General features: G+C 41.5%; 2 protein-coding genes, 2 long non-coding RNA genes and 2 pseudogenes across 5 annotated transcripts; 4 read left to right on the forward strand and 2 right to left on the reverse strand.

The window, feature by feature from the left end:
• Nucleotides 1-6,819: 6,819 nt before the first annotated feature.
• On the forward strand, nucleotides 6,820-7,262 carry LOC121401402. Its single transcript, XR_005966208.1, has 3 exons — nucleotides 6,820-6,897; nucleotides 7,003-7,089; nucleotides 7,197-7,262. It is a non-coding gene; the product is annotated as an uncharacterized LOC121401402 (long non-coding RNA).
• A 153-nt stretch (nucleotides 7,263-7,415) lies between these two features.
• LOC121401214 lies at nucleotides 7,416-9,971 on the forward strand (annotated as a pseudogene).
• Nucleotides 9,972-16,815: 6,844 nt separating this feature from the next.
• LOC121401392 lies at nucleotides 16,816-20,802 on the reverse strand. The gene is made up of 6 exons (XM_041585995.1): nucleotides 20,547-20,802; nucleotides 20,063-20,444; nucleotides 19,811-19,952; nucleotides 19,495-19,715; nucleotides 17,807-18,009; nucleotides 16,816-17,718 (listed from the first exon to the last, which is right to left on the reverse strand). Exons 2-6 carry the CDS (start codon nucleotides 20,299-20,301, stop codon nucleotides 17,711-17,713), a joined length of 813 nt encoding a protein of 270 aa, XP_041441929.1. The 5' UTR covers nucleotides 20,302-20,444; nucleotides 20,547-20,802; the 3' UTR covers nucleotides 16,816-17,710.
• A 14,810-nt stretch (nucleotides 20,803-35,612) lies between these two features.
• Nucleotides 35,613-43,602, forward strand: LOC121401388. 2 transcript variants are annotated; one of them, XM_041585993.1, is made up of 8 exons: nucleotides 35,613-36,488; nucleotides 36,590-36,964; nucleotides 37,185-37,326; nucleotides 37,422-37,714; nucleotides 37,816-38,005; nucleotides 38,107-38,366; nucleotides 38,476-38,558; nucleotides 43,371-43,602. In XM_041585993.1, exons 2-8 carry the CDS (start codon nucleotides 36,933-36,935, stop codon nucleotides 43,568-43,570), a joined length of 1,200 nt encoding a protein of 399 aa, XP_041441927.1. In that variant the 5' UTR covers nucleotides 35,613-36,488; nucleotides 36,590-36,932; the 3' UTR covers nucleotides 43,571-43,602. The 2 variants fall into 2 exon arrangements, with proteins under 2 accessions (XP_041441927.1, XP_041441926.1); XM_041585992.1 differs by lacking the exon at nucleotides 43,371-43,602 and having other exon boundaries at nucleotides 38,476-38,790.
• A 141-nt stretch (nucleotides 43,603-43,743) lies between these two features.
• Nucleotides 43,744-46,780, forward strand: LOC121401401. Its single transcript, XR_005966207.1, has 3 exons — nucleotides 43,744-44,004; nucleotides 44,585-44,787; nucleotides 44,877-46,780. It is a non-coding gene; the product is annotated as an uncharacterized LOC121401401 (long non-coding RNA).
• A 5,380-nt stretch (nucleotides 46,781-52,160) lies between these two features.
• Nucleotides 52,161-55,718, reverse strand: LOC121401215 (annotated as a pseudogene).
• Between the last annotated feature and the right edge of the window lie 16,371 nt (nucleotides 55,719-72,089).

A 72,089-nucleotide genomic window follows, 5' to 3' on the forward strand; every position in this document is an offset into this window, starting at 1 on the left:
ATAAAATCACTTCAAGATGACACCAATTTGGTTATACGGCCTGCCGATAAGGGCAGGGGTATCGTACTGTTAAATTATTCGGATTATAGAGAGGAGATTATGGGTCAATTATTGGACAAGGATGTCTATAAATGTTTGCCAAGAGATCCAGTAGTCCAATTTAAATCCCAGCTGGAACAAAAACAAAAGAATCCCAAATTGCACTCTGTAATTATAAATTCATGCAACAAATTTTTATTTAGCCGTTTGGTTTAAGTTACCCTTCACCACTCCATAGTTCAATAATGCAAATTGATTACTTAAAATGCACTGTTTAAATTTATAAATTCATCACTAAAGTTCATAATTAAGTCAGATATTTTAGTTCATTAAATTCAGAAGTTCATAGTTTAGATCCATTTCTTCCATGAGCGTTTGTTCCAGAATTCATTTCACCAGTTTATAAATAGATAGAAAAGCAATGATCCTTAATTCATCTGTTAAAAACACAAACACGGAAGAGGAGAGAGGAGCTTATTGTAACAAGTTATCCAGGCTTTATGAGATAGGACACGCCAATTCAAAGAGTTATAGCATTGGCCTTTTATACAGCCTGCAGCTCTGTGTTAATCCCTGTGAGCCGCACTGATTTCACAGATCCGGTGTAACTGGTTACATTGTTTCTAACCTAAGGCAATGAAACAAAACAGTTTCCAGTCTCAGAAAGATCAGAAGCACTTATTCACACGTGTTACAAAGTAAGGTAACAATTCTGCTGTAGGCAGTGTTAGAGGCAACATCAAAGGTTTAAATGCGCTGCATGCGCTTTTCTTTTTAGTTATCCACGACCATTTGTAAGTACTGGTATAACATAGATTTATACTCATCTGCCTCTAGTGCTCTGGTCAGTCCCCCGGATTTCTGACATCAAGATAGATGTAGTTTTCAAAGAGCGTGTTAGAAGCGCGTTCCTCTTTGTCGTATCTCAAAGATATAATAGCCTTTTTTTTCCCTTCCTTTCTTTTCTGCCAAATCCCATGTGACAGACGATACTCTCCACTCTCCACTCTCCAAACGTGTTAAGCAGCCTACATATGTTTCGCCATTATTTGGCTTCCTCAGGGCATGCTGACATCATCAGGGTGCGCCTTTTTATGGGCTATGGGTGTATTTTGCATATCTTAATTAAGTGTCCAACAAAGATGATAACAATTTCACAAAAATTTCGATGGACTAGGAGATGAATATCTGGCACGTACAAAAATAAATCACACAACTTCTAGTATAGTATATCTTATAAAAATGGAAATGTGGCACTCTCTCTTCAGATCGATTCTTTTTCATTTACTATTATTATTCAAGCATTTAGATTTACAAAAAAGCTCCAAATTTTCTCTCATCGTTCATCCCTTTGGGCCATAAAGTGTCCAGGACGTGTATCCATCTAAGCTCTTTTTGTAAAAGTAGTTTATCAACATCACCTCCCCGAATTCCCAAGGTGATTTGTTCAATACCATACGCCTTAAGGCTGCTACTGTTCCCATCATGTACATTATTAAAATGTCTAGCAACCGAACTTTTTTGGGACTTTCGCCTTATATCACCTATATGTTCTAAAAGCCTAGTACCTAATGCCCTTTTTGTTTTTCCAACATATTTTAAAGGGCAAGTACATTCCAAAACATAAATCACACATGTAGTTTTACAGTTTATAAAGCTTTTTATTATGAATTCCTGTGCATTTTTCAAGTGTTTGAATTTATTGCACTTCATCATGTATTTACAAGCTTTACAGTTACCGCACCTGTGGGACCCAATCACTTTGCTATTAAGCCAAGTGGGTTGTGGGTCAGGGTAATTGACAAAGCATTTGATGATCATATTATTGACGCTACCCTGAGAGACTATTTGAAACAAGATCATCCCATTTGCCCAATACTTTATACGTTACCCGAGGTGCACAAAAATCTTTTAAAACCACCAGGACACCCCATAGTATTGAGTAAGGGTTCCCTACTACATCCTATATGCATCTATTTGGATACTGTTTTGCAGCCAGTGGTACAAAATCCCCGACTTACCTGAGGGATACCCCACATCTGCTTGAATGTTTGAAATCTCTTGTGATCCCCAAGGGACAGAGATGTTGGCTAGCCAGTTTGGATGTGGTCAGCCTCTATACCTGTATTCCCCATGAAGCTGGGATTGAGGCAGTGCAACGTTCACTTCAGGAGTTTGAACATTATGGGGGACCCCCAATACCATTTATCTTGGAACTTTTGAGACTGTCACTTACCATGTATTATTTCCGATTCCAGTCAGATTTCTATTTACAGGTTGCAGGGATGGCCATGGGGGTGGCCATGGCACCCTCATATGCCAACCTGTTTATGCACCAGTTTGAGCAACACTGCATTGTGCCAAATTATGGAAATAGTATACTCTTCTTCCGTCGCTATATCGATGATATCATCATCGTGTGGGGTAGCACGGAGGAAGAGTTCCATGGGATGGTATGTGAGTTAAATAGCTTGGGTGGCCCATTAAAATTTACCTATGAATTACATCTGGAGCGTATTCATTTTCTAGATGTTGAATTATGGAGAAATAATGATCATATTGAATATACATTGTTACATAAAAAAACAGACAAAAATGTTTTAGTGTTGCAGCAAGCACTAGCCATGGTGAGGAGCCGGGCAAGGGCCCCACGGTTAGAAGGGGTGAAGCACCCCAATTTCATTTACAGTACTAAATTCTCAACAAGTTCCAATATAGTAACAAAGGTGATCAGGAATCACTGGAGTATAATCCAAGATGAGAGTTTAAATAGGATAATTCCTGAGAAGCCCATGACTTGTTACCAAAGGGGGACAAACTTGAGCGATCTCTTAGTAAAGAGTGACCCGGTGAGGTGCTACCAGACGAGACAGGAATCCTGGTTACGTAATGACACACCAGGTTGCTTTAAATGTCCTAGCTGCAACTCTTGTAGATTTATGTCACCGGGAAACAGTTTTTTACACCCCCAGACTGGCAAACGGTTTCTAATAAAACACCACATCACATGTACAACTACCCATGTAGTGTACATGATTACTTGTCCTTGTGGGCTATTGTATGTGGGTAAAACTGATCAAAACATTACGTCTACGTATGGACGGACATCGGTCCACAATTAGCACTGCATTCCTTGATGGACATACCAACAAACCAGTAGCGAATCATTTTCTTGCAGTAGGCCATAGATTACCCACATTACATTATATTGCCATTGATCACATACCACCCCCGAGGAGGGGAGGTGATAGATCAAAAATGTTGCTTCAGCGTGAGGTGTTCTGGATAAAAAGATTGAACACCTTGGCCCCGGCAGGGTTAAATGAGCATTGCTCTTTCCTCTGTTTTCTGAACCAAAGATAAAGGATACAAGTAACAATATTAGGAAGTGAATTGTTACCCTGCTAATCTTGAGATGTATCGGTTACAGTTCTGCTACATTGTTGTTATGTTGTGCTACATTGTATCTGTGGATAGTATAACAAATGAGATTAACCATGTTTTTTCCATTTCTTGATGTGGTTCAGGTGGTGTCTTGTTTAGCCTCACTGAGGGGGCGGAACTTCTCATCACATGTCACACAGGGGGCACGGGATTTGGTGAGTGCAGTTGGTTTTATCTATTTATTTGTAAGATGTTTTAATGGGCACTATGGGTCTTGATAAAGGTCTTAGGAAAAGAAATGTTGACCTGCTTTTAAACATGTAATAAATAAAATTTTGATTTTTTATCTTTACAAAGGTTCCCAGTGTGCACCTCATTTTTTGGATTTATGTACGCAGCATCTTGATGGTAGCACCTGGGTCAAGTGTTTGTGACTATTCATGCAGTGGTGTGCTGAACATACTGGACTATTTATATATATATATATATATATATATATATATATATATATATATATATATATATATATATATATATATATATAGTCATAGGCAAGAGAGAAAAACCGCACCAACAGGTCTTTATACAAAAATAGAAAACCTTTTATTCAACGTTTCGGCTCAAACCGCTGGAGCCGTCTTCAGGAACAAAAAAATTGTGCATACCAACAAACAAACTTAAATACCCCCATTGCACACCAAAAGGGAAGTGACAAGGAGTGGGAGTGTGTACTCTGTAACCAATCAGTGCCCCAATGCTCATCATCATAGTTAAAAAATAAATAATACATAAATAACCATCCAGTGTGTATATATACTCCGTGACCTGTGTGCCATAGTGCCACGTGCAAAGTTAAAAATCATTAAAAACATTGAAGATCACCGTGTATATTAACTACACATATCTAAGTGAAGCTTACACTGACTGCACCCCGCCGGCAGGAAAAACGGCTTCCATACACCGCTCTGTACCTGTTAATCTGAGGCGACATGGCTATTGAGGTATGTAAGAGCCGTTTTTCCTGCCGGCGGGGTGCAGTCAGTGTAAGCTTCACTTAGATATGTGTAGTTAATATACACGGCGATCTTCAATGTTTTTAATGATTTTTAACTTTGCACGTGGCACTATGGCACACAGGTCACGGAGTATATATACACACTGGATGGTTATTTATGTATTATTTATTTTTTAACTATGATGATGAGCATTGGGCACTGATTGGTTACAGAGTACACACTCCCACTCCTTGTCACTTCCCTTTTGGTGTGCAATGGGGGTATTTAAGTTTGTTTGTTGGTATGCACAATTTTTTTGTTCCTGAAGACGGCTCCAGCGGTTTGAGCCGAAACGTTGAATAAAAGGTTTTCTATTTTTGTATAAAGACCTGTTGGTGCGGTTTTTCTCTCTTGCCTATGACTATTGACACATGTAACCAGCACACAGGCATTGCTTTTTTCGGTTATCCGTGTGCACTGTACTCAAATTTGCTATATATATATATATATATATATATATATATATATATATATATATATATATATATATATATATACAGTCCCACAGTACCAGCACTCAGTGGTGCACGATCAATAAATCGTATATAGTCTTATGAAGGATCAGCACACACTGTTCTGTAGTGAAGTAATAGTGTTTATTTTCAAACAAAAATGAGGATAAAAATGTGTTTTGTTTGAAAATAAACACTATTACTTCACTACAGAACAGTGTGTGCTGATCCATCATAAGACTATATATATATATATATATATATATATATATATATATATATATCTCTAAAGTACCCCCTGTTGTAAAATATAAGGATATTATAAGTTATAGAGGAGTTTTTATACAGGTCATGGAACGCCAAGGTAACTTCTAATATCCTCATATTTTACAACTGGGGGTACTTTATTTATTATAATACACAAATTTCAGTGAGTCATGTGACAGAATTTACATCAGAACTCACGGTTTATAACTGATGACATCAGAACTCACCATTTATAAGGATAGAATTTAAAGGATATTTATGGCTTTTGTGTATATTATATATTATATATAATTATACACATACAACTTGACCTTAGCACAACACGAATGCTATATTGTCTAATGTCTTGCAAAAATAAACAGCTGGCAGAACCTTAGCAACAGCTTGTGCCTACCCACACTAATACAATTGGAAACCGTAACATCATTCATTTAAACAGTCCAGCACATAACCTGGCATCAATATGCATTAGCTTCAATATTGCTGGCAATAACAGGCCTGGCACAGCTGGGGTCACCCAGAAATGTAATAAAGGAGGCTTATTTTAAAGTTCATCATTCGGGTGCATGGCACATATGTCAAACTTGCAATTTCTCACATTACCAAGAACTACTACTAAAACTACTAAACTAATAAAAGAACTACTTTGTTGGACTGTTATAATTATTGGAATAAGTATTTACCAAGCTAAAACTTAAAAAGTTCTGATTTGTAATTTCCAAGCAATTCTTATTTCTTGGCATGAAGCCTAATTCCCTGGTATTGTCTGGAGTCAGGTTATTAAGCACAATGGCAACTGGCTTCAAAGGCCTAGCCTTCTGACAGAAGGTGACATAACATAAATCTAGTGTGAAGATTGCCAGCAGACAAGAACTGAAGTACTGAATTAATCCCCCTGGTACCTGCATACAGATCAGCAACAGGTGTGAAAGAATGTTAACATGTATCAGAAACTGTAACACATGTAACTGTAATCCCTATAAAGAATGATGTTTGATTAATACACACAAATCTAGCCAGTATTGTCTCCATGTCTTCATTTCTATTGGTTGCTATACTTCTTGGCTGGTATAAATATTCCCCCCTGTTCTCATTTGAACCATACCTCATTTTGTGACTCACTGAAGTTACTAGCTCCTGAACCTTTCCTTCCTTGGGAGTCACAGGAAGTTTTCCTTCATTTTTTGCTTTATTTGACTTCATTTGAAAATGGAATCTAAGAAGACACAGAACCGTCATTCTCTTGCCTGCAAGTTTTGCCTCAGGACACCTTGCTTGTTCACCTGAGGAGAGCCTGCAAGAGAGATGCAGATGCACAAGAAATTGTATGTCTGTAATATTAATTTTGTTTTTATTTCTTCTTAACAATCAATCTATTGTTGCATTACAGCTCTCTCATGGAAGAGAGAACCAAGGTGAACCTCAATCGGGCAGCTGACAAAGTGGTGGAAAGTCAGGCACCTTTTAAAGATCTGGACCTGTAAGGATACTTAACATGTGTCCTTATAATCTTCACCGGTCTACATTGTAACTTGCACATTGTTATTCATTGTTTCTGAACTGTTGTTGATTTTTATCAATATTGGCCCTGTCAGGTCACATGAGAAGATAAAATCAAATATGAACAGAACCAAGGTGAACCACAATTGGGCAGCAGATGAAGTAGTGGAGATACAGGCACCTTTTAAAAATCTGGACCTGTAAGTATACTTAACATGTGTCCTTATAATCTTCACCAGTCTACATTGTAACTTGCACATTGTTATTCATTGTTTCTGAACTTGTTTTGATTTTTATTAATATAGCCCTGTCAGGTCACATAAGAAGACAAACCCCAGCCTTGTGAATGCTGAGAAAGTGCAAAAACAACAACCTGTTGAACAGTTCTACCTGTAAGTATACTTCCCATATGTACATCTAATATTCACCTCTACTTCATAATATGCATGCATTTTTTTTGTTTCAATCTTTTCTGAACTTTTGTTGATCTTTATTTTAGCCCCATCGAGTCAGATGAGGAGGACATTGTAGGCCCTGTAAATTAAAAAGAGTTGGAGACACAGGGACCTGTTAAAGAGCTGGACCTGTAAGTATAATTGGCACATGTACATCTAATCTACACCTGTCTACATAGTAGTATGTGTTAATTTTTTTGTTGATTTGTATTGCTATAGCCCTGTTGAGTCAGATAAGGAGAACAATGCAGGCCCCTTGACTGATGACACTGTTGATGATGATGATGATGATGATGATGATGATGATGAAAATCAAGAGATGGAGTCAGACAGTCTAGTTGGAAAGCTGTATCAGTAAGTTAACTTTACACAAGCATATTTAAGCTTCACACGTCCATGCTGTAATAAGTGTACATATTTTCAATCATTTCTAAATGTGTTTTTCTTTAGGCTAGGAGCAAGACAGATTGACATCTCATTCTGCTTAAGAGAAAAATTATGGCAGCCGGGATGTACAAAAAACACTCTTTTGAATGTGATCTTCTTGTTAGTTTCCGAACATTTCTTCAGCAAGAATTACGAGTTAGAAGATGGTCACAAGAGGTAAAATTTACACCTGTCTATGTAGCGCTTGCTTTTTTTTTTTTGCTGTTCCCATTCCCTCATAATGATTTTTCCCCCATGTCTAATTTTAGGTGGGAAATGTGGCCAGGTTTTTATATTTTGTGGACCCCTCCAAAACCTCCTCAGAGTTCCTGGACAATACACAGAAGACACTGGATTTTTTTAACACTCTGCTGGATTTGGGGAACAGTAATGCCACTCAGTTCTCCTACCTCAAGTACATCAAGAGGTTTGTTCGATCCCAAATGAATACATTGTCTGCATCACATCAATCTAAAGAAATAGTGGAAAGATGTAAGCTGTTCCTCAAGATGACTGTGAATCTACAGGGAAGGCTGAGCCAAGGAATTTCAGCTGACATTGTGGGGAAAAAGTAAGTATGCTTTAGTACCTGTGCATTTATTTTGGATTTTTGTGTGTTTGCGTTTGGTGTGTAACCTTTACTATCCCTATTTACAGGTCTGACTACATGACATCTGGAAAAAAGGACCCAGTGGAGTGTCAAAGGATTCTCGCAGTGGCAAGGCCAATATTTGAGCAGCTGATAAAGAAGGCCAAGATGGGTGGAACACTTTTGGATAAAGAAAAGTATATTGTCCTCTATTACTTGGAGGCACTGGTTGTCCTAAAGCAACTCCAGCGACCCTGAGTGAATATGACTGTGAGTATCCATTTTGCATTTTTTCTACTGACATGCTTTTTATGTTCTGTTAACATGCTGTTAACTTGCACTGTTTGGCATTTTACTGATCCTTGTGTCTTATTTGCATATAGGTTGAAGAATGGTGCAACAGGACAAAGTCTGACTGCAAAAGACGTATGGCCATTGCTGTAAAGAAACATAAGACTTGTACACAGCAAGTCACCTCTGTACTTCTAGAAGAAGAAGAACAGGTATATGTCTGAAGTGAACATTTGCAATTTGTGTCTGTTGCATAGCATTTTTTTCAACTGGACTTTCTTTTGTGTCATTTCAGTGGTTTGATGTTTTCTATAAAAAAATACGGCCATCCTTTATCAGGAGTGGGACAAGCCCGAAGACATTTTTCATCTCATCAATGGGGGAACTAATTCCCAGTGTGACCAATGACATTGCTAGACTTCATCAGAAGTAAGTATAAATGTTGTAATGCAAATAGTTCTTTTTAAAAACTATAACCATCAGGTGAATACTGGTACAGGCTTATAAACTAGCCAAGTTTAGCACTTGTTCAACGTCTACATTTCTGAACATATATTTTTTTTCCATAGGTTTAAATTTTGCCCTGTGACAAGTCAAGAGGCTAAAAGAACAATGGAGACATTCATGGCCTCCCACTTTAAAACTGATGCAGAGAGGAACACGTTTGTCAAGATTCTTCACCATTCAAATGTGACTTCCGAAAGGGTGTACCATGAGAAGACCGTTGAAAATATGGTAGAAGCGGCAGAAATCATGAAGAGGACATTGTATGGACCCCAGGCTTTGACATCAAGGTAAGTTGATAGAGCATTTACATGTTTTTTCCGTATGCAATTTTGTTTTAAATAACAATAAATTATGATTTATACTAACCACCGGTTTCATTCTCATTATCCATTTAACAGGTTTAAACAGGTGCCACAGCAGCCACTGCCAAAGGAAAGGACAGTAGTCTCTTGTGACTTGAGGGAGGATGTTTTTGAGCGATTCAAAAAAGCCCATCCAGTCACCATCGATGCTAATCCTCCTTGCCTAAAGGCAGCGTTAGCCTTTTCCCACGAGTACGGCCAAAACAAGATGAGGGTTGATTATGTTGCTGGTAAGTCTTCCAAAATTGTTGAATGTGCAATCATTGAATGTATATGTTTGTAAATATCTAATAATTCTTTCTCTTACACCCATCCATTCTAGGACTTCTCAAATATGAGAAACCAGACGAAGACAGAGTAAGAAGATGTATCGCAGGCCATGTATAGAAGACCAACTTACCTTGTATAAGGGTTATTCTGGAAACCTGTAAGCCACGTTGATAGCAAACCAGGTTTCTAAACACGTTCCAAGTGGAATGAGCTGGATAAAAGTTTGAAAGTTTGAAAAGATTGGTGGAATATATTGGCATCTGCAGATTTCCTCATGACAGATGTAGATGAGACATCAGCACCTGAAACCATCAAGAGAGTTGGAAGAGATTGTTTGTCTAATGAATATGTCAGATGGGAAAAACCTTGCCCTGTTTTGGATTCTGCAGCATTCTTAATGACTGGTAGCCAAATAGTAATATTTGGCTGGGAGTTTTTGTTGGGGGGTTGTTTGTTTGGACCAGGAAAATGTTTTTTTGTGCTTTAAGAGTTTTAATAATTGCTCCTTTATTTATATCTCTTGTGCATTCTCATCAATAGGAACTCCAATGGCATCTAGCTGCTCCTCAGAGGGTGCAAGCAGTTTGTCCTAGCTTCCCTTACTGCGCTTCAGTGGGCCCTAGCAATTTCAGGGCCCAGAGGACAGCCTTGGATGGGCCAGTAACTCTCACTTGTCTGACATTTATGCCGGGCTGAAGGGGGGCCTTAAACCATTTTCTGTCACTGCTGCAAAGGACCCCAGCATGTCCAATGCACCTAGCATCCCCTCACTGTGTTTCAGTGAGCCCTAGCATTTGGTACCATTGTCAGATAAGGTTGTTATAAAGTATGCAGGTATGTAGCCTAATTCCCTGGACTTGTCTGGAGTCAGGTGGTTAAGCACAATGGGAACTGGCTTCAAAGATATAGAAGAAGGATATCGGCACACAAGGCAACTAGCGTTGCAGGGAACAACCTGCTCGTTTATTATACCGTGATGCAACGTTTCGGGGACACTCCCCTTTGTCAAGCATGTGGAAACCATGGTGAATGACATACAAATAGAGTGAACAATTAATAAATCAGCATATATAATTAACAGTGTTATAAAAGGGCCATTGCCTTAAAATATTTTCTAAAAAAAATATATATAACACAACCTGTTATTACACATCCAAAAAAAAACCTTTAGTGTCCAAAGAGTTGAACCTCTTATTTAATGTCCTTGATGTTAAAAAACCATATATAGTCCAGATTTTTTGTCTTCAAAAAAATTGTGTAAAAGTGAAAAAATCCTTCAAGTGTCAGAAAAATTGCCTGGAATAAAAACATCTTTTTGTAAAAAAGTTATAAATAGGACAATCCAACTAGCAACAATTTACCAACTATATACATTCTTACATTTCTAAAAGAAGAGAAGCTGCAACAGAAAAGATACACAGTAACATACTGCCCCTACAATTAAGGGAAAGGGACAAGGGAAATATTTTACCTGTCCCTGGGTAGATATCAGGCTGATTTCTCATCTGTTAAAAAGATAGAAAAGCAAAAAAGGATATTAGACAGTGTACCAATTCACAAATAACAAGACAGATTGTATTCCTCATTAAGCCCCTTAGGATTTTTTGTTTGTAGTAACCAAATCCAAAAACACTACCTCTGGAGTAACCAGCTTTTTAGGTCTTGACCCTGGCATGTTTCCACTTTTTCCAATATTTGCCAATGTAATTGGGCCACCCGGTGCCCTTGTGTATACAAATGCCTGGCTAATAAAGTTTCTTTTTTGCTTTTGTCCTTGCCCAATAAAGGTCATCGACATGGCGCATATATGCCTGTATTAAATTCGAAAACTGCTCATTAGATAAAATAAAAGTTTTTTCAAACCAATCCATGAAGATGTTTGCATACGCAGGTGCCATTTGGCACCCATGGCACAGCCCTGCAACTGCATTTGTTCCAGTTACCACCATTATTTTCATACAGAAGGGATACGAATATTGGCGATCTTATTAAACCTAAACTTCAAATGGGTTCAGGCAACCAAAGGTCCTACTGTGTTTAATTCTAATTGCACTTTTCCTTGCAGGAATTGTGGCCATTATAATGGTATTGTATATTGTATTAAATGCCCATGTGGTTTGGCTTATTTAAAAACAATGTACACATGTTTAAGCAGTTTTATGTGTAACTGAATGCAAACAATATGAAGACAGAGAGCTATACAAGGGGGCATAGCAGGAGGGCAAATTAGAGACCTAAAGAAAGAAGAAAGCTCATATGACTGGAGGACAAGTTAGCCATAGAGAAAAAAGGAAAGGTATTTACAAACATTTAAGTGGACAGATGTATGTGTTACTGAGGGCAAACAGACAAAAGACAAGTGGGAGAGTGGGAGACAAAGAGGCATGGCTAAAAAGGCAAGTTAAAGACAGAGAAAGTAATAAAGCCACTTGATAGGGGGACAAGTTAGATACTTAGAGGATAAATTGGAAGGTATAAAATGGCAGAGGAGAGATATGACTACGCTTCCTCCTGTTGGTCTGTTTCTGGCCGTCTTTTGGTTTGTGGCCAGGATGTCTGGGGTTCCTCAGTTCTTTAAGAACAATGTACAAATATTTAAGCAGGCTGTTTAATGTTCCTGTCTGTACACAATCATAGTACAGACAGAAAAAAAAGTCAAAGGGGCATGACCATGACTAGAGGGCAAAATAGAGAGCATGGGAGAAGAAAAGCCACAAAGCAAGGAGGAGGATAGAAATAGGATGGATCAAAATGACAAATTAGAGCTATAACTTACGCATCCTCCTGTTGGTGCATTTCGGTCTGTCTTCTGCTTCTTGAATGGCGTGTCCTCGATTCTTGGATTCTATAAGAAAAGAATGTAAAAATGCACGTACAAAGGACGAGACAGAGAAACAAAACAAAAAAAGAAACTTACTCTCCCTCCTGTTGGTGTCTTCCTGAATGGCTTCTGGTGGTGCGTGGTTCTTCAGCTCTTTTTTAAAAAGATAAAAGACATCTGAGCTGCCTTGTCTCGCTGAGAATGTATGCAAAAAGAAAAAAAAAACAAACAAACAAAACAAATAGAAGGAAGAGAAGCCAAGAGCGAGGAAGCAGAATAATAGGTAAGATTGAAATGGCAGAGAGAAGAGAACACTTACACTGATTCCATTCTGCATGTCTCCGCTAGTCTTCTTCTACTTGAATGGGAGGTGTACGGCTCATCACTACTACAAAAAGTTTCCTTCTCCTACAGACCTCACTACCTCTTGAAGGGTCCAGACTCCCTTTCTTCCCCACCTTGACCCACTCACCAAGGGTAGTCTTCACACTCCATCCCACTCTCCTAATTCTCTCCTTGCTTGACAAACCACCAGTCACTGGAAAGGAGCCGGGCTTACCTACAACCTTTTTCTTTATCCTATTTGTGTCAGGCTTAGAGGATCCTGATCTCAAAGGACCCTGAGACCCTCTTTTCCACTGAGGAGTAGGCCTCCCTCTCTGACATCCTCCTCCTCTTCCTCTCTGAGGCACCCCGATAGGGTCCCGGCCTGAAAAAGAAGAAAATAGGGGAGAAAGAAGGGGTACAGGGGAGACAAAAGCCGGCCCTAGATCTTCCTTATCTGCCTCTGAGCCTGACTCCTTAGACAACTGTGTTTCTTCAACAACCTCAACTACCCCTGCTGATAGAACAACTTCTTCCACTTGAGCTTCATCCCCTTGAGCACGAAACTACTTATCTATCTTGTGCCAAGATGAGGGGCAAGAGCCGTAAGCCAAGTTCTCTGCACAAATTACAACGTATACTCTTGGGACAAGTCTTAGCCACATGGCCTACATCAAGGCACACTTAGGCACATCACAACTAATGCTTAAATGTCTGGTTGACCCACATTTCCAGAACTCCAATGGCTGGCCTGGGTAAGAGCAACAGATCAAATCTCTGCCAATGTACGCAGAATTGGGGATATGCTGATTTACATGTCCTACCACCTTAAGGCGCAAACGCATCCACCATCCTCCATCCTCCAGTCCACACACCCTTATACCGTATGTATTTTTCAAGATCTTCTACCACTTTCCCATATCTACTTAGCCAAACCTTAAGGTCTGAGGGAGGGATCGACTCATTTTCTAAGATTATGTTGACCTTAACCACCGAGGGGCTAGACACTATCTCTGCCTCAAACCCTTTAAAAGAACCGACTAACTCCATTTGCTTAAAAATGAACCAAAATTTATCTAACTCCTGTGGTCTAACAAAACTTATGGAGTAATCTCTAAATACACTGTTATGGACAAAGCCGTTGAGATCTTCGGCTGTAAAACCCATTTCCAGTACATTATCCATAACTACCATTGTAACAGGAGGCAAGCCTTCCCCTACCCACCTAAGCCGTACCGCATTCCTGTGCCTGCCAGGGTCAACTGGGTACACTCTACTTCTTCTCTGGGAACCAATTTGACCCACGCGACCATGATGAACTGTTGCGGAAGTCCCACATTCGCCCCCACATCATGGACTCCCACGATCCACATTCCCTATTACAGCCCCAGCATAGTCTAAATGCTGTACTTTATCTCTAGATACAGAGCCTGCTACCCTTCCGGGCAGAACTTCCACACCATCCACATTCTCTTTAATAGCATTCCCTTCTGCCAACGCAGCAGCAGCATCTAAGGGGACTCCCCACACACTTTCTTGAGGCACTTTTATACGGGACACTCTCACATCCACATCGCCCTCTCTACCACCACTGGCACATTCCTCATTCCCAACAATTTTCAGCTGCGCACCAGCATTACCTCCTGCATTCTCCCCCCCCCCAAAGGATTCATAGCCACAGGCTGTTCAGACGTAACCAAATTTACTCCAGAAACATCATTTACCCCTCTCATATGAACTACAGTGTCCTCCAATGGACCACACCCCTGATGCATCTGAAATTCAACCTCCATACCCGCAAGCATACCCCCTTCCTACGCACTTGCCTCTGGCAAACATTCTATAACTTTAGGGAGCACATCCCCCCCTTCCCACTTTCAAAAGACAATATTATTTCTGAATCAGGGGTTACAATATTAGCAACATTAACTACCACTTGATCAGCAGCATGCTCGGTAACATATGTCTTACCCGCTATATCGTTAGATGTTTTAGACTTAGTGGGCTTAACAATCGGACTCTCAGATCTTCACAGACCCTCCTGCTCCTTAGCCTGCAACTCCTTATACTCCTCCGGACCCATATCTGGCCTTTGCGGGCTCCCCTCTCCACATACCCACCTCTCCTTATACTCCGACCGACCCTGCAAAGAAAAAGATTCCTCCGCACCCTGAGCCGCAGCCGCGTCCACCACTGATGACGTCACTTCTGCCTTACTGCCGGTTCTACCTCTCTCCGGTTCCGGTCGCAGAGGATGACAAGAATACCGAGCACCCATCATACTCTGACCCGCGACGAGTTTGCTTGACATGCAGGGGGCTGAGACGCACGCTGCATGATGCCATCTTGGAGGCTCCCCTTGCTCCAGACGCTTTGATCTCCTGCATCCCACTCTTTGCAATCACTTCACCATGAACAAACCTCAAACTGCCAGCCAACTTCTGCTGCTTTACTATCTTCTTTTCTTTGCATTTCTCTGCAGGATTAATTGCTTCAACCTCATCCATAGATAAGACTATCCTATCCCCTCTAATAGAAGTCGGGGACTCCGCCTCACGGATCTCACGCAGAAGACCAGAAGTTTCATGCCTCTTTCTGGCACTTCCTCTGATGAAGTGCCAGAAAGAGGCATGAAACGTGTCAGGTGATCCAACAGGTCATAGAGTAGGAATACATCTGTAATTGATGCCTGTTTGTTGTTTTATTCATACAAAATAAAGCCGGACAATGATTTTATTCCAAGTTTGTCGATTGGTTTTCTCACCCACCTAAACCCTCTACATGAAATGTCCACTGGATGGAGACCAGTATGAGGAAGCCACCGCACTGTTATGGACTGGACATGATGCAAGAGTGGCTGCAATAGGGGCATGTGAGTTTTTCTCTTGTCTATATTTCCTGCTTTTTCCCAAGAATTGCCTGACTATTAAGGCGAGAAATCACTTTTTTCTTGCTTTTAATAAAAGCTTTAAGTTTATCGATTTCTTTTCTTTTTTTATCCAACATTGTGATGCCTTTTGCCAGGTTATGAGCAAAACCCTACTCCCCTGGTTTTAAATCGGGAATAAAGACACTCATGGAGTTAATGGAATCCATAGGCCCCTTAGATGGAAAATGGGCCCCTTTGCTAGTTTCAACCAATGCCTCAGATGAAGGCAAATCCTCCTCCAGGCCTCCAGCCAAGGCCCCAGGCATATCTTCTGGGGGCCTCCCCAAGCTCGCACCCCGAGGAGGTACCCCCCTCCTGGGCTACTCAGGCTCATTCCACCGCTCTGTCAAAAATAGGCCAGAAAGAGCACACTGCAGACACAACCTCAAACCGCGGCTGCTGGCACAAGACTTGCCCTACAATAGATCCTTGTTAAAGGATTTAAAGTGTACTCATTCCAATTACAGGGCTTCGAAAGAGTCCTGTATTGTTATTTTTAGTCACTACCTCCCCTCGTCGGGAGTGGGTAATTTGCACGCCTGCTGCCTTCCTTGGATGTGGTAGCCATTTCTCAGGCTCCCTCTCTGGAATCGAACCCTGATTCCCCGTTACCCGTGGTCACCATGGTAGGCGCAGAAAGTACCATCGAAAGTTGATAGGGCAGACATCCGAATGTATCGTCGCCATCACGGGGACGTGCGATTGGCCCGAGGCTATCTAGAGTCACCAAAGCGCCGGGGCGCAGGGGCCACCGGATTGGTTTTGGTCTGATAAATGCACGCATCCCTGGGGGTCAGCGCTCGTTGGCATGTATTAGCTCTAGAATTACCACATTTATCCAAGTAACAGATGGAGCAATCAAAGGAACTATAACTGATTTAATGAGCCATTCACAGGCACACAGGGAATGGTATAGAGTCTTTCAACTCTGCTAACTCAAAAGGAACATGGTGAATATGCACTTAAACATGTCCTCTCTTACAGTGCTCCAATAGGCCCTTCCATCCACTGCTTCTTTTGGTCCTAGTATTTCCCACAAGTTAAGGCCCTAACTAAGTACTTGGCCTCTCTGTGCAGGACATGCCAAGACCTTTACCAAGTGCCCTGTGCAGGCATCTATCTACTGAGAATAAGAAGACATAGGTATTAACATAAATATTTAATAGACACATATACCCATGCTCCAAAAAGTTAAAAATATAATCAAAATTTATTCCATGAAAATTAAACTGTAAACAAATAATTATTTTAGCAACAAATAAATAGTTCAGTTTTAAAATGTCACTGTAAAGATGAGTGTTACTTAGGAATGGAACTGTTGTAAAGAGTGTAAAGTCTGTTTAGATACTTGAATGATGTGCCAAAAGTGCAAAGTCCTGCATGCCAAAGTTCGTGCACATGTACAAAGTTTTAACTTCAGAGGATCTACTCATCAATCCAGGGAAGATCTGCCCCCTCACCAGAGAATGACTTTCTTGTGACTCCGTAATCGAACAGGAGTTCTGTTCCAGCATCAATGTCCTCGTTTGCAGAAACAATATGTACAGTTTGTCGTCATTTGAGAAATATTTGACTGGTGGGTCTGAGGTTTGGCCTTTTACGGGAATGGTTAATTTTCCTCCCGTAAGTTGTCGGTAGGTCACTGTGACAGGAGCAAGGGACATTCTGGGCATAGATACAGAGTCTTTTATTCCCGCTGTTCAAGAAGAAATATAAGTATCCCATTTCATTCAGCTCCATCGACCTCATCAGCCGATCCCCTTCCTTTGCAGAAATGACCGGCCCATGGTAGTCACAAATGTAGTCACCTTTTTTAAAGTCCTGGAGAGTCACAACTTTTTCTCCTTTGACTGGGTCATCCACAACAGCCACTGCTGAGTGTTGATAAGACGTTGTATTCTTCTGTCTGTGGCATCACTTTTCGGCTTTTCACTGGCCTCCCAGTGCAGCAGGATGTCCTCCACAGTTGGGGCTTGTTTAAGCCACCTTTGCTGATTCAGGTAGCTCTGGACTTGGCTGGGGGTTGGCTTTTCATACTTCTAATGTGCTGAAATAAAATTAAAGAAAAAAGTTTAGTACCATTGCAGCAAAAAGACTCTTAGAAAATGACACAAAGACACTTGAATGAATCTTACAAATAATGACATCCATATGGATCTGTTTCTGCTGTCTCCTCCATCTGTTGTAGCAGTATCTCCCGTGTAATTCTGAAAATGCCTGGCATTGTTTCAGTGTTGGGCCATTGGTGTCAGGGCCCACTGGAAATTTGTCCTCTATGTACTTGTATGATAATTCTTTTTCTGATGGCTTGTTTTGGTGTGTTGGATGTTCTCCCTCTCTGAAAAGCAAAATCAAGTTTATGTTATAGAAGAATTATTATTATTATTATTATTATTAACATGTATTTCTATAGTGCCAACATATTTTGTAGCGCTGTAACGTAAATGTGATTATACAACTAAATCACATGAATTACATACATAGAACATATGGAGTAACATACATCACAATAAATACTGGCACAGAAGGTGTGGAAGGCTCTGTGCAGAAAGAGCTTTCAATATAAAGGGAAGGGAATGATACACAAGGTGTGGGAGTGGGCAAGATCAGAGTTAAGTGGGTGAGAGATGTGGTACAGTATGTGGTATTGCATTGGGTAGTTAATAGTGAAGGTAGGCTTCTCTAAATATGTGCATTTTAAGAGGTTTCTTGAAAGCAGAAAGGTTGGGAGAGATTTGGACAGACCGTGGGAGAGAATTCCCGAGGATGGGTGCAGCCCTTGCAAAGTCTTGAATGTGAGCTTGTGTAGAGGTAATAAGAACAACAACTTAACAAGAAAAAGAAGAAAACTGAAAAAAAAATCTTCAATCCTCCAATTGTTTTTGGGGGGGGGGGGTCCCCATCACCCCAAAACCATGCCTGTCACAAAAGACCTGAAGTGGGCCCCCACACTTGTAGAATTTTGCCCACTTTCCTCCCTGGGTCTAGGGATGTAAAGTTAACATTGAAAATCCCATAGGCAGTCTCTCTGCTTTTAGCCATAGGAATACATTGTCCACTTTCCTCCCTGGGTCTAGGGATGAAAAGTTAACATTGAAAATCCCATAGGGAAGCCTGGTTGATGCAGCATTAGAAACCATTGAAGCCCATTGACATCCTATCCTTAACACTGAAAATCTCATCCCCTCATCAGAAACCTTCCCCCCACCAACCCCCCAGGTGAGCAGTTAGGAGGTGTACAGTCTATAAACTGTTTGACCATTGTGGAAAGCTACAGGTAAACTACAACTACCATGATGTCCACTGCCTTCATTATATCATGAATACTGCTGGCAGATACAGGCCAGCACCTCCAGAAAGCATGATGGGAGTTGTATTCTTTCAGATGGTTAATTGGGATAGAGCTGTGAAGGAATGGGTCTTTCAATTGCTAATGAGCTAAGCACAAGCCATTGTTCAGCTGTTGTCAGCAAGCAAGCCAGCCAGCCAGCCCCCCACCCACCCTCCAGGTGAGCAGCTAGGAGGTGTACATTCTGTGGACTGCTAACCACTGTTTATCTTGGTGTGGCAGTACCAGCCACACTGTTGTGACTGACTCAATATACTACCTATATTATGGCATGACAATTGCTAGCAGTAACAGACTGGCACCATGGAAAGTAGAACTCCCAGTGTGACTGGAGCTTGAGGCAGCCTATCTTGCTGCTTGTATAGGCCCTGGACCATATGTAATTTATGTAAATGGACCAATTTAGTAAAAAGGTTACGATCTGCCTGTTTGGTTATTTCCTATACCATAACACCTACAGTTAACGAGACTCACCTTCCCACAGATTTTTCCTTATTGAATGTTGACTTCTGGACCTCCGTCATACTCTTCGAGAATGATTTAATTGGCCCACAGAGATGGATCCTCTTCCAACAGTTGAAGGTCTGAGGTGACTTATAACTTATAAATTTCTTGACTCCACCTATGTTATGTATGCAACTGACCAAAGCTTCGTTTGGGTTGACAAAATGCAGCCATCTTGATACAGTATCAAGCTGAAAGTAGAAGGTTAAAATAAGGTTATTTTTCTGTGAATTCATCTGTCATTTAAAGCTAAAATCAATAACAACATTTCAGTATTAATCAGTACCTCGTGTTTGATTCCGGATTTTGCATATTTTTTCTCCAGGTACCCTCTGAATGCCTGGAGCAGTGGAGAATCAGTTGAATGTTTCTTGTGTATTCCTGCCTCCTTCATAATCTTTTTTGATGACATCTTGCTGGCAGATGTGCTATGAGAAAAAAAGGAAGAGGGAGCCATGTAAATGTGGAAGAATGCATGACCCTGACTAACTGCAAGAAAGAAGAACTGTTACAAACAGAGTCCACTAAGCCCTCTTACCTCAGCATAAGAAGTGGGTCCTCTATATCCATATCATCCTCATAATGATCCTCTTCATTCTCTTCACCATCAGGCACTGGGTTATCAATGGGATCCTCTGCTTCAACAGGCTTGTCACAAATCAAACAACCGTTGGACTCAAGAAAATTGATGAAAAAATGTAGTGACTTTTGTGAATCGGCTCCAGCCTTCAGCTGCTCATAATGGATGACGTTGAGGTTCTTCACCAACATCTTCATTTTGGACCTCGATTACTCTACAAGGGCCATGATCTCTGCATCACTTGCTCCTTTCCTGCAGACTTTGCGAAGATGTACAGACAGTTGGTCACTGGTCAGTGGTCTTGAAGCAATATTTGCAGGCCATAGGAATTCTGTTCTTTCTGAAAAAAAAGAGAATGTGATATGAGCAAAGGTGTTCATTGTTGTGCTTGAGAACAATTTAAAACTTGCCAAATGACTAGTCAGATACTGTAGTGACTTACCCGTCAGATGCCATGGCAAAAGTTTTTTCCTTTTCTGTTCTGTCCTAAAGAAATAAAAAACAACTGTTAATTTGCAACACAGGAGAAAACAAGGCAACAGTAAATAGTAGCAACAAGTATCCACAGTCACTGGAAAAGGAAATTATATACAAAACCAAAAGCAAGAAATGGCAGGGAAAGTATAGAAGTTAAAGGTCCCAAATCAGGCTTGCTCCAGCAGCTAGCACAACAAGTGAGTTCTAATTTGAATGTGAGCAAGGTCGTGATTTTATACTCAACTCCATACAATTCTAGCACCTTGGCATCAAAGGTCAAGGTGGGTGGAGCTATGTCATAAGGTATTAAGTTTGTGAGCCCAACTTTACACAATAGCACTAGGTGTGAAGGAATTCCAAACAACTAACACCTTGGCATCAAATTACATGATTCAGGTGACAAAGTAAACTAGGCCAATTTGCTAAATTCCCTTTATTCCTGACTAAATATCAATCTATACATCTATCTCAGATCTTAAAAAGTAAATATATATATATATATATATATATATATATATATATATATATATATATATATATATATATATATATATATATAGTACCTGCACTCTTTCCTTTGCTTTACTTCGTGGGTGCTAAGATCAAAGTAATGTGTATCCTTCAAAATGGACCAGCACACCAAGTTTTCAAGTGTTCAAATTTCCTTTATTGCCATAACACTCGTGCATCCAATTGCAAGTGAGGTAGGGGTCATATAAATACAAAAAACTTTCAAAAAAAGGCACCAGGATGACATCACTAATTACATGATTGATGTGATTGGTGAAAAAAACAGCATTATGTGAACTTAAGAACATGTCATATTAAAATTTATCCACTAGATGTGTATCATAGTGTATATTATAAAAGTGCTTGTAATAAAATGGTTATCTTAACCTCCACAGTGAATAAAAAATACATATTCGTACAAAACATTAACATTCACATTTAAAAGTTCTGGTTGTTGCTTACTTTATCTTGAAAAACGACAGATACATTGTATTGTCTCCTAGAGAGAAAAAATATATTATATGTTACTGTATGTTATAAACAATGTTTCTATTTATTCTTAAACACATTTATTACTTTGTTGTATTGTAAATACTCGTCTAGGTACTTTGCTGTCAAAAAAAGAGAAGAAGAAATCTTTAATTAAGAAACAGTTAAGCACTAACTGGCTATTGAGTCCTTTGGGTGCCACACAGTCTAATTTGTGAATCCAATATGCCTCCTTTTTCAATAGCATACTATCGTAGTTTCCCCCTCTCGCTCTCTTGGGGATCTGATCTATGGGCATACATCTAAATGTTGCTGGACTGTGTTTGGCTTCCGCCCAATGTTTGGCCACTAACTGTTGAGAGAGATCTTGTTTTTTCTGCCTGCTTTTTTGCAATCTGTCTGGATCTAAAGCAGCCCTTATGCTCGATCGGTGCATAGCAATCCGTTCTTTTAATTGTCTGATGGTCTTCCCACAGTATACCACAAGGGCACTTGATTATGTATACCACCATCGATCTGTTACAATTCAACCTCTGTCGGATGTCATATCTCTTGCCTGTGTGTGGATGTGTGAAACTAGTACTTTGTATTAACGTCCCACACATAACACAACCGGAGCATCTATAGACCCCCGGCCGTTCTGATAGAAAGTGTGGTGTATTAACTTTTTGATACTTATTTACTGGATCAGAGGGACTTAGTATTTCTTTTAAATTTCTACCCCTTTTATAGCTGAATACAGGCTTTTTGGGGAGTTTTTTGGAAATGGACTCATCACTGGTTATTATGGGCCAATGCTGTATTACACTTTTCCTGACTTTCGAGCTATCTGGTCCATATTGACTTATGTAATAAAGATTATTTTCATTATTTTTGTTTTGGTTCGATCGCTCGGTTATGACCTGTTGCCTGTCTAGGGAAAGTGCCCATTCTTTTGTATCCGCCAGTAGTTTCTTAGGGTAACCTCTCTCTAAAAATGTATTTTGCATCCTAGTGAGATCCTGTTCGCTCTGAGTTGTATCGCTATTTATTCTCACCACCCGTAACATTTGTGATTTACGCAAAGAGTTCAATAAATGTCTGGGATGGTTGCTATGGTAATGTACAAGTGTATTCCTGTCTGTGGGTTTTGTATAAATACTGGTCTGTAATATCTCTTTATCCTTATACACTTTTACATCTAAGAACTCCATACTTTGTATATCGTGTTTCTCAGTAAACTTTACTGGACTCTCTAAGCCATTTAGATATTTCACAAAATCTTCCAGGCTGCTAGCTGGACCCAACCACAGGAAGAATACATCATTGATATATCTCCTGTAGAAGGCCCCATTTCGGCTGAAGAGTTCATTGCTGAAAATATGGTATTTTTCGAATTTGTGCATAAATGCATTTGCGTATACTGGGGCTACTTTTGATCCCATGGTTGTTCCAGTATTCTGCACGTAATATTGTGTCTCAAACTTAAAATAATTCTTATACAGAATAAATTCAAGTAAGGTAAGTGCAAATTCAATGGGGGGACCTTCGTATACTGGATTATTGGTGACCAATTCGCGCACCGCCTCCACACCTGCATCATGTGGTATGCAGGTGTAGAGGCTCTGCACATCCATAGTCACCAAGATTACATCAGTCAATTCAATATCAATGCTTTGTATTAATTCCAAAAAAATCCCCAGAATCCTTTAAGTACCCATAAATGTTCTGTACACAAGGCTGTAGTATAAAGTCCACATATTCTGCAATGCCCTCGTTAAGGGAGCCATTTGAAGATATTATAGGCCGTCCTGGCGGTCTCTGGGCGTTCTTATGTATCTTAGGTAGCGTGTAAATTACTGGCCGGATCGGGTGATTTGGCATAAAATAGCGATACATATCCTTCGAGATCCACCCATTATTCATAGAAGTCATAAGAACATTCAATTCTTCGCCAAATTTGTTAGTCGGGTCATAGGTCAGTTTGTCATATTTAGAAAAATCCGCTAATTGTGACATATGCTCTTGTTTATAATAGCTGTAGTCCATAATGACAATCCCCCCGCCTTTATCAGCGGACTTAATTATGATGTCCCTGTTTTGCTTCAAAGATTTAATGGCTTCTTTCTCTGCTGTTGTAAGGTTGCCCCTCCAAGTGTTGTCACTATTTTATCGGGCAGACATATCCATGTTCAACATACGATTAAAGGTTCTTATTGATGGGTTGGTGCTCACGGGGTCATATGTACTTTTTAATTTAAATCTGCCTGGAGTTGTGGTGATATCCTGTATATGCGTCCCAGGGGTACTAGCATCAGGTTCATTTCTGACAGGATTCAAATTTCAAAGGAAAACCGGCGCTCACAGCACGAGGTCAGATCCACGGAAAACAGAGAAAAAAGGAATAAAAAGAGAAAAGAGAGATTTCCGCCAATATGGTGCAGTATTTTCCAAATGTGTACACACACCTTTATGTGATTAGCATATATACTAAATAAATAAATAAAGTAAAAGTGTCCCTTGTATCCACTCCAACGTATTATCCCAGACTTTATCTCATACGAATTTGTATTGAGGGGTACTCACGAACGTTTAAGAAATACTGTGCAGAAAAGAGGCGTAGATATCAACAGCGGATTTTACATGCAGCTCCAAAGCTTCGTCCCACTATGGAAATTCACTGACATAGTGTAAACTTGTAAACATCTTTAATAAACAAATGTTAAAAATTGCACTCACAATGTTCCAGTAATAAAATCGCATTAAATATTTTTGTCTCCCACAATCACCACTTCAGCATCCCCAAGAGTCCACAAGTTGTTGGATTTTTGGTGCGAAAATTCGTCGGCGTCTTTTCCCACCGCGTGTAAACCTCAGGCGCTTAACCGTGGCATATTAGCCTTGACGCGTTTCGTCCTCCGACTTTTTCAAAAGGCTTCCTCCACAAGTTGTTGGATTTTCGGTGCGAAAATTCGCCGTCGTCTTTTCCCACTGCGTGTAAACCTCAGGCGCTTAACCGTGGCGTATTAGCCTTGACGCGTTTCGTCCTCCGACTTTTTCAAAAGGCTTCCTCCACAAGTTGTTGGATTTTCGGTGCGAAAATTCGCCGGCGTCTTTTCCCACCGCGTGTAAACCTCAGACGATTAACTGTGTCATTTCTAACAGGGTCTGTATTATCAAATGAGAAGGGTGCCTCTGTTACCGTTTCCACGGTTTCTCCAATTATGCACTGACCATTCGCGCCCTCATTTGTGCCCATGTTTATGTGCCCCTGTGTATTCCCGAACACATGGGGCACATAAACAGACAAATATAGACAAATACAAGAGGTCCTCATTATCAATATATTTAAGACAGAGACATTTTGTGCATACTGCTACTGAAAAATGCCTTACCCTTTAAACAAAACAGGGATTGTTTGTCCATATATTGCAATATATTCAAGCTGGCCAAATACGTCAAAGTCATCCGATATCTGGCCAGTCCTATGCTCAATTTTCATCTGATTCATTAAGAATTCAATTGCTTAATTATACATTTTACAAAGTTAAAAGTTAATGTAGTGGTGAGCACAACTTTCCCTTGTTTGTTATAGTTATACAGGAGCAGTGACCAGCTCCTTGGTGTAGCTCCCACCCTTCACAGCTATAGTCAGTTGATCCCACTGGTGTCTAATAAAAGGGCAGCCAAGTTTGGGAGTTTTAATTTGAAAGCAGCTAGTAAGTTGCAGGTAAAACTTAGTCCCTTTGTAAAATGTATAATTTAGCAATTGAATTCTTAATGAATCAGATCAAAATTGAGCGTAGGACTGGCCAGATATGGGATGACTTTGACGTAGTTGGCCAGCTTAAATATATTGCAATATATGGACAAACAATCCCGGTTTTGTTTAAAGGGTAAGGCATTTTTTAGTAGCAGTATGCACAAAATGTCTCTGTCTTAAATATATTGATAATGGGTTGAGTGCAGAGGACCTCTTCTATTTGTCTACACAACAACAAATCGTAATGTACCAGGTGCTGCTGCAGATCGAATATCTAGCAATCCACAGGTAGTTAGCAGCACACACTGGAATTTTAAAATACTTAAATAAATTAAGTATTTTAAAATTCCAGTGTGTGCTGCTAACTAAGTGTGGATTGCTATATATATATATATATATATATATATATATATATATATATATATATATATATATATATATATATATATATATATATATTGTGGGGGAATGGCTCTTTAGGTAGTAGCAGCAGCAACTCCTTTCACACAGACAGTAGACAATACACAGGTTTCCATCTGATCTCAAATGTGTATTTATTTAACACAGCAGCTTAAACACCAACATAACAGTTCATACCCTTTGGGAAGGCAGTAAACAAAAATAGTCCAACTGTACTGATAAATGAAAATGTCCTTTTCCCAAAGGTCCCACAGTCTCCCACTTGGGCAATATAAGTCCAGCAAACAAAATTAACTGTTAACTCACAGTCCTTTGGAGATTCCTTGTGCTCTTCTCCTGGAAGCAGCCGCTCCCCAAACACTTAAGGCAGTAGCGGGTAGCCAATCCTTGCTACCAGATAACTTGTCTCTTTCTGTAAACTTGTGCCCAGCAATAAAAGTCCTTATGCTTTTGTAAGAAATAAGCCTCACAAGGAAGATTTTATATGTATATAATATTTTATGTGTGAATATAATGTCAAATGTTAATGCCAAAGAGACAGGTAAAAGGACACATGCTGGGACAGGGAGTAGTCAAAACAGTTATCTGATAACACTGCAGTCTCTAGGATCAAAAGTATAGTCATAGACAAAGACAGACCCAGAGAAGAGCCTGAGGCGTCAGGGTATTCAACATAAACAGTTGGCCCTGAGGTGGTGATATGTGACTTAACAGTTTCATCATAATGTGTAAATGTACTTCTTGTAATAGTATGCAAAGAGCCTGTCGTAAAAACCTGTTGTGAGATCAAGCGATTACAGGATCTCAAAAGCCTTCCTTTACATATGGTGCGGGAAAGTTATGTCATCTAACAAGAAACAAGAGTCCATCTGAGCTTCTGTTTAGCCAGTTGTCTTGTGGGGGGGTGAGGCTCTAAAAACAGTATAAAAGATATGTCCAAAGTACATTCTGGAGTTCTGAAACTCTGCAGGCCCAGAGACTGACGTGCTGTCCAAGGACTGGTAACTATCTCAGTGTCTCTTTGTCATTGACAGTTATTACTTATGTGTATGTGGTTATAGGTGTAAGAGGGTTTAGAGCATATTGTTTGAATTAGTTGTTGTAACCTTTTTCTCCTTGTTTACATACTGTAGATATTGATTATTGTTTGTTAGAGTTGTTGATTTGTCTCACTGTTTGTTTTTATATGCATTGCAAATATCATTCTGAATTATAGATTATTGGTTTTTCCTTGTACCTTTCCTTATGTGCATATTATGGCTTATTATTTTCTGTAATTGTGTTAGTGTGTTTTGATTTCATACATAAATCTTCTTTTCAGTAATACAGTTGGTTGAATGTCATTTCTTTGCCAAACCTCCCCGTTAGAACCTACAGTTATTGTATTATTATGGACTAATATTAATATTTCATATTAATATTGATATTGTCCATAAGAATATCTTACATATTTGGCGAGCCAGGTAGGAGGGGCAAGGCGTTGGTGGAAAGGATATTTCAACTAACTGCATAACTGTGCATCAAATCACATACTTTCCATTTACTGAAAATCTAGATACTTGATCCAGTGCTTCCAGGACTTGCCGACCCGCGCCACTCAATTTTCTGAGATGCCTATACTATAATAATAAGTGGCAGGGGACAGAACACACAAGAGCACAGATTAGATTTACGCAAGAACTCTCAGCTATATATTAACTATTCACTACCATACTCTGTTCTTGTAAATATAACTCAGCCCAATATTCTTCCCAATAAGACCCTGGCAGTATAGTTGAGAAATATTGTGAAATATCCACCATGGAAATGACCAAGATAGGGGGTTTCTTGTTGTGGCCTATTTGTTTTAGTTGATTCAAGATCTGTTTTTTTCAAGCCAGCTGCAAATTAGTCAGATTACACAGCCTATCTACTTGTTTATTTTAGTTCAGAAATGTGTCCTGTGGGTCAGACCAATAGATTGCCACAGTATCTGATGCAGAGGTCCCCAACCTTTTTTTTATCCATGAGCCACACATAAGGTGGACATAAACGTATAGATAAAGCTGTGTTTAAACCAATTTAGACCAAAGACTAGCAGTTCTGGCAATCTAAGGCTGTCCTCTATGCACTGGAGTGATAGGGCCTACAGAAGTCCTCAAAGGGGCAGCTATATGCTTTGTAAGTGCCTATTGAAGCAGTGAGAGGGAACACTAAGTACTAGGGCTCAGATAGCTGAGTTTAGCTCCTCTGTGTCTGTCCTAAGGCTGAATACCTCCTAGCAGATCCTCTAACTAGTTAGGGCCTACAGAAGCCCTCAAAGAGGAAATCATATGCTTTGGAAGTGCCTATTGAAGCAGTGTGAAGAAACAGTAAGTACTAGGGTTCAGATAGCTGTGTTTAGCTCCTCTTTGGCTGCCCTGAATACCTCCTAGTGGCTCCTCTGACTAGCGTGTGCCTGCCTCATTAGCAAATGAAGGACACAGACCTGTTGAACTCTTAAAGGACAAGGAAAGGCAAAAAAATAAAATCACATTTTTACTTTCTTTAATGAAAAAGAAACCTATCTCCAATATACTTTAATTAAAAAATGTGTACCATTTTTATAAGAAACCTGACTGTATGCAGTGAAATTCTCCCTTCATTTATTGCTGTGGATAGGAATTGTCAGACGGTCCCTAACTGCTGAGCAGGGAAACAATCCTACTAATGAACAGCAGGGGGAGCCCCCGCCTTACTTACCAGCCATGCAGAATTCAAACAGCTTTGTTTATGACGATCCCTAAGCAGCCCAGACCACACTGAGCATGTGCAGGGTCAGGGTCAGGCAAAGATGTTTAACAAAGTTACAAGATGACAGCCCCCTGTGGCCAACTTTGAAAGCACAAATCATTTGTTTGATTAGGCTTTGTGGTGCAGTAAGTTCATGCTTATGTTTAGTATACAAAATACAGCATTTCTAGCCTTATTCTATTTTAGACTTTCCTTGTCCTTTAATAAATACAATTTATTAGGTATAACTCCAGTGCAACGCAAATAAAAACAGTTTATTTAAATAGTTCAAGATTTAAAGATTGCAGCATAGAAGCATATACCAATGTAAGTCCATATCAATAAGAAAAGTGTATTCGTAGGGGAACTATTCATCAATCCAGGGTAGTTCTGTCCCCTCCCCGGATAATGTTTTCCTTGTGACCCCATAGTCAAACAAAAGTTCTGTAACCATGTTGATGTTCTTGTTTGCTAAAAACAGTATGTGAGGCCTGGAGTCACTGCCAAAATACTTCATTGTGGGTTTAAGGTTTGGCCTTTTACGGGAATGGTTAGTTTTCCTCACATAAGTGGTTGCTAGTTCACTGTGGCAGGGGCAGGGAACATTCTGGGCATCGATGCAGAATCTTTTATTCTTCCTGTCCATGAAGAAATACAGATACCCCATTTCACACTGCTCCACGGACCTCATTAGCTGTTCCCCTTCCTTTGCAGAAATAACCTGGCCATGATAGTCACCCTTTTGAAAAGCCTTGAGGGTCACCACTTTTTGCCCTTTGTCTGGGTCATCTATAATGGCTAATCCTGGCCACTGCTGTGTTTTGATCAAACTTTGATTTTTTCCATCATTGACCTATCTTCTTGGCTGTTCCCAAGCCTCCTAGTGCAGCAGGATCTCCTCCATGCTTGGAACATTCTTAACCCACCCTTGTAGGTAGTTGTGGACTTGGCTCAGGGTGGGTTTTTCGTGCTTGTAATGCGCTGATTTTTTTTTTTTTAAAAAAAAATGTTTGTACCGCTGCAGAAAAAAAAACAATTAGAAAATGACACAAAAGATGCATGTGTGATACTTACCAATAACGACATTAAGACATATAGTGAACATTCAGGAACTATATACATATTTGTACACACAAATACTGTTCTGTTTCATATTCATAATAAACTTTTACAATGTAAAACTCAAAATGTGAATTATAAACACAAACAAATATATCCTACATTCAGATATATGTATGTGTACACACATGTATATTAAGACATATAGTGAACATTCAGGAACTATATACATACTTGTACACACAACTACTGTTCTGTTTCGTATTCATAATAAACATTTACAATGTAAAACTCAGAATATGAATTATGCACACACACAAATTTAAATATATATAGGAGCCTGAGCAAGGTTTGCAGCTTGTGGAAGTCCCAGGGGGAAAAGTTGCCAAAGGTGTCCCTTAATTCATGCCAAATTCCATAGATTCCTATATATATATAAAGGAGGAGGCATTGTCATTATGGACTATAAGGATTATTGCAGCAAAGTTTTGAGACAATTGCATGATAAATCTGTATATTTGAAATTAGATAACAACCCTGTAACTAAGTATAAGATTGAAATTGAACAAGTCCTGAAGTATGCTTTAAACCAAAAATGGATTACTGAAAAAGAACTACGTTTTCTTGTACAGGATTATCCCCTATGTCCGGTTTTGTATTGCCTTCCAAAGGTCCATAAGGATGTAAACAACCCCCCTGGTAGACCTATAGTCTCCTCTAGGGGTGGTTTGTTACATCCGATCGGTCTTTTTCTGGATTATCATTTACAAGACACAGTACAATCATTGCCCTGTTACCTAAAAGATACACAACATTTACTTAAAATCTTATCTGATTTGGTTTTACCTGATGAGCCTATTGTTTTAGCTACACTTGATGTTTGTAGTTTGTACACCATAATCCCTCATCAGGAGGGTATTGAAGCAGTACGTTGGGCGTTACTGAATTCTGCTGTTTATGATGGTCCTCCCATTGATTTTATATGCCAGTTACTTGAATTAACTTTGAAATTCAATTATTTTCGGTTTGAAAACCAATATTATCTACAGAAGACAGGCACATCAATGGGTGCTTTGATGGCTCCGGCCTATGCCAATTGCTATATGGCCCATTACGAACAGCAGAATATTGTGACTAAATACAGTGATTCTCTTTTAATGTATAAATGTTTCATAGACGATATACTGATAGTGTGGCGAGGGAATGAATCTGGATTGATAGACATGGTTGAAAATCTTAACAAGCTTGCGTGTCCCGTTAGATTGACAGTCACACACAGTACACAACAGATCCAATTTCTTGATGTAGAAATATACAGAAGGGATAGAGGATTGGGCTTTAGATTATATCGTAAGCCTACTGATAGAAAAACCTTGTTGTATTCAACTAGCTTTCATCCACCCAGTGCTAAGGCATCTGTTCCATTTTCACAATTTCTCCGTACTATGCGGAATAATTCTGATGGTGACACATGTGAAATCCAATTGCAAGAAACCTTTGAACGCTTTAAACAGCGAGGTTATGACCACTCTGTTCTATCTAGGCACCCAGCTTAATAAAAATGATTCTACTAGACAAAATCGTTTTATTTTGACTTCACGTTATACTTCAGGTTCAACTGTAATTAAAACCATTGTGGACAAACATTGGCCCACTATACAGAGCGATAAAAAGTTGTCCAAGTCCCTGACAGGGAGACCAATGTGGGGTTTTAATCGGGGCCCTAACTTAAGGGATCTTTTAATGAAGACAGATCCAGTTAAATGTTATGAATCAAATAACAGTGTTTGGAACACACTTAAGAAGGGCTGCTATAAATGCGCAGGGTGAACCACATGTAGAAACATGACACCAGGGAAATCTTTTCGTCATCCTCATTCTGGTAAAGAATTTCACATAAAACATCGAATCACCTGTACAACCACACATGTCATTTATATTATAACTTGTCCTTGTGGTTTAACATATGTTGGTAAAACTCAGAATACTTTGAGAGAGAGAATGGGAAATCATAGGTCCTCTATCAAAAGAGCATTCGAGTTAGGTAACTCAGACCTTCCCCTATCCAAACACTTTTTGTTGAAAGGCCATAGATTGCCCACTTTGAGATTTATGGGCGTCGATTCAGTACCTGAACCAAGTAGGGGAGGTGACTGGGACCGAATGTTATTACAAAAAGAAGTTTATTGGATAAAAACATTGGACACTGTGGCCCCACGAGGATGAAATGAATACTGCTCTTTTACTCCTTTCCTTGATAACAGATAGAAACAGCTATTACGAAATTTAAGTCTTATATTATAGCCTTCTTTGAATAGATATTTATTGTCACCGTGATTGTTTTTTAACATTTATATGACATGCTTTATATGTTTTTTAACATTTTACCAGTTTTTTATATATAGCACTTTAAATTATGTATACAACATTGTGTATTTTGTATTTTCTTACAGACCAAACTTTTTTTTGGAAATCACATGCCAGTTGATTGAAGGTTCACTTAATGAATAATTCACACACCTGCAACAGGGGCGTGGTTTGGTGGTGGGTGTATGGTGGGTGAGTGTCTTGCTACAAGTTCCCTTGGCATACTTATCACAAACTAAATGTCTAACTGAGCACTTCCCCCAGTAGACTTATCAAATATAGGGGTGGAAATAAAACACACACACATTGATCATCATTAAACCAGAATAATATATTGTAAGAAAAGTAATACAATACCGATTGAAGACAACGCAACGTCTAGCCGAGCTTCCCTTGGCAGACTTCTGAGAGGAACATCAGCTGGGGGACCCCGGGCCCAAATCAAATACAGCGACTCCCAGAGCACATCAATCGGCCAATGGTCCTTACAAGACCAATTATTCTACACAACACGTCTGCTTGTAGATGAAGTCCCGAAGCCCTAACAAAGTAATAGATCATTACACATAGACATATATAATAATAATAATGGCTACATGCCCAGGACATGGCCATGAGAATGACCATGAAAATGGAAATAACCATGTGAATGAAAATAATTGCTGTGTATAATTGCTGTTTATTTTGATCATAACTATGTGAATAAGATATGAGCTTCCTCCTTAATAAGCATACCTATATGTTTATGAGTCTATTACCTTAACTCCTACTATTCCCTGTTCTCCTGCTAATGACTGAATAACTCAACTCCAGTTGTTCCCTGGTCTCCTATTAATACTACTCCGGCTGTTCTTTGGTCTCCTTCTAATATCAGTACATCCATTTTACAACTAAGGAGCCATATTGAATGCACTTGATCACACTCACATTCATACATGGCCTGCCATGTCACATTTGTATCACAGTGAGTCTATAAATTATTTTCACTTGTCTGTTGATGCATCTTGATAAAGGTCCATGGTGAGGACCGAAACGTCGATCAAATAAAGGATTAACTTTTTTCACAAAATCCTGGTGTGCAGCAGCATTTTTCTTGAGTATATATATATATATATTTATATATATATATATATATATATATATATATATATCTTATTTACTTACATACTTACAATCTAAAAAAGTAAAATATACACACACACCCTAATATATGAACATGTATAAACCATATATATTTGTACAAAGAACTACTCTGTTCTTTTCTATTGAAATAATCATTTACCAAACTAAAGCTCGAAAAGAAAAGTACAGATTTTATACAAAACTCAGATCAATTCTAACTTCTTGTCATAAAAGATGTAATTCATATCTACAGTTGAGCCATTCCCAGACAAAAATGTTATAAGGTATGCAATATTGTCCCTTTGTCTGGAGGCACATGGATTATGATTTGGCACACTTAATTCCCTGATACCTGAATACTAATGAGTGACAAATGTGAAAAGGTGTTTAGCTGTGGCAGAAACTGTAACACATGTAACTGTAATCCCTATAAAGAATGAATGTTGATTAATACAGTACATACATAAAGTTGTTAAAGTGTATGCAGGTATTAATTATCCAAAGTACTAGCCTAATATTAGAAGTTGTCTTGTCATAATACTGGTGTTGAGGCAACCAGCATGCAGACAATTGTGTGGATTGGGCAAAGAAATAGTTCTGTCTTCACTGTGGCTCTTACTGCACACATGAATTTGTACTAAAAAGAAAGGAACTGCAAAGAAGAGCTAACGAGGTCACACAGCCTTATTAATAATATAATTAGATTGTGTGTGTAACTTGGAAACCTGAAAGGAATAATTATTGCCTTAAAGGATGTTTTTGATCAGTGCAAATAAATTCATTCAAAATAAATGCATTGTGTCCACACTTTGATGTGTTGTATTTATTATATCTTGTGATAAACAATAAAGAGTTAATAAAGTGCAATAGTGTAAGGGGTGCTAATTACATAAGCAACAGTTCGCATTCCACTAGTCTTTAGAAGAAGGAATCACTCAATAAAACATAACATTTAATAGTTCATTTAAAATCAAAAGAGGGATTTAATGAAATATAAAAACACTTAAAAATATGATGTATCCCGATCTGGTTTCACAGTTATAAGGATTGCAGTATATCTGAGTAATGAATATACTGGTCCCACCTAGATCGTTACATCAGCCTATATGCCCTCTGATAGTAGTATGAGTTGGGGTGGGGAGCAGGAGGGTGTCTATAGTAAAAGAAATTTGGTAGCTCCCATTGTTATGAAAAACACCGGACAAACCAACACCTTGTATGCTAGACCTTAAAGTATCGAACAAGTGTTAATTCCAAAATGGTATGCAAGGAGAGTAAACTGACACTTTGTCCTCTCAGAGGCACCTAAGTAGGTATGGCCTATTCAAAAGGGGGGTTGTGGGAGCAGGCCCGGACTGGCAATCTGTGGGTTCCGGCAAATGCCAGAGGAGCTGCTGTATGGTTGAAAAGAAAGTTACTATATAGTGAGCTGGTAGGGGGCTGTTTGGGCTGCTAGGGGGCTGTATGGGCCTCTGTGTACTTGGAATGGCATGGCCTATTTTGACTCCCAGTCCAGGCCTGTGTGGGAGCAAGTAGAAATGTATATAAGTATAAGTGCCTCTCTGCATAATAGCATTAGTTAAAGTAGAAGTCTGCTGAACCTTGGTTTCTGTGTGAGGGCTTAATCCTCCCCCGCTGCTGACTTGCAGCTTATAAGAGAGAGCGATTGCCCAAACTTTTAAAAAAGTGTATTAATATGGTGCTGTTAAAAACATAGGGCCACAATAAATTGATAGGGGTGGGTATGGGGGTGCTACAAACCACAGGAAGCTTAGCAAAAGCTTCAAGCTATAAGAGCAAATACAAAAGGGGGGTTGTGGGAGCACCCACATTGCTAATTAGAAATGTATTCAAGTATAAGGGAAGTGCCACTGACATAACCAAATGGGTCAGTGCACATTCCCTGGGCCCCTGTCTATGTAATATAGTAGATATGCAAATGCATGTGTTCACAAAGACAGGGGTTTTTAGTTACAAAGTTATGATCATAAAGTTGAAAAGCCACCATACCACATCATGGTAAACCCCATATGGCGGTCCCTAACTTGTTTAACTCCAGTCATAGTATTGAGGATCCTGTGCCTCTCTGCATAATAGCATTAGTTAAAGTAGAAGTCTGCTGAACCTTGGTTTCTGTGTGAGGGCTTAATCCTCCCCCGCTGCCGACTTGCAGCTTTTAAGAGAGAGTGATTGCCCAAACCAACGCCCATTTTTTTTAAAAAAAGTGTATTAATATGGTGCAGTTAAAAACATAGGGCCACAATTAATTGATAGGGGTGGGTATGGGGATTGCTACAAACCACAGGAAGCTTAGCCAAAGCTTTAGGCTATACGAGCAAATACAAAAGGGGGGTTGTGGGAGCACCCGCATTGCTAAGTAGAAATGTATATAAGTATAAGGGAAGTGCCACTGACATAACCAAACGGGTCAGTGCACATTCCCTGGGCCCCTGTCTAAGTAATTTAGTAGATATGCAAATGCATGTGTTCACAAAGACAGGGGTTTTTAGTTACAAAGTTATGATCATAAAGTTGAAAAGCCACCATACCACGTCAAGGTGGACCCCATATGGTGGTCCCTAACTTGTTTACCTCCAGTCATAGTATTGAGGATCCTGTGCCTCTCTGCATAATAGCATTAGTTAAAGTAGAAGATATAGCCTATTCCCTACGTCTTGTGTTAAAGCAACACCAAAAGTTTGGACATGAACACAATAGGTTAAATAACCAAAGGTGCATATAAACAGAGAACAGACTCAGTGTACTGTACCTTGCAGTATTATACAGACATATGTTTCCAATATGGTGTGCATAGAGTGACTGGCGCTTTGTCCTCTCAGAGGCACCTAAGTAAGTGTGGCCTATTCCCTATCACTAGTGCAAATGCAACACCAAAAATTGGAAACTGGCAAAGCCCAAAATTAAGTCTGTGCGAGTGCTGGTAACAACATCACTGGGAATTTAGCAAATTGGCCTAATTTATTTTGTCATCTGAATCATGCACTTTGATGCTAAGGTGTTAGAGTTGTTTGGAATTCCTTCACACCATATGACATAGCACCTAGTGCTATTGTGTAAAGTTGGGCTCACAAACTTAATACCTTATGACATAGCTCCACCCACTGATTGGCTAGACCTTTGATGCCAAGGTGCTCGAATTGTATGGAGTTGAGTATAAAATCAGGAGCTTGCTCACATTCAAGTTAGAACTCACTTGATTGTGCTAGCTGCTGGAGCAAGCCTGTTTTGGGACCTTCGACTTCTATACTTTCATTGCCATTTCTTGCTTTTGGTTTTGTATATAATTTCCTTTTCCAGTGACTGTGGATACTTGTTGCTTCTATTTACTGTTGCCTTGTTTTCTCCTGTGTTGCAAATTAACAGTTGTTATTTATTTCTTTAGGACAGAACAAAAAAGGAAAAAACTTTTGCCATGGCATCTGACGGGTAAGTCACTACAGCATCTGACTAGTCTGTTGGCAAGTTTTAAATTGTTCTCAAACACAACAGTGAACACCTTTGCTCATATCACATTCTCTTTTTTTCAGAGAGAACAGAATTCCTTTGGCCTGCAAATTTTGCTTCAAGACCACAGACCGACTTTCTGTACATCTTCGCAAAGTCTGCAGGAAAGGAGCAAGTGATGCAGAGATCATGGCCCTTGTAGAGGAATCAAGGTCCAAAATGAAGATGCTGGTAAAGAACCTCAGCGTCATCAATTATGAGCACCTGAAGGCTGGAGCCGATTCACAGAAGTCACTAGATTTTTTCGTCAATTTTCTTGAGTCCAACGGTTGTTTTATTTCTGACAAGCCTGTTGAAGCAGAGGATCCCATTGATAACCCAGTGCCTGATGGTGAAGAGAATGAATAGGATCATTATGAAGATGATATGGATATAGAGGAACCACTTCTTATGCTGAGGTAAGAGGGCTTAGTGGACTCTGTTTGTAACAGTTCTTCTTTCTTGCAGTTAGTCAGGGTCATGCATTCTACCATATTTACATGGCACTTGATAAAGGACGAGCAGCCTGAAACATGTTGTGAAAAATAAATCATAGCAGTTAATCTGCATTGCATGCTTTCTCTCAGTTCCTCTGAGTTTTCATATTTACATGGCTCCCTCTTTCTTTTTTTCTCATAGCACATCTGCCATCAAGATGTCATCAAAAAAGATTATGGAGGAGGCAGGACTACACAAGAAGCATTCAACTGATTCTCCACTGCTCCAGGCATTCAGAGGGTACTTGGAGAAAAAATATGCAAAATCCGGAATCAAACACGAGGTACTGATTAATACTGAAATGTTGTTACTGATTTTAACTTTAAATCACAGATAAATTCACAGATAAATAACCTTATTATAACCTTCTACTTTCAGCTTGATAATGTATCAAGATGGCTGCATTTTGTCAACCCAAACGAAGCTTTGGTCAGTTGCATCCATAACATTGAGAGGAGCATGCAGTTTTTTCAAGAGATTCAAGCTTCGGCAGCCAGCAAGGCGACAGCTCGTAACTATATAGGTGGAGTCAAGAAATTTATAAGTTATGTTGCCTCAGACCTTCAACTGTTGGAAGAGGATCCATCTCTGCGTGGGTCAATTCAATCATTCTTGAAGAGTCTGACAGAGGTCCAGAAGTCAACATACAATAAGGAAAAATCTGTGGAAAGGTGAGTCTCGTTAACCGTAGGTGTTATGGTATAGGAAATGACCAAACAGGCAGATTGTAAACCTGTTAACTAAATTTACCTTTTGTACTTCTCTTTTTCAGAAAGGCGACAAATCCAATGGAGTGCCAGGAAGTTCTAAACAAAGCACACCAATATTTTGTGGAGATTATTGATCGGGCCAATGTCAAGATTGATTTAGAAGAGAAGGATATGACATCAATGCTGTTCTACTTAGAGGCGCTCTTGACTTTGCAGCACCTACAGAGACCAAGTGTCATTCAGAACATGACCGTAAGTACTGTTATCTGCAAAAGTTATTAAAATATTATCTCACACTAGGGCAGACGTGTACTGGTTTGAACAAATTGGTTTGATCTATTTTTCTTCAACAGGTTAAACAGTGGCTGGAGAGGACACGCTACCAGAATCAGTCTTCAGGCAGTATAGCAGCTGTCATAAAGGTGAAGGCTGCAAGACAGTACATCGTTGTCCTCCAAGAAGCTGAAGAGATGTGGTTTGACACCTTTTTTAGAAGAGTCCGACCACTTTTTGTCAAGAGGAGCTTGAAAGGAGAAAATGGATATTTTTTTGTCTCCAGTAAAGGACATAAAATCCAGAACCCAACAACCGATGTCCGCAGATTCCAAGAAAAGTAAGTTATTTTTTTACTGGCAATATAGTCTTTAATGCCCAAAATGCCAAATGATAACATTTTTATGGTTATACAAATGTAACACACTAATATGTTCTTTACCCTGTAGGTTTGATGCTTGTTTGGCCAGTGGGCAGGAAACACAGGAAATTTTTATAAAATTCATCTGTGACAGTGTAATGGAATCCGAAGGTTCTTACCTGCATGGCGTCCAAGATGGCGACCAAGATGGCGTCCCCCTGCTCCACCATGTGGTCCCTGCTGGTCGCAGGCCGTCAACGTCAAGATCGAGTCGCCCAGGGATTGGTCGCCGGCGACGGAACGGACGCCGGCGTCAGAATCGGGCGCCGGCGTCAGGACGTCAGCGTGGGGACGCTGGCGTCTGCGTCTGACGCCAGTGCGTCAGTTTTTGGCGCCAAGCCCAGGACTATTTTAACCCCATTCCCCTTTTCTTCATTGCCCGATTATAGGTTCCTTTACTGTGTTCCTGGGTGTTATCATTCTGCTATATTTTCCTGTGTACCGTTTATTGCCTGTTTCCTGGACTTTGCTGATTGCCGCCTGAACTGACCCTTTTGCTTGTATTTGACGATTCTTCTGGATAAACCCTTTCTGTACTGCGAACCTGGTCTGGTCTCCTCTTTGGTCCTTACTATTACTGTGCCTTCGGGCCCGTTACAGTATAATCGGGCCATGGACCCTGCGGAGGAGACGCAAGTTACGCCCGATGTCTACCAAGCTGTCCGAGGATTGTCTTCTCGTCTTCTCTCTTACGAGAACCAGCAATCTCAGTTCAGCCAAGTCCTTCTGGCGATTCAGGAGAAGCTGTCCGCATTCCCGTCAGCGGCCCACACCCCTGTTCCAAGACCTGCTACACCGGTATGTGTCCCTGAGCCCCGCATCCCTGCACCCCCTCTGTATTTCGGCGATCCGGAAGCATGTCGCGGATTCATCATCCAGTGTGAAATCCAATTTGCTCTGCTTCCCGGCCAGTATGTCTCAGAGCGTGCTAAAGTGGGCTTCATCATCTCCCGGTTACAAGGGAAGGCTCTGGAATGGGCATCACCACTCTGGGAAAAGCAAGATCCAGCCATTGACGATGCAAAAGCCTTCATCCGGGATCTCCGCACTGTGTTTGACGCGCCAGGTCGGTCTGCCTCAGCTTCTGCTCGGTTGTTCCAGTTACAGCAGGGAACTCGCTCTGTGCCAGAATACGCCATAGAGTTTCGTACCTTGCTGGCAGAAACATCCTGGAACAACGACAGTTATCACGCTGCCTTCTACAACGGCCTGGCAATGCGTATCAAGAATGACCTAGTGTCCCGCGAGATCCCTTCTTCTTGGGAAGACTTGGTTTCCTTGGCTGTAAGAGTCGATACCCGGCAGAGGGAACATCTTGCTGACTGTGAGCGGGTCTGGAAATCGCAGAGGTCTCAACCAGCTTTAGCTCCTCGCTTCCAGAGACCCATACTACCTCCCCAGTCTACTTCTACTTCTTCTGTTTCTCCTCCTCTGCCCGCCAAGAAGCCAGTACAGATTGGTCGCTCTCATCTGTCTGATCAGGAGAAACTTCGTAGAAAGGCTACTGGACTTTGTTTATATTGTGGGGGCAAGGCTCACTTCGCTCTGGAATGCCCCATTAAGCCTGGAAACGCCAGAGCCAAGGTTGGGGAAACCTTTCTGGGAGGTATCGTCCCCTCTCCACAGTCTTCTGCCCATCGATTTCTTCTTCCTGTGCAAATCCAATGGGGCCCCCGGAAAGTCTCCCTGCAAGCCTTCCTTGACTCTGGGGCCGCTGGAAACTTTATGGACAAGGTCTTCGCTGCTAATCACGCTATTCCTCTTCAGCCCATGGCGAATCCTCTTCGAGTCCTTGCCATCGATGACCGTCCTCTGTCTTCTGCAATCATTTCCTTGTCTACACAAGAACTTTCGCTTAAGGTGGGCACTATGCACTTGGAGAGACTGTCCTTTCTTATTATTGACTGCCCTTCCACTCCAATAGTTCTGGGGCTTCCATGGTTGTGTACCCATAAACCAGTCATTGATTGGACCTCCTCACAAGTCTCCCATTGGAGTCCTTATTGCCAGCAGAATTGTTTGCCTGCTGCGCCCCTTGTCAAAGTTTCTTCTGTGTCTTCGAATCCTTCTCTTCCTCCCGTTTATCAGACCTTCTCCGATGTCTTCAACAAAGGCTCTGCTGAGACTCTCCCTCCTCACCGTCCTTACGACTGCCCAGTCGAGCTTCTTCCTGGTTCCATGCCTCCTCGTGGTCGCACCTATCCACTTTCTCCCTCTGAGACTGCCGCCATGAAGACCTATATTCAGGAAAATCTTCAAAGAGGTTTTATCCGCCCTTCTTCTTCCCCTGCGGGAGCAGGGTTTTTCTTCATTGAAAAGAAAGATGGAAGTCTGCGACCTTGCATTGATTACCGGGGGCTTAATAAAATTACCATTAAAAACCGCTATCCCCTCCCGTTAATTTCTGAACTTTTTCACCAGTTGAGGGGCGCCAGTCTCTTCACCAAGTTAGATCTTTGGGGCGCCTACAACCTCATTCGGATCCGTGAGGGGGATGAGTGGAAGACCGCTTTTAATACTCGTGACGGGCATTACGAGTACCTAGTAATGCCATTCGGTCTCTGTAATGCCCCTGCGGTCTTCCAAGAGTTCGTAAATGACATTTTCAGGGACTTATTGGGGCAAAGTGTGGTCGTTTACTTGGATGACATCCTTATCTTTTCCAAAAATCTCCAGGAACACCGTTCTCAAGTCAAAGAAGTTCTTCTTCGTCTTAGGAGGAATAATCTGTTCGCCAAATTGGAGAAATGCTCTTTCGAAGTGCCTACCATTCCCTTCCTTGGTTATATCATCTCCCAGCAGGGTTTCAAGATGGATCCCGCCAAAGTCTCGGCAATTATTGATTGGCCTCTTCCCACGTGTGTCAAGGCCATTCAGAGGTTTATTGGCTTCGCCAATTATTATAGACAATTCATTAAAGGTTTTTCTTCCAAGATTTCTCCAATTCTTGTTCTAATCCGTAAAGGGGGTAGACCTCAACACTGGCCCCCTCAGGCTCTGGAAGCTTTTGAATCCCTTAAGGAAGCCTTTTCATCTGCACCAATTCTCAGGCACCCGGAACCTCTTCTACCCTTCTTCCTCGAAGTCGATGCCTCTGATGTGGGAGCGGGAGCAGTTTTGTCTCAAAGGTCCTCTTCCGACGGTAAATTACATCCCTGTGCTTTCTTTTCCAAGAAATTCTCTTCCTCTGAGCAAAACTACGATGTTGGGAATCGTGAACTACTTGCTGTCAAGTTGGCCCTGGAGGAGTGGAGGCATCTACTGGAAGGGTCTTCTGTTCCTGTAACCATCTTTACCGACCACAAAAACCTCGAATTCATCCAGTCCCTCAAACGTCTCAATCCACGACAAGCCAGATGGTCTTTATTCTTTTCCCGTTTCAACTTCATCATCACCTTTCGTCCTGGCTCTAGAAACAGAAAGGCTGATGCCCTGTCCAGAAGTTTCATTTCCGAAATGCCTAGTTCCGAGGTTCCTGAACCCATTGTGCCTTCTTCCAAGATTATCGCTGCCTTATTTCCGTCCTTGGCTTCGCAACTCCTCTCTGCCCAGACCTCGGCTCCTGGAAATGCCCCCTTGGGGGTTGCTTTTGTTCCTCCAGATTGTCGTCAGTCCATTTTGTCCCAAGTCCACACCTCTAAGCAAGCCGGTCATCCGGGAATTGAAAAAACCACTGAACTACTTTCACGCCTGGTGTGGTGGCCATCCATGAGAAAGGACGTCAGAGACTTTGTTTCTTCCTGTGCCACCTGTGCTGTCTCTAAATCTGGACATTCCTCCCCAAGGGTCTTCTCTTGCCATTACCCATCCCATCTCGCCCTTGGACTCATTTGGCGATGGATTTCATTGTCGACCTGCCCTTATCCTCCGGCCACACTGTCATCTGGGTGGTGATCGATAGATTTAGCAAGATGGCCCATTTCACTCCTCTTCGAAAATTGCCTTCTGCTCCTGAACTCGCTGAACTGTTTATTAAACACATTTTTCGTTTACATGGTTTCCCTGCCGAGATTGTGTCAGATCGAGGTTCTCAATTTGTCTCTAAGTTCTGGAGAGCTCTGTGCAAGGTTCTTAATATTTCTCTTCAGTTTTCCTCAGCTTATCACCCTCAGTCTAATGGTGCCGCTGAACGGGTCAACCAGGCTTTGGAGCAGTTTCTTCAGTGCCACGTGTCCCTGTGCCAGGATGATTGGTCGGATCTTCTTCCCTGGGCTGAGTTCGCTCATAATAACGCTTTGCATTCCTCTTCTTTGAAATCTCCATTCTTCTGTGTATATGGTCGGAACCCGTTGGCCTTCCCTCAGGATCTTCTCCTTACCAACGTTCCTGCGGCCAACGACCAAGCTGCTCACATGTCGGCTATCTGGCAGGCTACTTCCTCTAATTTGGAAAAGAGTTCTTTGGTTCAGAAGAGGTTCGCCGATAAGAAGAGAGTTCCTTCCCCACCATATGCTCCTGGTGACAAGGTTTTTCTTTCCACCCGCAACATTCGCCTCAAGATTCCCACTCCCAAGCTTGGTCCTAAATTCATTGGTCCTTATCCTATCATCGAAGTTATCAATCCGGTGGCGGTCCGTCTTCAACTTCCTCCCGAGATGCGGATTCCTAATGTCTTTCATGTTTCTTTACTTAAGCCTGCCATGTCTTGTTCCTCTTCTTCTTCCCCCCCAGCTCCTGTCCTGGTTGATGGTCACCAAGAGTTCGAGGTCAAGAGGATTCTGGATTCTCGCTTTTCCAGGGGCACTCTTCAATATTTAATCGAATGGAAGGGTTTCGGTCCAGAGGAGTGTTCCTGGGTAAAAAACTCGGATGTCCATGCACCTACCCTGGTCCGTAAGTTCCACAGACTGTTCCCTTCTTCCCCCAGTCTCGGTGGTCCTGAGGCCCCCCCTAAGGAGGGGGGTACTGTAATGGAATCCGAAGGTTCTTACCTGCATGGCGTCCAAGATGGCGACCAAGATGGCGTCCCCCTGCTCCACCATGTGGTCCCTGCTGGTCGCAGGCCGTCAACGTCAAGATCGAGTCGCCCAGGGATTGGTCGCCGGCGACGGAACGGACGCCGGCGTCAGAATCGGGCGCCGGCGTCAGGACGTCAGCGTGGGGACGCTGGCGTCTGCGTCTGACGCCAGTGCGTCAGTTTTTGGCGCCAAGCCCAGGACTATTTTAACCCCATTCCCCTTTTCTTCATTGCCCGATTATAGGTTCCTTTACTGTGTTCCTGGGTGTTATCATTCTGCTATATTTTCCTGTGTACCGTTTATTGCCTGTTTCCTGGACTTTGCTGATTGCCGCCTGAACTGACCCTTTTGCTTGTATTTGACGATTCTTCTGGATAAACCCTTTCTATACTGCGAACCTGGTCTGGTCTCCTCTTTGGTCCTTACTATTACTGTGCCTTCGGGCCCGTTACAGACAGCAGCTTGAGTGACCAGTAGCTCATTGAAAGATATCTGAAGGCAGATTCAAGTCTGAATGAGAGCAACATCAACGAGCATATACGTGCTGCCATAAGAGTGAGTGAGCTGCAGAGGTCATGGGCCGAACCTTCACACTCAAGGTTAGTTTAGCTAATGCAGTACGCATCATCATTGGCAGTAGCCTTTATAGTTGTCGATGTCTTGTTAAGTTGTTATTCTTATTACTTAACTTTTCTCTCATTACCTCTACACATGCTCACATTCAAGACTTTGCAAGGGCTGCACCCTTCCTCTGGAATTCTCTCCCATGGTCTGTCCAAATTTCTCCCAACCTTTCTGCTTTCAAGAAATCTCTTAAAATGCACATATTTAGAGAAGCCTACCTTCACTATTAACTACCCAATGCAATAGAACATACAGTACCACATCTCTCACCCACTTAACTCTGATCTTGCCCACTCCCATACCTTGTGTATCATTCCCTTCCCTTTAGATTGAAAGATCTTTCTGCACAAAGCCTTCCTCACCTTCTGTACCAGTATTTATTGTGATGTATGTTACTCCATATGTTCTATGTATGTAATTCATGTGATTTAGTTGTATAATCCCATTTACTTTACAGCGCTACAAAATATGTTGGCACTATAGAAATACATGTTGTTAATAATAATAATATTAATAATAATTCTTCTATAATGTAAACTTGATTTTGCTTTTCAGAGAGGGAGAACATCCAACACAACAAAGCAATCCATCAATAAAAGAATTATCGTACAAATACATAGAGGACAAATTTCCAGTGGGCCCTGACACCAATGGCCCAACACTGAAACAATGCCAGGCAGTTTCAGAATTACATGGGAGATACTGCTACGACAGATGGAGGAGGCAGCAGAAACAGATCCGTATGGATGTCATCATCGGTAAGATCCATTCAAGTGTCTTTGTGTCATTTTCTAAGAGTCTTTTTTTCTGCAATGGTACTAACCTTTTTTCTTTAATTTTATTTCAGCACATTACAAGCATGAAAAGCCAACCCCCAGCCAAGTCCAGAGCTACCTGAATTGGCAAGGGTGGCTTAAACAAGTCCCAACCGTGGAGGACATCCTGCTGTATTGGAAGGCCAGTGAAAAGCCGAAAATTGATGCCACAGACAGAAGAATACAACATCTTACCAACACTCAGCAGTGGCCAGGATTGGCTGTTGTAGATGATCCAGTCAAAGGAGAAAAAGTTGCGACTCTCCAGGACTTTTAAAAAGGTGACTACATTTGTGACTACCATGGGCCGGTCATTTCTGCAAAGGAAGGGGATCGGCTGATGAGGTCGATGGAGCAGAATGAAATGGGATACTTATATTTCTTCTTGGACAGAGGGAATAAAAGACTCTGTATCTATGCCCAGAATGTCCATTGCTCCTGTCAGAGTGACCTACCGACAACTTACGGGAGGAAAATTAACCATTCCCGTAAAAGGCCAAACCTCAGACCCACCAGTCAAATATTTCTCAAATGACGACAGACCGTACATATTGTTTTCTGCAAACGAGGACATTGATGCTGGAACAGAACTCCTGTTCGATTACGGAGTCACAAGAAAGTCATTCTCTGGTGAGGGGGCAGATCTTCCCTGGATTGATGAGTAGATCCTCTGAAGTTAAAACTTTGTACATGTGCACGAACTTTGGCATGCAGGACTTTGCACTTTTGGCACATCATTCAAGTATCTAAACAGACTTAACACTCTTTACAACAGTTCCATTCCTAAGTAACACTCATCTTTACAGTGAAATTTTAAAACTGAACTATTTATTTGTTGCTAAAATAATTATTTGTTTACAGTTTAATTTTCATGGAATACATTTTGATTATATTTTTAACTTTTTGGAGCATGGGTATATGTGTCTATTAAATATTTATGTAAATACCTATGTCTTCTTATTCTCAGTAGATAGATGCCTACACAGGGCACTTGGTAAAGGTCTTGGCATGTCCAGCACAGAGAGGCCAAGTACTTAGTTAGGGCCTTAACTTGTTGGAAATACTAGGACCAAAAGAAGCAGTGGATGGAAGGGCCTATTGGAGCACTGTAAGAGAGGACATGTTTAAGTGCATATTCACCATGTTCCTTTTGAGTTAGCAGAGTTGAAAGACTCTATACCATTCCCTGTGTGCCTGTGAATGGCTCATTAAATCAGTTATAGTTACTTTGATTGCTCCATCTGTTACTTGGATAACTGTGGTAATTCTAGAGCTAATACATGCCAAAGAGTGCTGACCCCCAGGGATGCATGCATTTATCAGACCAAAACCAATCCGGTGGCCCCTGCGCCCCGGCGCTTTGGTGACTCTAGATAGCCTCGGGCCGATCGCACGTCCCCGTGATCGCGACGATACATTCGGATGTCTGCCCTATCAACTTTCGATGGTACTTTCTGCGCCTACCATGGTGACCACGGGTAACGGGGAATCAGGGTTCAATTCCAGAGAGGGAGCCTGAGAAACGGCTACCACATCCAAGGAAGGCAGCAGGCGTGGAAATTACCCACTCTCGACGAGGGGAGGTAGTGACGAAAAATAACAATACAGGACTCTTTCGAGGCCCTGTAATTGGAATGAGTACACTTTAAATCCTTTAACAAGGATCTATTGTAGGGCAAGTCTGGTGCCAGCAGCCGCGGTGTGAGGTTGTGTCTGCAGTGTGCTCTTTCTGGCCTATTTTTGACAGAGCGGTGGAATGAGCCTGAGTAGCCCAGGAGGGGGGGTACCTCCTCGGGGTGCGAGCTTGGGGAGGCCCCCAGAAGATATGCCTGGGGCCTTGGCTGGAGGCCTGGAGGAGGATTTGCCTTCATCTGAGGCATTGGTTGAAACTAGCAAAAGGGCCCATTTTCCATCTAAGGGGCCTATGGATTCCATTAAATCCGTGAGTGTCTTTATTCCTGATTTAAAACCAGGGGAGTAGGGTTTTGCTCATAACCTGGCAAAAGGCATCACAATGTTGGATAAAAAAAGAAAAGAAATCGATAAACTTAAAGCTTTTATTAAAAGCAAGAAAAAAGTGATTTCTCGCCTTAATAGTCAGGCAATTCTTGGGAAATAGCAGGAAATCCTTGACCTCCAGGCCGACCTAAAAGAACAAGAGGAAGATTTGGAAGTACTAAGCTAAGGAATCGGGGCTATTCGCGAGCGATATATTAATGCAGATCACTTCTCTCTGCTAGAAAAAAGGAAAAGGGAGAAAGAAAATTTGTTGAGAAGCAGGACAGGTGCGGATGAATGTTGGATTGCTGTGTCCTCAGGCGAGTCGGGAGAGCCTAATGATTGGCAGGAGATAGACTCGGATGCGACGCCATCGGGTTTGTCCTGGTCTTCTGCGTGAGATCCATGAGGCGGAGTCCCCGACTTCTATTAGAGGTGATAGGATGGTCTTATCTATGGATGAAGTTGAAGCAATTAATCCTGCAGAGAAATGCAAAGAAAAGAAGATAGTAAAGCAGCAGAAGTTGGCTGGCAGTTTGAGGTTTGTTCATGGTGAAGTGATTGCAAAGAGTGGGATGCAGGAGATCAAAGTGTCTGGAGCAAGGGAAGCCTCCAAGATGGCGTCATGCAGCATGCATCTCAGCCCCCTGCATGTCAAGCAAACTCATCGGGGGTCAGAGTATGATGGGTGCTCAGTATTCTTGTCATCCTCAGAGGCCGAGTTCCCGCCTCTGCCAGAACCTAAGGGGAAACCGCAACCGGAACCGGAGAGAGGTAGAACCGGCAGTAAGGCAGAAGTGACGTCATCAGTGGTGGACGCGGCCGCGGCTCAGGGTGCAGAGGAATCTTTTTCTTTGCAGGGTCGGTCGGAGTATAAGGAGAGGCGGGTATGTGGAGAGGGGAGCCCGCGAAGGCCAGATATGGCTCCGGAGGAGTATAAGGAGTTGCAGGCTAAGGAGCAGGAGGGTCTGTGAAGATCTGAGAGTCTGATTGTTAAGCCCACTAAGTCTAAAACATCAGCTGTTTCATCTAACTATATGGCGGGTAAGACATATGTTACCGAGCATGCTGCTGATCAAGTGGTAGTTAATGTTGCTAATATTGTAACCCCTGATTCAGAAATAATATTGTCTTTTGAAAGTGGGAAGGGGGGGATGTGCTCCCTAAAGTTATAGAATGTTTGCCTGAGGCAAGTGCGTAGGAAGGGGGTATGCTTGCGGGTATGGAGGTTGAATTTCAGATGCATCAGGGGGGTGGTCTATTGGAGGACACTGTAGTTCATATGAAAGCGGTAAATGATGTTTCTGGAGTAAATTTGGTTATGTCTGAACAGCCTGTGGCTATGAATCCTTTGGGGGGGGGGAGAATGCAGGAGGTAATGCTGCTGCGCAGTTGAAAATTGCTGGGAATGAGGAATGTGCCAGTGGTGGTAGAGAGGGGGATGTGAATGTGAGAGTGTCCCGTATAAAAGCGCCTCAAGAAAGTGTGTGGGGAGTCCCCTTAGATGCTGCTGCTGCGTTGGCAGAAGGGAATGCTATTAAAGATAATGTGGATGGTGTGGAAGTTCTGCCCGGAAGGGTAGCAGGCTCTGTATCTAGAGATAAAGTACAGCATTTAGACTATGCTGGGGCTGTAATAGGGAATGTGGATCTTGGGAGTCCATGATGTGGGGGCGAATGTGGGACTTCCGCAACAGTTCATCATGGTCGCGTGGGTCAAATTGGTTCCCAGAGAAGAAGTAGAGTGTACCCAGTTGACCCTGGCAGGCACAGGAATGCGGTACGGCTTAGGTGGGTAGGGGAAGGCTTGCCTCCTGATACAATGGTAGTTATGGATAATGTACTGGAAATGGGTTTTACAGCTGATGATCTCAACGGCTTTGTCCATAACAGTGTATTTAGAGATTACTCCATAAGTTTTGTTAGACCACAGGAGTTAGATAAATTTTGGTTCATTTTTAAGCAAATGGAGTTAGTCGGTTCTTTTGAAGGGTTTGAGGCAGTGACAGTGTCTAGCCCCTCGGTGGTTAAGGTCAACATAATCTTAGAAAATGAGTCGATCCCTCCCTCAGACCTTAAGGTTTGGCTAAGTAGATATGGGAAAGTGGTAGAAGATCTTGAAAAATACATACGGTATAAGGGTGTGTGGACTGGAGGATGGTGGACGCGAATGCGCCTTAAGGTGGTAGGACATGTAACTCAGCATATCCCCAATTCTGCGTACATTGGCAGAGATTTGATCTGTTGCTCTTACCCAGGCCAGCCAAGGGAGTTCTGGAAATGCGGGTCAACCAGACATTTAAGCATTAGTTGTGATGTGCTTAAGTGTGCCGTGTGCCTTGATGTAGGCCATGTGGCTAAGGCTTGTCCCAAGAGTATACGTCTTAATTTGTGCAGAGAACTTGGCCATGCTTACGGCTCTTGCCCCTCATCTTGGCACAAGATAAATAAGGAGTTTCGTGCTCAAGGGGATGAAGCTCAAGTGGAAGAAGTTGTTCTATCAGCAGGGGTAGTTGAGGTCGTTGAAGAAACACAGTTGTCTAAGGAGTCAGGCTCAGAGGCAGATGAGGAAGATCTAGGGCCGGCTTTTGTCTCCCCTGTACCCCTTCTTTCTCCCATATTTTCTTCTTTTTCAGGCCGGGACCCTATCGGGGTGCCTCAGAGAGGAAGAGGAGGAGGATGTCAGAGAGGGAGGCCTACTCCTCAGTGGAAAAGAGGGTCTCAGGGTCCTTTGAGATCAGGATCCTCTAAGCCTGACACAAATAGGATAAAGAAAAAGGTTGTAGGTAAGCCCGGCTCCTTTCCAGTGACTGGTGGTTTGTCAAGCAAGGAGAGAATTAGGAGAGTGGAAAGGAGTGTGAAGACTACCCTTGGTGAGTGGGTCAAGGTGGGGAAGAAAGGGAGTCTGGACCCTTCAAGAGGTAGTGAGGTCTGTAGGAGAAGGAAACTTTTTGTAGTAGTGATGAGCCGTACACCTCCCATTCAAGTAGAAGAAGACTAGCGGAGACATGCAGAATGGAATCAGTGTAAGTGTTCTCTTCTCTCTGCCATTTCAATCTTACCTATTATTCTGCTTCCTCGCTCTTGGCTTCTCTTCCTTCTATTTGTTTTGTTTGGTTTTTTTTTTTTTTTCTTTTTGCATACATTCTCAGTGAGACAAGGCAGCTCAGATGTCTTTTATCTTTTTAAAAAAGAGCTGAAGAACCACGCACCACCAGAAGCCATTCAGGAAGACACCAACAGGAGGGAGAGTAAGTTTCTTTTTTTGTTTTGTTTCTCTGTCTCGTCCTTTGTACGTGCATTTTTACATTATTTTCTTATAGAATCCAAGAATCGAGGACACGCCATTCAAGAAGCAGAAGACAGACCGAAATGCACCAACAGGAGGATGCGTAAGTTATAGCTCTAATTTGTCATTTTGATCCATCCGATTTCTATCCTCCTCCTTGCTTTGTGGCTTTTCTTCTCCCATGCTCTCTATTTTGCCCTCTAATCATGGTCATGCCCCTTTGACTTTTTTTTCTGTCTGTACTATGATTGTGTACACACAGGAACATTAAACAGCCTGCTTAAATATTTGTACATTGTTCTTAAAGAACTGAGGAACCCCAGACATCCTGGCCACAAACCAAAAGACGGCCAGAAACAGACCAACAGGAGGAAGCGTAAGTCATTTCTCTCCTCTGCCATTTTATACCTTCCAATTTATCCTCTAAGCATCTAACTTGTCCCCCTATCAAGTGGCTTTTCTACTTTCTCTGTCTTTAACTTGCCTTTTTAGCCATGACTCTTTGTCTCCCACTCTCCCACTTGTCTTTTGTCTGTTTGCCCTCAGTAACACATACATCTGTCCACTTAAATGTTTGTAAATACCTTTCCTTTTTTCTCTATGGCTAACTTGTCCTCCAGTCATATGAGCTTTCTTCTTTCTTTAGGTCTCTAATTTGCCCTCCTGCTATGCCCCCTTGTATAGCTCTCTGTCTTCATATTGTTTGCATTCAGTTACACATAAAACTGCGTAAACATGTGTACATTGTTTTTAAATAAGCCAAACCACATGGGCATTTAATACAATATACAATACCATTGTAATGGCCACAATTCCTGCAAGGAAAAGTGCAATTAGAAGTAAACACAGTAGGACCTTTGGTTGCCTGAACCCATTTGAAGTTTAGGTTTAATAAGATCGCCAATATTCGTATCCCTTCTGTATGAAAATAATGGTGGTAACTGGAACAAATGCAGTTGCAGGGCTGTGCCATGGGTGCCAAATGGCACCTGCGTATGCGAACATCTTCATGGATTGGTTTGAAAAAACTTTTATTTTATCTAATGAGCAGTTTTCGAATTTAATACAGGCATATATGCGCCATGTCGATGACCTTTATTGGGCAAGGACAAAAGCAAAAAAGAAACTTTATTAGCCAGGCATTTGTATACACAAGGGCACCGGGTGGCCCAATTACATTGGCAAATATTGGAAAAAGTGGAAACATGCCAGGGTCAAGACCTAAAAAGCTGGTTACTCCAGAGGGAGTGTTTCCCTGCAACGCTAGTTGCCTCGTGTGCCGATATCCTTCTTCTATATCTTTGAAGCCAGTTCCCATTGTGCTTAACCACCTGACTCCAGACAAGTCCAGGGAATTAGGCTACATACCTGCATACTTTATAACAACCTTATCTGACAATGGTACTAAATACTAGGGCTCACTGAAACACAGTGAGGGGATGCTAGGTGCATTGGACATGCTGGGGTCCGTTGCAGCGGTGACAGAAAATGGTTTAAGGTCCCCTTCAGCCCGGCATAAATGTCAGACCAGTGAGAGTTACTGGCCCATCCAAGGCTGTCCTCTGGGCCCTGGAATTGCTAGGGCCCACTGAAGCGCAGTAAGGGAAGCTAGGACAAACTGCTTGCACCCTCTGAAAAGCAGCTAGATGCCATTGGAGTTCCTATTGATGAGAATGCACAAGAGATATAAATAAAGGAGCATTTATTAAAACTCTTAAAGTGCAAAAAAACATTTTCCTGGTCCAAACAAACAACCCCCCAACAAAAACTCCCAGCCAAATATTACTATTTGGCTACCAGTCATTAAGAATGCTGCAGAATCCAAATCAGGGCAAGGTTTTTCCCATCTAACATATTCATTAGACAAACAATCTCTTCCAACTCTCTTGATGGTTTCAGGTGCTGATGTCTCATCTACATCTGTCATGAGGAAATCTGCAGATGCCAATATATTCCACCAATCTTTTCAAACTTTCAAACTTTTATCCAGCTCATTCCACTTGGAACGTGTTTAGAAACCTGGTTTGCTATCAACGTGGCTTACAGGTTTCCAGAATAACCCTTATCCAAGGTAAGTTGGTCTTCTATACATGGCCTGCGATACATCTTCTTACTCTGTATTCGTCTGGTTTCTCATATTTGAGAAGTCCTAGAATGGATGGGTGTAAGAAAAAGAATTATTAGATATTCACAAACATATACATTCAATGATTGCACATTCAACAATTTTGGAAGACTTACCAGCAACATAATCAACCCTCATCTTGTTTTGGCCGTACTCATGGGAAAAGGCTAACGCTGCCTTTAGGCAAGGAGGATTAGCATCAATGGTGACTGGACGGGCTTTTTTGAATCTCTCAAAAGCATCCTCCCTCAAGTCACAAGAGACTACTGTCCTTTCCTTTTGCAGTGGCTGCTGTGGCACCTGTTTAAACCTGTTAAATGGATAATGAGAATGAAACCAGTGGTTAGTATACGTAAATCATAATTTATTGGTATTTAAAACAAAATTGCATACAGAAAAAACATGTAAATGCTCTATCAACTTACCTTGATGTCAAAGCCTGGGGCCCATACAATGCCCTCTTCATGATTTCTGCCGTTTCTACCATATTTTCAACGGTCTTCTCACGGTACACCCTTTCGGAAGTCACATTTGAATGGTGAAGAATCTTGGCAAACGTGTTCCTCTCTGCATCAGTTTTAAAGTGGGAGGCCATGAATGTCTCCATTGTTCTTTTAGCCTCTTGACTTGTCACAGGGCGAAATTTAAACCTATGGAAAAAAATATATGTTCAGAAATGTAGACGTTGAACAAGTGCTAAACTTGGCTAGTTTATAAGCCTGTACCAGTATTCACCTGATGGTTATAGTTTTTGAGAAGAACTATTTGCATTGCAACATTTATACTTACTTCTGATGAAGTCTAGCAATGTCATTGGTCACACTGGGAATTAGTTCCCCCATTGATGAGATGAAAAATGTCTTCGGGCTTGTCCCACTCCTGATAAAGGATGGCCGTATTTTTTTTATAGAAAACATCAAACCACTGAAATGACACAAAAGAAAGTCCAGTTGAAAAAAATGCTATGCAACAGACACAAATTGCAAATGTTCACTTCAGACATATACCTGTTCTTCTTCTTCTAGAAGTAAAGAGGTGACTTGCTGTGTACAAGTCTTATGTTTCTTTATAGCAATGGCCATACGTCTTTTGCAGTCAGACATTGTCCTGTTGCACCATTTTTCAACCTATATGCAAATAAGACACAAGGATCAGTAAAATGCCAAACAGTGCAAGTTAACAGCATGTTAACAGAACATAAAAAGCATGTCAGTAGAAAAAATGCAAAATGGATACTCACAGTCATATTCACTCAGGGTCGCTGGAGTTGCTTTAGGACAACCAGTGCCTCCAAGTAATAGAGGACAATATACTTTTCTTTATCCAAAAGTGTTCCACCCATCTTGGCCTTCTTTATCAGCTGCTCAAATGTTGGCCTTGCCACTGCGAGAATCCTTTGACACTCCACTGGGTCCTTTTTTCCAGATGTCATGTAGTCAGACCTGTAAATAGGGATAGTAAAGGTTACACACCAAACGCAAACACACAAAAATCCAAAATAAATGCACAGGTACTAAAGCATACTTACTTTTTCCACACAATGTCAGCTGAAATTCCTTGGCTCAGCCTTCCCTGTAGATTCACAGTCATCTTGAGGAACAGCTTACATCTTTCCACTATTTCTTTAGATTGATGTGATGCAGACAATGTATTCGTTTGGGATCGAACAAACCTCTTGATGTACTTGAGGTAGGAGAACTGAGTGGCATTACTGTTCCCCAAATCCAGCAGAGTGTTAAAAAAATCCAGTGTCTTCTGTGTATTGTCCAGGAACTCTGAGGAGGTTTTGGAGGGGTCCACAAAATATAAAAACCTGGCCACATTTCCCACCTAAAATTAGACATGGGGGAAAAATCATTATGAGGGAATGGGAACAGCAAAAAAAAAAAAAAAACAACAGCAAGCGCTACATAGACAAGTGTAAATTTTACCTCTTGTGACCATCTTCTAACTCGTAATTCTTGCTGAAGAAATGTTCGGAAACTAACAAGAAGATCACATTCAAAAGAGTGTTTCTTGTACATCCCGGCTGCCATAATTTTTCTCTTAAGCAGAATGAGATGTCAATCTGTCTTGCTCCTAGCCTAAAGAAAAACACATTTAGAAATGATTGAAAATATGTACACTTATTACAGCATGGACGTGTGAAGCTTAAATATGCTTGTGTAAAGTTAACTTACTGATACAGCTTTCCAACTAGACTGTCTGACTCCATCTCTTGATTTTCATCATCATCATCATCATCAACAGTGTCATCAGTCAAGGGGCCTGCATTGTTCTCCTTATCTGACTCAACAGGGCTATATCAATACAAATCAACAAAAAAATTAACACATACTACTATGTAGACAGGTGTAGATTAGATGTACATGTGCCAATTATACTTACAGGTCCAGCTCTTTAACAGGTCCCTGTGTCTCCAACTCTTTTTAATTTACAGGGCCTACAATGTCTTCCTCATCTGACTCGATGGGGCTAAAATAAAGATCAACAAAAGTTCAGAAAAGATTGAAACAAAAAAAATGCATGCATATTATGAAGTAGAGGTGAATATTAGATGTACATATGGGAAGTATACTTACAGGTAAAACTGTTCAACAGGTTGTTGTTTCTGCACTTTCTCAGCATTCACAAGGCTGGGGTTTGTCTTCTTATGTGACCTGACAGGGCTATATTAATAAAAATCAAAACAAGTTCAGAAACAATGAATAACAATGTGCAAGTTACAATGTAGACTGGTGAAGATTATAAGGACACATGTTAAGTATACTTACAGGTCCAGATCTTTAAAAGGTGCCTGTATCTCCACTACTTCATCTGCTGCCCGATTGTGGTTCACCTTGGTTCTGTTCATATTTGATTTTATCTTCTCATGTGACCTGACAGGGCCAATATTGATAAAAATCAACAACAGTTCAGAAACAATGAATAACAATGTGCAAGTTACAATGTAGACCGGTGAAGATTATAAGGACACATGTTAAGTATCCTTACAGGTCCAGATCTTTAAAAGGTGCCTGACTTTCCACCACTTTGTCAGCTGCCCGATTGAGGTTCACCTTGGTTCTCTCTTCCATGAGAGAGCTGTAATGCAACAATAGATTGATTGTTAAGAAGAAATAAAAACAAAATTAATATTACAGACATACATGTCTAAACACAGCCATGGCATGAGCAATACATATCTTGCTGGCTTTTCAGGCTTCCCTCTAACATAGCAGCCATTTTTCTCAAGGAAATGGACAAAAAATTTCAGAATCCTTATAGTCCAGGTCTTCATACTTAACAACACTAAGCCCTTCCAGGATTGATCGCATCTTCCCTTTTGCTTCCTGCATCAGAAGCTCAATTTCTTTTGCATCTGCATCTCTCTTGCAGGCTCTCCTCAGGTGAACAAGCAAGGTGTCCTGAGGCAAAACTTGCAGGCAAGAGAATGACGGTTTTGTGTCTTCTTAGATTCCATTTTCAAATGAAGTCAAATGAAGCAAAAAATGAAGGAAAACTTCCTGTGATTCCCAAGGAAGGAAAGGTTCAGGAGCTAGTAACTTCAGTGAGTCATAAAATGAGGTATGGTTCAAATGAGAACAGGGGGGAATATTTATACCAGCCAAGAAGTATAGCAACCAATAGAAATGAAGACATTTAGACAATACTGGCTAGATTTGTGTGTATTAATCAAACATTATTCTTTATAGGGATTACAGTTACATGTGTTACAGTTTCTGATAGATGTTAACATTCTTTCACACCTGTTGCTGATCTGTATGCAGGTACCAGGGGGATTAATTCAGTACTTCAGTTCTTGTCTGCTGGCAATCTTCACACTAGATTTATGTTATGTCACCTTCTTTTAGAAGGCTAGGCCTTTGAAGCCAGTTGCCATTGTGTTTAATAACCTGACTCCAGACAAGTCCAGGGAATTAGGCTACATGCCAAGAAATAAGAATTGCTTGGAATTTACAAATCAGAACTTTTTAAGTTTTAGCTTGGTAAATACTTATTCCAATAATTATAACAGTCCAACAAAGTAGTTCTTTTATTAGTTTAGTAGTTTTAGTAGTAGTTCTTGGTTATGTGAGAAATTGCAAGTTTGACATATGTGCCATGCACCCAGAATGATGAACTTTAAAATAAGCCTCCTTTATTACATTTCTGGGTGACCCCAGCTGTGCCAGGTCTGTTGTTGCCAGCAATATTGAAGCTAATGCATATTGATGCCAGGTTATGTGCTGGACTGTTTAAATGAATGATGTTACGGTTTCCAATTGTATTAGTGTGGGTGTTAGGTGTCGAAGAGCAGAGACAAACAATCTCAAAATGCCCTAGATTAAGGGGGCATCATGGCTGTTGTTTTGCAATGTACCCTGGTATTGAAACCTGATGGAATTGCTGCTCATGCCTGTGTCCTTCAATTGCTGAGGAGGTAGGCACAAGCTGTTGCTAAGGTTCTGCCAGCTGTTTATTTTTGCAAGACATTAGACAATATAGCATTCGTGTTGTGCTAAGGTCAAGTTGTATGTGTATAATTATATATAATATATAATATACACAAAAGCCATAAATATCCTTTAAATTCTATCCTTATAAATGGTGAGTTCTGATGTCATCAGTTATAAACCGTGAGTTCTGATGTAAATTCTGTCACATGACTCACTGAAATTTGTGTATTATGATAAATAAAGTACCCCCAGTTGTAAAATATGAGGATATTAGAAGTTACCTTGGAGTTCCATGACCTGTATAAAAACACTCGGCCTTCAGCCTCATGTTTTTATATGGTCATGAAACTCCTCTTGAACTTATAATATCATTATATTTTACAACAGGGGGTACTTTAGATATATATATATATATATATATATATATATATAGTCTTATGAAGGATCAGCACACACTGTTCTGTAGTGAAGTAATAGTGTTTATTTTCAAACAAAACACATTTTTATCCTCATTTTTGTTTGAAAATAAACACTATTACTTCACTACAGAACAGTGTGTGCTGATCCTTCATAAGACTATATACGATTTATTGATCGTGCACCACTGGCAACATCTGTCTGAGTGCTGGTACTGTGGGACTGTATATATATATATATATATATATATATATATATATATATATATATATATATATATATATATATATATATATATATATATATATATATATATATAGTCCAGTATGTTCAGCACACCACTGCATGAATAGTCACAAACACTTGACCCAGGTGCTACCATCAAGATGCTGTGTACATAAATCCAAAAAATGAGGTGCACATTGGGAACCTTTGTAAAGATAAAAAATCTAAATTTTATTTATTACATGTTTAAAAGCAGGTCAACGTTTCGGTCTTTTCCTAAGACCTTTATTAAGACCCATAGTGCCCATTAAAACATCTTACAGAACTTCCGGGGGGCGGACCCAAAGATGGCCGCATTTTATTCGAGCTCCTGACCGGGATTGATAATCCGATGTAATCGCAGAGTTGCATTCACTCTGACCAGCTAAATTACATTACCGGGACATCAGGATACTGAGGGGCAACGATTGTTGCCAGCATCGGGCTCCCCTCCCTTCAGCGACCCCGGAAGGTGGCCCTCACGCTTCACTACGGGCCTAGACCACACTTCTGTCGACTGCAAGCTAGCGGTACCTGCCTTACCTGATCAGCCAGTTCGGGCATACTGGGGTGCGAGCTGGTCATCTTACCGGAAGAGCCACACTGTCCGGATCTTTGAGGTGCCACACGCTACAACCGGATCAAATTAAGGCCGCGCATTGTGACCGGCGGCATTCACATCCGTGGACCCGGACCAGGCAGCACATCACTGCGATGCAGGGCTGGTGAGTGGAAACCCCCACCTTGAGCTTCCTAGGCCCCAACACTGGTCACGGGAAGGCGGTGAAGTAAACGGCGCACTTTTACTTCGAGCTGATCGCACTGTGGCCTTAATATTTTCATTGCCTGGGGGTGACACCATCTTGACCTCGTGGACTTGGGGCTTGATTCATATGACTTGCACCTCTCTTCTCCGCTTATGAAGTGCTACAACCGGAGAAGGCCTCTATATACCAGGTAACAACTCCTGGATGTGTCGGGGCTACTGCAACGATTTTACAGGCCTTGACCCCACCATATTTATTGGCTAGCGGTATTGGTCAGCCGCTCGACATACTCATATACTTTGTACTTGGCATTTAATTTGACCTCGAGGCTTTGAAGAGGTTTTTCGACATACCCTGATACTTTCTGGCCAAGGCCATTACCACTTCACAGGGGCTTTACCCCACCCATGCCTTAATGTGACACGACTCATTGATACTTCTCTACTGCCCCCTACATAGAGTCAACTTATATCCCACCTTTCAAGTACTGACAGTGCTGAGGAGGGACGAGCACATATTACAAAGGGGATTACTCTGTTACCTCCTGAATTCACCATGGATAAATATGTGGGCCGCTCTACGTCAAAACCTCAGAAACAACTGAAGCAAAAACCAAAAGACAAAAAAGGAACACCTGACTATGATCCGATGGAATCGGAATCTGAACTGTCTGGCTCACCTAAAATACACCTACGAGACCTAACTCAAATGTTAGGACCTCTGCTAGATCAAAAACTGGCGGGAATTAAGGAGTCTATAACCGAAGTTTTGCAACAGCTGACCGACCAAACTCAAAGACTAACGGATGCAGAACAAAGAATCAGCACCTTGGAGGACGAACTGGATAAAACACAGCGGACTGTAGACACACAACAGAGAGAGATCACTATCCTTGCTGACAAAGTGGACGATTTAGAAAACCGAAGCAGACGTAATAACCTTCGAATAGTCGGCATTCCGGAATCGGTGAAGGGTGCTGAACTGGAACAATTGTTAACCAACAAACTACCGGTTCTACTAAAAATGACGGAATCTCAATCCAATATTGTCATAGAACGGTTCCACAGAATCGGTCCTCCTCCTATTGCTGATTCCACGAGACCGCGGCAGGTCATTTTTAGACTACTCAACTACACTGATAAAGTCAATATTTTAGCGGCTTACAGAAGAATGAAAGCGGTACAGTATGAGGATCACCGCATGCTTATCTTCCAGGACTTTTCAGCTTCTGTCACTTCGAAACGGAAGGAGTTTTCCTCGGTCTGTACAGCCCTTTTTAATTCGGTGTACAGATTTTCCTTGTTGTTCCCAGCGAAACTGAAAATTATTGAAAAAGACATTGGCAGATCATTGTTCTTTGAGGATCCGAAACTTGCCCTTGAATATCATAGAGAAAAATCTAGTCAACCCTGAATATGCTAGCCCTGAGCACTCACAGTTGATTTCAATTGTATCTCTTGACTCTCTTATCATGCTTTACTGCTTCGGACTTGAAAGACTGGGCAGTTGGAGAAGTAGCTTTGGATTTCTGTTTTCTCTTTTTTCTTTATTTCACCTGATCTAATTACTTACCTTTCTCACTTACTTAAAAGTTTGACTGCAACTATGTTTAATGTGTTTATATTTATGTTTTTCTTACGAATGTTTGTAATGGCTCAGACTCCGTACATGCGATATCTCAGCAATTTACTGACCTTAAATTTCCCTTATGTAGACATAAGCCGGGGAAGCTGGCCTGCTCGCTGGGACAGGCCGCACCCTACATTTTCCATAATCCTAGTTGTTACTCATCGAAAACAGGGGGTGGGTTGAACCACGATAATGTCGGACGCTGATAGAAATGTAGATTTGAATGCTAGGTCCATTACACATTTTCGGATACTCTCATGGAATGTGGGAGGGCTTAACACCCCAATAAAAAGACGTAGAAGTGCTAGACCGCTTAAAACGGGAACGGGCCCAGATTATTCTCTTGCAGGAAACTCATTGGCGGAGGAAGGATAAACAAACGTTGAAAAGTAAATGGTTGCAATTTGTTGTAGAATCGTCTTACAAATCTAAATCACGGGGTGTAGCAATTTTAATTAGTAAAGATCTCCAATGTTCCATCTTGCGTACCCATAAAGACAAAACTGGACGGTTATTAATCATTGATCTAGACCTGAATGGCATGATTTACACAATAGTGAATGTATATGCACCTAACGATGACAATCAACCTTATTTCATGAATGTCTTGCAGACGATGAGCTCCTGGGGGTCAGAAAACATTATCTTGGGAGGTGACGTCAATGCGGTCTGGGACGATTCCATGGACAAATCAGGTAAACCCACAACTCATTCACGGAATAGAGCTAGGCCTTTGCACACACTATGCGATACATTGCAACTGTATGATACTTACAGACACGCATATCCTATCACAAAATATTATACATTTTACTCGGGTGTCCACAAAACGCATTCGCGTTTAGATTATTTTTTCATTTCCCAGTCGGTATTGCCGACATTGACTAAAGCCACAATTGGAAATATTGATATTTCTGATCATGCCCCGATATTGATCAATCTTAAACTGAAAACACCTTATACAAGATCATTGAATTGGAGGTTCCCAGCCTATCTGAGCACTAATGAGGATTTTCAATTATTTCTTAAAGCTAGTTGGGCTAACTATGTTGACGACAACATTGATCATTGGGATAATCCGCAACTCTTATGGGCAGCGGCAAAACCAGTACTGAGAGGGCAGATAATCTCATATTTGACTGGAAAAGCTTATAACACGTTGAGCCATACGGCGAACCAATTTTATAGATATGGTAACAAATCCGGGAAATTACTGGCACACATAACGAAAAAACAGACCAGAACTATGTATATCCAAAAACTTAAATCAGCTAACGGTTGGACACAAGATTCTAGTGAGATTGGTCGCATACTGACTGAACATTTTAAAAACCTTTATGAAGCTCCGATTGATGATCCAGATGATGGTCTCAAATTCTTGCAAGAAGCTAACTTGTCGAAATTAACAGTCCATGACTGTGAAATTCTAGACGCACCTATAACGGAAAAAGAAATATCTGATACAATCCGGCACCTAAAAAATGGGAAAACGCTGGGACCTGATGGTTTCACCGCGGAGTTTTATAAACTTTTATTGCCAGACGTTGTCCCCCTTCTCAACACTTTATATTCAGACACGTTACAGGGTAACCCTTTATGGCATGAGGCTAATGTGGCCAGGATTATCTTAATTCCTAAAGAAGGCAGGGACCCAACTGATCCAAAATCGTATCGCACAATCTCACTTTTGAATCAGGACTTAAAAATTCTAAACAAAATCATGGCTGATAGATTACAAAGAATATTACCTTCCATACTCACCGAAAATCAGGTAGGCTTTTTGAAACATAGATACCCAGTCCGGGCCCTCCGGCAAATCCTTACAGCAATCTACGTTAATAACCTGGAAAAGAGAAAACATGGCATGTTAGTCAATTTAGATGCGGATAAGGTTTTTGTGTTAGAATAACACATATGCACCTACGTCGATTACTCAAGTTCCAACATTTTGGCATACACATGCTTAACCTTTTTAAACTACGTTTGTGACTGTGAACAGTGTCAATTCGGACAGATTCCAAATTCATAGGGGCACACGCCAAGGCTGTCCGTTATCGCCTCTCCTCTTTAATGTGGCACTTGACCCATTACTAAGGCACTTATTGCGACACCAAGACCTGCATGGTATCGTGATAGGCCAATCAAGATTGCAGGTCACGGCATTTGCTGACGAAATCCTACTGTTCCTTGGACAGCCGAAAACGGATATCCCAATAATCTTGCAACTGATCGAAAGGTTTGGTGCCGTTGCCGGTTTTCAGATTAATTTGGATAAAACCGAAGCTTTGCAGCTGTGTCATTCGGACCCGGCGGATTGGCTCCCTCACTTCCCTTTTAAGAAAACCACACATAGTATTAAATATCTCGGTACACCTATGCCTTGAATATACGGATGATAATAGATTCCATTCTGCGGGAGATAAATCAATGGAAACATACTAACCTAACGTTTCTAGGTAAGATCCACTTTATCAAAATGATCCTTTTTCCCAAATTGTTATATCCACTGCAGATGCTACCTTATCACATAAAGAATGCCGATCTAAAAAAAACTGCAACAAGCATTTCGACTGTTCATTTGGAATAAAAAACGCTCGAGGATTAGTCTCTTTAAATTACAGCAGCCTAAACATTTAGGTGGAACCAACCTCCCGAATATCAGGGAGTATAATGAAGCAGCACTCCTCCGTTATGCTGGAGATTGGGTTCTAAACAGGGATCTTTATACAACAACATCTCTAGATTCCTATACAGCACAATTTTACTCCCTCAACTATGCCCTACATTCGCCACTTCACAAAATCCCTATCTCATTACGTGATAATCCTATGTTTATTGATACATACAAGGCTTGGCGGGCGGTCAGGAATAGACAAAGTTTATCTCTGACTGTTTCTCCCTACCTGTCATGGTTGGATAATGAAAATTTCCCTATAGGAATCCGAAATCCTATTCTATCGCAATGGAAAGATAAAGGGCTACAAAATTTACACGACGTAATGAATACTGATCACACTGTCTTTTCCCGGGCTAAATTGCTGGACAAATTTCCATTTACGGCACATCATGTCTTCCTAACTTTGCAACTTCTTCACTTCGCAACGTCTGTGATTACGAAAATGTCAGACATTGATAAAACTAACCCGCTTAATACACTTTGGAATAACAGTCGGGTGAAACAGACGACGTCACAACTATACCACACGATCAGAACGCTGATAATCTTAGACGATATACAAAAAGCAGGTTTTGCCTGGACCCTAGATATTCCAAATTACACAACTTCCGCTATTTTCCTGCAACATACGAAAATTATGAAGTTACTTCCAGTCAGTAGGTACCAGGAAATGTCTCTGCAAATACTGCATAATTCATACTTAACTCCAATCAGAAGACACAAAATGGGATATCTGCCCTCTGATAACTGCCTCAGATGCCAATCCCCCAATGCGGATTTATTACATACTCTGTGGTCTTGCCCTATCCTACAGACCTTCTGGAAGGAGGTTGCTAACTATGGTGCTCAGATGACTGGTAAACCAGTTAATGCGCAATTAGAATGGGCATTATTTAGTGACGTTACTACTTTGGCACGTTTTTCGAAATCTGACAAAGATTTCCTGGGGAAACTGGCTGCAGCGGCCCGTAAAACGATTTTGCAACAGTGGCTCAATAACGATTCCCCCTCCATGGTAGTAGTAAAACAAAAATTACATTTCATTTTTCACATGGACTGGTTAGAAACTACGATTAAAAAGGAACAGAACACTGAAAAATTTTTTATGACATGGTTGACATATATAGAATCTTTACCTGTGTTGCTTAGACACCTTACAGTAAACACATTTCGTTACACAACCTGGTATGATTCAGCGCTACTTACGGATCATCCAAGGGTCCTGGAATCGTCCCAGTATATTAGAGACCAGCAACTAGACCCACAATGCACCAGTCAAGCGCCCCCCGGGAGCCATCTTGCCAACAGGTTATTAGGCTCTTATTCACGGAATCTTATATAGGGACTCTCTCTGCTTATCAAAGTACTTTGTCTGAGCTGTTTGTTTAGTTTAATTTGTTATTGTTACTCTTGCTACGATATGTCTATTGCATGAACATAATGTTACAAAACGGACGTATATATTTTATTTTTGATCGTATCTATGTAACTATTATGTGAAGATCCTTTAATAAAAACAAGTTGGAAAAAAAAAAACATCTTACAAATAAATAGATAAAACCAACTGCACTCACCCAATCCCGTGCCCCCTGTGTGACATGTGATGAGAAGTTCCGCCCCCTCAGTGAGGCTAAACAAGACACCACCTGAACCACATCAAGAAATGGAAAAAACATGGTTAATCTCATTTGTAATACTATCCACAGATACAATGTAGTACAACATAACAACAATGTAGCAGAACTGTAACCGATACATCTCAAGATTAGCAGGGTAACAATTCACTTCCTAATATTGTTACTTGTATCCTTTATCTTTGGTTCAGAAAACAGAGGAAAGAGCAATGCTCATTTAACCCTGCCGGGGCCAAGGTGTTCAATCTTTTTATCCAGAACACCTCACGCTGAAGCAACATTTTTCATCTATCACCTCCCCTCCTCGGCCGTGGTATGTGATGAATGGCAATATAACGTAATGTGGGTAATCTATGGCCTACTGCAAGAAAATGATTCGCTACTGGTTTGTTGGTATGTCCATCAAGGAATGCAGTGCTATTTGCGGACCGATGTCCGTCCATACGTAGACGTAATGTTTGATCAGTTTTACCCACATACGATAGCCCACAAGGACAAGTAATCATGTACACTACATGGGTAGTTGTACATGTGATGTGGTGTCTTATTAGAAACCGTTTGCCAGTCTGGGGGTGTAAAAAACTGTTTCCCGGTGACATAAATCTACAAGAGGTGCAGCTAGGACATTTAAAGCAACCTGGTGTGTCATTACGTAACCAGGATTCCTGTCTCGTCTGGTAGCACCTCACCGGGTCTGTCAGGTCCCAGCAGATCTGGCTCAAGCTGAGCCGACGTCTCCTCGGGCAAATATCCCCACACCGGCGCCTGTTGCTAGTTCAGGCGCGTGTTCTGATTCGCGCGTGCGTTTTGACGCGAGCGCGCATTTACGTGCGCGCGTTGGGACGCAGGCGTGCGTTCTGACGCAGGCGCACGTTCTGACGCCAACATGCGTCCTGGGGTTAAAAGGTCACTCCGGCCTAGGCTCAATGCGAGGTGATCGTCTCTACTGACACTAAGCGTATTTCTACTGATGATTTATTCTGATTACGACTACGGCTTGTTCCTGACTACTCTCCTGATTATCCCTGGATTCCTGTATTTGCTTCTCCTGATCTTGACCTTGGCTTCCCTGACTACTCTACTGGATTTCCCTCAACTGGCACCTGTTTCTTGATTGTTTCCTGTGTATGACCCGGCTTGTTCCTGACTTCGCTTCTTCAACTGCAGATAAGTGCTGAGTCCTTATTACGAACTGTTATTTCTGCGGGCTCACTTAGCACTCCTGCTATTCCTTATCTGGGACTGTCCTGTAGCAACCTTCAGGGCGCAACTCAGTGGGAAGCGTGGGGGAGGCTCATGCCTTCAGACTGGCCTTGATTCCTGACAGTATCACCTCGCCATGGAGTCTGAAGAACCAGCCCTTTCCCCTTTAGAAATCGTTGCTCAGCAATTGGCTGGCCTTACTCGGGCTGTTCGAGATTTACACGGGGGCTATCAACAACTGCAGACCCAGATGCAAGACATGACTGTTGCTGCTGCTCTTCCTCCTGGACCCCCAGTTCCGGCTGCTTTTCCGGGTGTAGCTTCTTCTTCCACACATCTGACGCCCGAGCCCAAGATACCACTTCCTGAATGCTTTTCAGGAGATCGAGCTAAATTCAGAGCTTTTGAAAATGACTGTCGACTCATGTTTTCCCTGAAAAGTCAATCTTCTGCTACAGAACAAATCAGGGTGGGAGTGATTATGTCCCTATTGTCCGGAGAACCCAAGACTTGGGCTCATCGTCTTTTTGAAACCCAAAGTCCATTACTGGCTAGTGTGGATATATTCTTTTCAGCTATGGCTCAGATCTATGACGATCCTAAGAGGTCCGACACTGCTGAAACTATGATCAGCACTCTTTGTCAGGGCAAACGCCCAGTAGAAGATTATGTGACGGATTTCCGTACTTATGCCACCGAAACCGAGTGGAATGACAAGGCCCTCAGACATCAATTCCGCTTGGGTTTGAGTCCTACTCTGAAGGATGAGTTAGCCAGAGTAGGAATACCTAATTCATTGGAGTCCTTGATTGATCTGTGTGTAAAGATTGATCGTCGTCTAAGGGAGAGACGCGCAGAGAGAGCTGCAACACCTTCTTTTGGAGCATCCTGGGTATTACCTAAGGCCCCTCTGTCTCCACATGTCTCTGCAACTTCGTCGTTCATCTCCTCCCCTGCTTCTATGACAAGTGCTCCTGAACCTATGCAGATTGGACTTATTAGAACAGCCATCTCAGCCCAGGAGAGGTCTCGCAGAAGAGAGAACAATTTATGCCTTTACTGCGGTCTTTCTGGTCATTTCCTGAGGAACTGTCCTACCCGGCCAGGGGGTAAGCATATTCATCCAACCTGTCTTCCATCCTCACCTTCCATCTCTCGAGAATTGCCTATGCTCATTGTTCCTATTTCTCTACAGTGGCCCCAAGGGTTCCTAGAGAGTAAGGTCGTCATAGACTCGGGAGCCTGTGGTTGTTTTGTCGATACGGAGTTTATTAAAACTCACAATATTCCGACCCGACCCAAGACTCGTTTCTGGTAAGGACAGCAGATGGCTCCCAACTTTCCTCTGGACCAGTGATGTTAGAGACCACACCACTTATTGTTATTACTGACTCTAATCATATTGAGACTTTGTCTTTTGATGTGGTGTCTTCTCTTTTTCCTTTGATTCATGGTTTCCCATGGTTGAAATTACACAATCCCTCAATAAATTGGAGCACTGGGTTATTGCAATTTTCGTCTGTGGCTTGTATTTCTCATTTCATCATGCCCAGAACCACTTCTAAAGCATTTGCCTTGTGTTCACCTCAAGATCCTCGTTTTCAGGCTATTCCTTCATTTCTTCAGGACTACATGGATGTCTTTGATCAAAAGGGAGCTGACACATTACCTCCTCATCGAATTTATGATTGTCCTGTAGATTTGCTTCCTGGGGCTCCTATTCCTTTCGGAGGCATCTACCCTCTGTCTGAGCCTGAACTGTTGGTCCTGAAAGATTATATCAACGAGAATTTGAAGAAAGGGTTTATTCGCCCTTCCACTTCACCTGCAGGGGCAGGTATTTTCTTTGTGGAAAAGAAGGACCATTCCTTACGTCCCTGCATTGATTACAGACACTTAAATCAGATCACTGTAAAAAATCGTTATCCGTTACCTCTTATTCCTGAATTATTCCAGAACCTTCGTGGGGCTAAGATTTTTTCTAAATTAGACTTGCGGGGGGCATATAATTTAGTAAGGATTCGTCAAGGAGATGAGTGGAAGACAGCTTTCCGAACACGTTTTGGACATTTTGAGTACCTCGTTATGCCATTTGGTTTATGCAACGCTCCCGCTACTTTTCAGCATTTTGTTAATGATATTTTCAGAGATTTTTTGGATCAATTTTTGATTGTCTATCTAGACGATATCTTAATTTTTTTCTTCCTCCGAACAGGACCATTAGGTTCAACTAAGAAAGGTTTTTAACCGTCTGCGAACTCATCGTTTGTACGCCAAACTGGAGAAGTGTGAATTTTGCAAATCTTCAGTGGAGTTCCTGGGGTTTGTGATCTCTTCTGATGGAGTCTGCATGGACAAGAAGAAGGTGTCCGCTATTCTAGATTGGCCTGTTCCTTCTTCCCGGAAAGCAGTACAAAGTTTCGTCGGATTTGCTAATTTTTATAGAAAGTTTATTAAGGACTTTTCTAAGATCATCGCTCCTATCACAGATTTAACTAGTTCCACTAAAACCTTTCAGTGCACTACACAAGCACAAGAGGCGTTCGATCAATTGAAACATCTTTTTACATCTGCTGCTGTCTTAAAACATCCTAACCCTGTACTGCCATACATTCTGGAAGTTGATGCGTCTGAAACTGCTATTGGTGCTATTTTATCTCAGAGGACCGGCAATAACAACGCTCTTCATCCTGTGGCTTTCTTTTCTAAGAAACTCTCCCTTTCGGAGAAGAATTATGATGTTTCTGACCGGGAATTCTTGGCCATTAAGGCAGCATATGAAGAATGGCGCCATCTGTTGGAAGGAGCATTGCACCCGATCATTATTTTTTCAGACCATAAAAATCTGGAATATCTACGGACCGCCAAATGTCTTAAGCCAAGACAAGCCAGGTGGGCATTGTTTTTTTCTCATTTTAATTTCCATATAACCTATAGGCCTGGCTCTAAGAACAAGAAAGCTGATGTTCTTTCACGGTTACACAGTCAGGAAGAGGATCCTTTTCCTCCGGATACGATACTACGGCCTCAGAATTTCTTTCTTCTACAGAGTGAACTTTTGTCAAAGATCAAGGAGGCGTCCTCTTCTTTATCTCCACACGGGGAGTTACAAGTTTGTGATGGGTTATTTTTTTTGAAAGACAAGGTCTTCATTCCAGAATCGCTTCGTTTGGAGACTCTAAAATTACTTCATGATCACCCATTGGCGGGTCATATGGGTTATGTCAAGACTTTGGATCTTGCTCAGAGTTTTTTCTTCTGGCCTCACATGGCTAAGGACTGCAAAGATTACGTATCCTCTTGTGAGACTTGTGCTCGGTTTAAGGATTCACATGTTAAACCTCTGGGGTTGCTACGTCCTTTACCAGTGCCTACTCTATTGTGGGGTTCCATTTCTGTTGATTTCATTGTAGAGCTTCCTCCCTCGCAAGGATACAATACAATTTTTGTAATTGTGGATCGACTCTCCAAGATGGCACATTTTGTTCCCCTCTCCGGAGTACCTTCTGCATCTTCTACGGCTGAAGTGTTTATTAAAGAAGTTGTCAGGCTCCATGGAGTTCCAGATGAGATTGTGTCAGATCGGGGAGTACAGTTTACGTCTAAATTTTGGAGAGCATTGTGCAAAGCTCTTAAAATCAAGTTGGCCTTTTCCACGGCTTTTCATCCACAATCCAATGGGCAGACAGAGAGGACTAACCAGACGTTGGAACAATACCTCCGTTGTTTCTCGTCCTTCCTCCAGGACAATTGGAGCGAACTTTTACCGTTGGCTGAGTTCTCCTACAATAATGCTCTTCATTCCTCCACCAAGCAAACTCCTTTTTTCGCTAACTATGGTTTCCATCCGCACGTGCTTCCTAACCTTCCTAAGGGAATAGAGGTGCCCGCGGTTCAAGAGAGACTTTCTTTTCTTCTTGATAATACCCTAAGAATTCAACAAGCAATGTCTCAAGCACAGAACAACTTCAAGGTTTTTGCTGATCGTAAGAGGAGGAAGGGTTCTGAGTTTCAAGTTGGAGACCTGGTGTGGTTGTCTACCCGGCACATGTCAGGTCCCAGCAGATCTGGCTCAAGCTGAGCCGATGTCTTCTTGGGCCAATATCCCCACACCGGCGCCTGTTGCTAGTTCAGGCGCCTGTTCTGATTCGCGCGCGCGTTTTGACGCGAGCGTGCATTTACGTGCGCGCGCGTTCGGACGCAGGCGCGCGTTATGACGCAGGCGCACGTTCTGACGCCAACATGTGTCCTGGGGTTAAAAGATCACTCCGGCCTAGGCTCAATGCGGGGTGATCGTCTCTACTGACACTAAGCGTATTTCTACTGATGATTTATTCTGATTACAACTACGGCTTGTTCCTGACTACTCTCCTGATTATCCCTGGATTCCTGTATTTGCTTCTCCTGATCTCGACCTTGGCTTCCCTGACTACTCTACTGGATTTCCCTCAACTGGCACCTGTTTCTTGATTGTTTCCTTTGTATGACCCGGCTTGTTCCTGACTTCGCTTCTTCAACTGCAGATAAGTCCTTATTACGAACTGTTATTTCTGCGGGCTCACTTAGCACTCCTGCTATTCCTTATCTGGGACCGTCCTGTACCAACCTTCAGGGCACAACTCAGTGGGAAGCGTGGGGGAGGCTCATACCTTCAGACTCACCTTGATTCCTGACAGGGTCACTCTTTACTAAGAGATCCCTCAAGTTTGTCCCCCTTTGGTAACAAGTCATGGGCTTCTCAGGAATTATCCTATTTAAACTCTCATCATCTTGGATTATACTCCAGTGATTCCTGATCACCTTTGTTACTATATTGGAACTTGTTGAGAACTTAGTACTGTAAATGAAATTGGGGTGCTTCACTCCTTCTAACCGTGGGACCCTCACCCGGCTCCTCGCCATGGCTAGTGCTTGCTGCAACACTAAATTAGGATACAATCATTCTCTAAATCTGGCCCACATCTCCTTTAACTGTTGCTCTGCCAAATCGGGGTTCGAATTTTTCCGTAAAACATGGCAGAATTGTGAAATTGGCAAAGATTTTTTCATCGGTCTAGGATGACAGCTGTTATAGTGAAGGAGAACATTTTTGTCAGTTTTTTTTTCAAAACAATGTATATTCAATATGATCATTATTTCTCCATAATTCAACATCTAGAAAATGAATACGCTCCAGATGTAATTCATAGGTAAATTTTAATGGGCCACCCAAGCTATTTAACTCACATACCATCCCATGGAACTCTTCCTCCGTGCTACCCCACACGATGATGATATCATCGATATAGCGACGGAAGAAGAGTATACTATTTACATAATTTTGCACAATGCAGTGTTGCTCAAACTGGTGCATAAACAGGTTGGCAAATGAGGGTGCCATGGCCGCCCCCATTGCCATCCCTGCAACCTGTAAATAGAAATCTGACTGGAATCGGAAATAATACATGGTAAGTGACAGTCTCAAAAGTTCCAAGATAAATGGTATTGGGGTCCCCCATAATGTTCAAACTCCTGAAGCGAACGTTGCACTGCCTCATTCCCAGCTTCATGGGGAATACAGGTATAGAGGCTGACCACACCCAAACTGGCTAGCCAACATCTCTGTCCCTTGGGGATCACAAGAGATTTCAAACATTCAAGCAGATGTGGGGTATCCCTCAGGTAAGTCGGGGATTTTGTACCACTGGCTGCAAAACAGTATCCAAATAGATGCATATAGGATGTAGTAGGGAACCCCTACTCGATACTATGGGGCGTCCTGGTGGTTTTAAAAGATTTTTGTGCACCTCGGGTAACGTATAGAGTATTGGGCAAATGGGATGATCTTGTTTCAAATAGTCTCTCAGGGTAGCGTCAATAATATGATCATCAAACGCTTTGTCAATTACCCTGTCCAGCTGGGATTTAAATTGGACTACTGGATCTCTTGGCAAACATTTATAGACATCCTTGTCCAATAATTGACCCATAATCTCCTCTCTATAGTCCGAATAATTTAACAGTACGATACCCCCACCCTTATCGGCAGGCCGTATAACCAAATTGGTGTCATCTTGAAGTGATTTTATGGCAGCACGTTCTTCCTTAGTTATATTATACTCCAACCGATCATTAGTAACCCCCTTAGTTACTTCAAGCTCCACAGCCTGTTTAAAGAGTTTAATGGTTGGATGCAGAAGTGGAGGGGTAAACAGACTTTTAAGTCTCAAGTTGGGCGCTTCAGGTAGAGCATCCTGTGAATTTTTAAAATGATCCTTTAAACAGAGGCCCCTGCATAATTTGAAAAAATCAACATCCCAGTCTAAAGCATTAAATTGACATGTAGGAACATACGATAAACCCTTACGTAGTAAGCTCACCTCTGCTGCAGAAAGCGTGTGATGTGTGTGTATATATATACACAAACCTAGTTTGAACTTTTCAAGATATGTTTGTTTCATTCTTAGTTTCAGTCTTCTCTGTACAATCAACATGCTCTGTCTGCTTGCAACCTTCACACTAGATTTATGCTATGTCACCTTCTGCTAGAAGGCTAGGCCTTTGAAGCCAGTTGCCATTGTGCTTAACCACCTGACTCCAGACAAGTCCAGGGAATTAGGCTACATACCTGCATACCTTATAACAACCTTATCTGACAATGGTACCAAATGTACCAAATGCTAGGGCTCACTGAAACCCAGTGAGGGGATGCTAGGTGCTTTGGACATGCTAGGGTCCTTTGTAGCAATGAAAGAAAATGGTCTAAGGTCCCCCTACAGCCCTGCATAAATGTCAGACCAGTGAGAGTTACTGGCCCATCCAAGG

Source organism: Xenopus laevis, chromosome 3L (assembly GCF_017654675.1).
Source record: "Xenopus laevis strain J_2021 chromosome 3L, Xenopus_laevis_v10.1, whole genome shotgun sequence".
NCBI classification, from domain to species: domain Eukaryota; kingdom Metazoa; phylum Chordata; class Amphibia; order Anura; family Pipidae; genus Xenopus; species Xenopus laevis.

Coding starts and splice junctions, on each gene's coding strand:
- LOC121401392 (XM_041585995.1), bottom strand. CDS start 20,301: ATGAAGATGTTGGTGAAGAACCTCAACGTCATCCATTATGAGCAGCTG. Junction 19,953..20,062: donor GACCCACTTCTTATGCTGAG/GTAAGAGGGCTT, acceptor TTTTTCTCATAG/CACATCTGCCAGCAAGATGT. Junction 19,716..19,810: donor AATCCGGAATCAAACACGAG/GTACTGATTAAT, acceptor TTCTACTTTCAG/CTTGATACTGTATCAAGATG.
- LOC121401388 (XM_041585993.1), top strand. CDS start 36,933: ATGGATATAGAGGAACCACTTCTTATGCTGAG. Junction 38,006..38,106: donor GTGTCATTCAGAACATGACC/GTAAGTACTGTT, acceptor TTTCTTCAACAG/GTTAAACAGTGGCTGGAGAG. Junction 38,559..43,370: donor CAGTGTAATGGAATCCGAAG/GTTCTTACCTGC, acceptor TGGAATCCGAAG/GTTCTTACCTGCATGGCGTC.